At 38.5% G+C, this 72,089-nt stretch overlaps 3 protein-coding genes across 3 annotated transcripts in view; 1 reads left to right on the top strand and 2 right to left on the bottom strand.

The window, feature by feature from the left end:
• Positions 1 to 22,265, bottom strand: part of LOC118776848 (phospholipid phosphatase-related protein type 1) — a 32,587-nt gene extending 10,322 nt beyond the window's left edge. The window contains exons 1-2 of the mRNA XM_036527443.1: positions 21,920 to 22,265; positions 9,681 to 9,771 (exon numbers count right to left, since the gene is read on the bottom strand). Of these exons, the coding sequence (XP_036383336.1) occupies positions 9,681 to 9,740 (60 nt within the window). The 5' untranslated portion in view covers positions 9,741 to 9,771; positions 21,920 to 22,265. The remainder of the gene's footprint in view (positions 1 to 9,680; positions 9,772 to 21,919) is intronic.
• A 6,548-nt stretch (positions 22,266 to 28,813) lies between these two features.
• On the bottom strand, positions 28,814 to 35,785 carry si:ch211-12e13.1. The gene is made up of 4 exons (XM_036525941.1): positions 35,722 to 35,785; positions 35,189 to 35,431; positions 33,864 to 34,067; positions 28,814 to 31,598 (listed from the first exon to the last, which is right to left on the bottom strand). The coding sequence occupies exons 1-4, from the start codon at positions 35,729 to 35,731 to the stop codon at positions 31,396 to 31,398; spliced, it is 660 nt and encodes a 219-aa protein (XP_036381834.1). The 5' UTR covers positions 35,732 to 35,785; the 3' UTR covers positions 28,814 to 31,395.
• A 13,332-nt stretch (positions 35,786 to 49,117) lies between these two features.
• On the top strand, positions 49,118 to 68,136 carry si:ch211-12e13.12 (paralemmin-2). The gene is made up of 6 exons (XM_036526876.1): positions 49,118 to 49,398; positions 59,532 to 59,632; positions 62,412 to 62,526; positions 63,256 to 63,277; positions 64,727 to 64,843; positions 66,808 to 68,136. The coding sequence occupies exons 1-6, from the start codon at positions 49,360 to 49,362 to the stop codon at positions 67,455 to 67,457; spliced, it is 1,044 nt and encodes a 347-aa protein (XP_036382769.1). The 5' UTR covers positions 49,118 to 49,359; the 3' UTR covers positions 67,458 to 68,136.
• Positions 68,137 to 72,089: the final 3,953 nt, after the last annotated feature.

Genomic DNA, 72,089 nt, shown 5'->3' with positions numbered 1-72,089 from the left:
GTGTTCATTCCTCTTTGGTCCTATTCTAAAGAATCAGTGTCCTGTCACCCCACAGCTGTTTATTGAATGAAAGGCAACGCCAAAGAGGAGTCTGGGAAGAGTGAGTTAATAGACAGTTTTACAGCTGTAAATTCACTCTCTTTTATTACATAACTGTCTGGAATGTAACTGCCTTTCCTGTGTGCAAATGTGAGGAGAGACTCCCTCGGGAAAAGCAAACATTTACCAATGATGTGCTTTATTCAGTTTAAATGTTTGTAAAAACCCATTACAAGAGACACACATTTTGAATCACGCACTGGCAAACTCTTCTGCCAACAGCTACTTCTTTCCATATCACTTAATAGATATATCTAATGGACGCATTTAAGAACCTCTCACACCTCCTAAATATTACAGCAATTCCATTTTCATGAAATTTAAATGAATGCAATTTTTTGCCTGCACTTACTAAGCTAAATGTTATTTTAATGTGTAATATTATTTTTTTTAACCAGATGATTTTGCCAAGTAGGGTTGTTAAGGTAAAATAAAATAGCAAAGACACTGCCAAAAAAGCTATTCATTCCATGTCTCAGGCATATTTCTTGCATAAATTAACAGTTCTTCGTGTGCATCTCAAAATAAAAGGCTTTCAAGATATCATCTGACAGCATAATCCTCTATCCTCTAACAGATAGTGATGTGAAACAAATGAAGATGAAGTTATGAACACACCCTCGCCAATCTCAGCACGTTTCACTTATGCACAAGTTTCCCAGAACAACTTTTGCAACACATAATAGGAGGTTAGGTTCAATTGATGAAGCCTTCATAGGGATTCACAAATGAAATAATTATGACAAAATGAAAAAAAATCAGACCAGCACAGGAGCTGGAGCAATGTAACAAAGCCAGCCACCATCAAACCAGAATATTCCTTTGAGCCAACAACACAAATGGGGTAACAACCAACTGTTTTTATGTACTGGTTCAATGACAAAGGGGCTGCTTTTTTCAATTCTTCAGTTCCAACAAAATTAAAAAACAAGATCACTAGATCATGGTAAATGATCATGTTTAAGAACCGCTTGTCAAGAATAAAAGGGCTCTTTGCATTCAACACTATATTTTTGAAGTCACAAAAAGACACATAATTCTTATTTGAATGCTAGTACAAGCCATTGAGCACTCCCTTGCGTTGCCTGCAGGTGTCAGTACACGTCTGTTAAAACATGTCTGGATTCCCCTCTAAATTTCACAATTCAGAGGAGGATATCTGTGGCCTGTGGGAAAAGCAGTACAACACAGCATGCTAAAACTACCGCAGCTGTTTCAGTCCTACTGTTCAGCTCTGTGACACTGCCAATAAGCACTGAAGAGCCTACACTAATAAGCTACGAGTACTTCAGTGATGATCAGCGCAAATTATGAGAGCACTTCAGTGACGCAGGCAACAGAGAGAGGAAAAAAAGCTTTCTGGATCTGATTGTGTGGCATTAAAACATTTTCGAAAAGGCGAGAGCTGTGATTAGGTGTCTTTATTTCTCCAGAACAAGATGTGAATGGCTTTTGTTATAATCCACAGGCAAAACAGTGAAGCCTTGCTGGAGAATAAGGTTATGTAACAAGACTTCATTGTTAGGGAAAAACACACAGCTAAAGCAGAGTGTTGCACTGTGAAGGGCAAATTAGTCCTCCAGTCAGAGATTTCAGTAATTCAGAGGTTTTTTCAATACGGAAAACAAAAATAGCTTAAGCACTAAACCAGTATTTACTTACTATGGGGGTTATGGAATTAGTTGTGGAAAATTAATGAGGGTGGGATACACAAGGGTCAAAATATTTATTTTATTCTGGGCAGCATACTACACTCATTTCTACTGTGAAATTTTGATCTATTAAGGTTAATGGCAAGCTATTCCCTCTGCCAGTCTTTGGCTATTACTTCGAAAAGTGGGTTGAAACAGATTTTGAAGATAAACAAGGTTTGATCATTTTCGTATTCCAGATGAATCTGAAACCTGATGTTTGAAAGGCAAGACAAGCTGAGACTATTTCAAAGGGAGACCTTGGACTACAACATTCCAATTACTTTTTTCCGAAGGCAGAACTTCAGATACAGACCAATTAACTGAGCTCATCTTATTTACTACCAACATGTATCATTTTGCTTGGTTGAAATGTGGCAGTCATTTTGTGCCATAACACTCACAACAAGTAAGCTGCAGTGGAGAGGCAAGTGTTCTAATTAGCTAATTAGATGTGGGATGATTCGACAGCCTGTTTAAAAAACAGACAGAGATTTTGCAAGCACTGCTGGGGTCAATCCCTTTTTCCATGTGATAAGTGATGAGGGATTTTTAATGGCCACAGTAGACTTGCACCTCAATTCAATATTCAGTATAAAAGAAGGATACTTCTAGTGTCATTTACTAGCCCTGTTTTAGGCAGCCATGCCCTCCAACTTACATAAGATGCTAAAAGGCTGAGATTTCATATTACTATTATTATTTATTATTATTTATTATTATTCATATTATGTGTGGCAAATAGGTAGTAAGCAACAATCAGCTGCAGGCTTCTCCAACAGCACAGCATCCCCATAACAGGCATTTTCCTACAAATACCACTTCCATCTGCAATCTTCCCTCCCTGATACTTCCCGTGAGGTCTCCCGTATAAGTGCGTACCTAGCTGAGCTATGCTTATCTTCACTCATTTGGTGAGATTAATGTACTTAATTGAATCCCTGCTGACCAGCTGATGAGGAAATTAATGTTAATGGTGCTGTTCAACTAGTGGCCTGGGGGGGGTCATATGCTGTACGTCATGGATTTCCTGATGGCCCTTTGATCACTGGCAAACATTAGAATACTTTTTCATGTGGGTCCAAAATTTAGACTTCTTAGTACCATTAGATTATCTGTACAATTTATCACGTACTCTCCGAGCAGACAGATGACTTTTGTGCTGAAGTATTGCAAAATTTGTATGAAAGCAAATGTACTTAGAATCAACTGATGATGAACAGCTATAAAACTGCACTGCAGAAGTGACTTGACTCCCAAATGCATAATTTTTCTTGCACCCAGACTCTAGCATTAGTCATGTGCTTCTGTACAAAGATAGACACAAAAATCTTTCAGCATGTTTAATGTACTGTGTATTGTAGTTAATTGATGAAAGCATCAAATAACATAAAGCAAAGGAAAAAACGCTGCACACAAGGTGTCTATATTCTCTATCACACTTTGTCATACCTGCATACTCTCTACAGAACTTCTACTGCAACTGAACTGAAGACCGCAGAAAAGTTGCAATGTGAAACCATTAGAATTCTGGTGTGCATATAGGAACAAGCGTAACCAGCAAATTATCTTGAATTTTATTGCAAATGAATTCATGTTTGAAATGAGGCAAAACTAATTGAAAAAGTGTTGTCTGAAAGTGGGCCAGAATGCATATCAAAGCAAGTGAACTACGTTGGAAAGTGCCCTAAGACTTACAGGTAATATTCATGGTTATATGACAAAAGCTTCCATTAATCTAAGAAGAATTCCATTAAACCGAGCCTCTGAAACAACTTCACGATGAATACTCATACTGAAAAGACATTGCCTAAAAACCATTTTCTCCTTTATAAAATGAGTCTTTTATAAGGGAGAAGACATCCTTCCATATCCTGATTAAGCCGTAAAGTTATGTAAATGTCCCCCTTTCCATATGCACTGCCACAATAGAGTTGGCGCATTTTGTATTTTTTCCCATCATTCTCAATAATGTCACTGTTGCAAACAGTGCCGGTGGGGCTTTCAAAGTCCAAACACAGGCATGCAGGGGGTGTGCATCTCTGTCCTTTCCTAAACAAACTCGTGACTGTGCCCTACCGTCTCCTGGAATAAGGATTAATGTAAGGCGATACCACGCAAGACAATGCGGTGACATCTCAAATCAGCATAGCACCACGCTTCCCATGGGGCAAACCCATTCACACTGCCACAACCGACAGACAGCATGCCCACTTCTTACAGCGCAGCATCTCACTGGGGAAGATGCAAAGGGCTCTATGAGCTGACAGCTGGTCCAAGGTCAGCTGTGAATGAACGGAGCGGTCAGGAGCGAATGTAGTAAAGTACTAATAGCCTCAGATGTATAACTGATTGACGTGGCTAGCAAATAGCTCAAAGTTTCTATTCGTCTTCTGTCACAGCTGATGTTAATCAGCTGCTTGCAGAAGCCCCATTGGGAGTGGGCACACCGAACATGATTAATCATACAGTGGAAAGGGTTGTCAGATATTATCAGGCTTATACAACCCAAATCTGCTGGTTTAATATAAGCAAGCATCTTTCACTATATTCTTCATTTAAAATTTGTAATTCCCTTTCAAAATGTCATATTATGCTAAAATTCTTGGTTCAATGTGGTCACACAGTTAATAAAGTTAACAGTGAAGTGAAAACAATAAACTAATTTACAAAGCATATAAATGCAGAGCATGTCATTATACAATCAATCCACAGAAACACCCTGCTGTTGCTTCTGGCAGAGAGAACTATATGTACTGTAATCCATATGCCTACACAACCAAAACACAATTGTCAGCATCCTACCAGTTCCACATCATGAGGGCATTATTCAAAACCAAAGGATTGCAGAGGCAAAACATATTACAACACCAAAATATGAAATGCAACAAAAATTTGGAACACAATTATGCATGAATTACATTTGAAAGCATTAAAAAAAACAAAAGCTGATGAAGTAAGATGCCTTGGCAGAATATTAGAACATGTTTTGAAATATCAAAAGATATGTCTTAAGGTCTGAAAGGAACAAAGCAAAAACAGGGCCAATCTAAAGAATTACTCTGAATAACCCGCGGCATGAATACACAACACTGCAAGTATATTGCTGCCTTACCCTAAAATGTATATTGGATGAAGGTGAGCTGTTTTCTTGTGTTACAAAATGACTGGTAAAACTGTGTCTATGTTTCCATTCATTGTATGGTTTAACGGGTTATCCAGAGTAAATGTGCAGAAGCTTTATAATACTATCAAAGATGAAAGCAAAAAAATCATTTTTTGTCACGTATTTATCTGCCATCAGGAATTATCTGTAATCTAGTAATGAGCTCTGTTTAATAAGCCAGCTGTAACACAGATCACATGTTTTAAAACTGACAATAACAGCACGTCAGGTATGCTGAAGCCATCGTGGAAGTACATTCAGCTACCTAGGAACATACACCAAGTGGAGCCAGTTTCTATATCTTCCAGTTACAATATACGTACAACATCTGGTTAATTAGAGTTACCAGATGAGGAGCATATCTCTACATAGCTTTTTAAAGCTTTGACATTATATGTACAGTGTTATGCACCAAGAATAGCAAACTTTGTTTCTATGAGTATTAAAAGGTATCTATCTATTAAGAAAGTGGTGTCAGTACTTTGGCCCCCTAGCTGTTGTTTTTGTGTTTCTCCCTGTCTCTCAGTGTCGTCCATGTGCTTTTGTTTACAGTTCCCATGTGTTCCGGCCCTGGCCCGCTCTCCCCCCGGTCGCCGCCCACCTGATTTCCTGATCCTCTCCACCTGCCTGCCTGCCCACCTGCATCCCATCTCCTCGTCAGCATGGCCCTTTATATTCCCTGCTTGCCTCTGTCTTGTTGCCAGTTTGTGTCAGTTTTTCCTCTGTTATGTACCCGCCTGATTACTTGTGTTGTTGATCCCATGCTGACTTCTACCTGACTCCTGACTTTGTCCCTGCCCACCACCCTGCCTTGGTTGCCTGATCTGCCTGCCTGCCCGGTTTGACCCAGCCTGTTCCTGTTTTTGACCCCTGCTCCTTGTTTATTCTGCCTCGGACTGCCTTCCTGCCTGACCTTGCCTGTTCTGCCACTACGAACCTGCCCTGGGATTTCAATAAAGCCTCCTGGAACCTGAGTACGCCTGGTCTGCATTTGAGTCTGTGCCTGTGCCTTGACAAGTGGTGCATTCAATAAACCATCACAAAGTTTAATTACATGCATGGATGATTTAAATCCACTGTGTCACGTTTCCTATGACTCCTGGTTTTTTTTATAGTTGGTGCCCCATTCCAATAACATGATTTTTTCCCCATTTATTACAACGTCTGTATGCTAAGTTGATGTTGCATGCTCAAGTATCCTGTGCATTAACAGTTCTTAATAGCACATTTCCCCCTTACACCTGGTCAGTAACTTCCTTTTTTCATGAAAAATTTAACAATTTTAACTTGATTATGAGGTTTATCCTTGAAAAAACAAGTGTGTGAAGAACTGTAAATGTACTCATTATCTATGCATGGATAGAACATGCTAGCTATAGAAAGATGTGAAGATGTGAACTTCAGCTGTAAACAAATGTAGCCAGTAATAAAACATATTTCAGTGGATTCTTTTCACATATAAACAATTAACAGGGAGCGCACAATACTGGATTATTCTCCCTTTCTTTACTACAATGATTCTTTAAACCTGAGGAAATAAAGAGAGGAACATATTATACTATATATTATATAGTACATGTGTAAATCTGTGGTTTCTGCATTTTCAAATTGTTTTGAATTGCAATGATCTGTGGCATATTTCTGATTTTATATAATCTCTGCTGTAACTCAGTACTGGCTGCCTGGCCACAAATCACAGATGATCCTGGATAAAATGGTACAATGTTTGGTCATATTCCACCATTGCTTGCAGCCATGATCCTCGGGTTATTTTGAACTTGTGACATAAAAGAACATTACAAATATCCGTTGGCTAGCAACGCACATTAAAAATGTTATTGTTCAAATTACTGGGACTCATCCAAAATACAGATAATGCATTTAGATACATAACAGTGTTAATGTTTAAAGCCAGTCAGATATTAAGGGAGCTATCTAAGCAAATTGCTTTAGAGGCTGGGGACTGTTTTTTGACTCAAAACTCTCATATTTTAATGACAGGGTTCATACACATTTTTACCAATAAATTTCCATGACTTTTCCATGCCTCTGAGGAAAATGTTCATGACCATACATTCTCTGAAATGGCTGTGTATACATGAAAATAAAGAATAAAAATCCATGTCAAAATTTACCACAGTATATATTAACTAAAATAAATGACAAGCTATGTGGTTTGATACAAAATAAACATTTATTTAAGTATTGCTGACACATCAGTAAGATGTTTACAGAATAAAATGTGTCAAACCCTGAGAACTCCATTGCGTAGCCCTAATTAACATAAATGATTGGGAGGCAACAATGTTTGAAAAATAAATAAGTAATTAAAAGTGTCCAGTAACACTGACATTCAGAAGGCAGCAGTGTCAGAGAGAAACTCTTTTGGAATTTTGCCATTAATATTCTTAACTCTACAAGTGACTGATATGATTCAAGCCACAGACACTGACAAGAACTGTTTTTATTTATTTATTTATTTTTTAATGTGTAATGTGACCTTGTCTACATATTTGCTTTATTAACTGCCTGTGTGTTTCTTATGTTGTTGTTCTTGTGTTTTGGTGAGCGAAAGACAAATTTCCACCCTGGTGGACAATGAAGATACAGTATATTCTATTCTGTTCTACACAAGATTTTATAAATAAGAAGATCTTAAACCAACTATGCCTCCTATTTACCATTAACCTAATTGAGCATTAACAGAAGATAACCTTCCCTGTTTGAATCCCCCAAAAACAATCCACACACTCAGGTCGGAGTCTGACGTTACCCCACGCAGAGAACAACATAACGTCAAGTGACATGACTAATCTGCCCGAACATTAAAGTATTGTTTAATCCTTTCGCACGTATGGTCACACCGGTGTGATCAGCTGTTTAGCGCATATGCTAACACCGGTGCAATTAGAACACGAAATTGGAAAAATTCTAGCTAATTTTAGCTTTGAGGAAACAATGATGTAACATTAAAAAATATAGCAAATTTGGCAGTGAAAACTATGAGAGGCTTAAAACGCTAATGAAAACATAACAAACCATGTAACCATGTAACACGCGGGCTACATAGCATGAAACAAGTTACGTGCGAAAGGGTCAACCAATATAGATTTTTTTCAGTCAATCTTAACTGAACCACATACACTCTATTATACAGGTATTTGTGAAGCAAATTTCCATGTCTTTTCCAAAACTTGCCGGGTTTATTTATTTTTCCAAAACTTCTGGCCTGGAAATTGCTATTTTCAAATTCCATGATTTTTCCAGGTTTTTCATGACCGTACAAACCCTGTAATGAGGAAAGTATATTTCTGCCGTTTGAATCAGACCTGGAGTTAAAGCAGGCCAATGTAAATGATGGCAGGGTGTGCAACTTTTCTCTTTTCACAGATTGTACGCTTGCCTGTGCAAGTGTCATCTGCAGATCTTGACCAATCAGAGGAGACTGTGCTTTGTGTGAAAAAAGGAAAATAACACAGCTCCATCTGATGAGTTTCGCTATGATTGACTAGTTCACAGTCCCATCCTCTTCACATATCTTGCCATATCTGTCTCCACTGTATGTGCTTGCGGCAATTTTTCTCTCCCACAAACTGCATTCTGTACTGAACTGAGCTGAAGTTTTCCCTTAAAAAATATTTTCAACAAATGATAGCTCTTTTTATAAGCTAATTTTCTCCTCTGACTCTTGTGAGAAATCATGTGACGTTTTCTATGTCAGAGACTGAAACATTTCCATTGATGCAGAGCCTGGGTGCAAATCTGTGACCCATGGCAGACACACAGTGTGATTTCTTACCAACTTGCATTTATTAAGTAAAATGCATTTGGAAAATGTGCCCATGAATGCAGCCATATTAAATTATTTCAAAGAAATCCTTACAACAGTAATTACCCTACAAGTGGATTTCTAATGAAGGTGGCACTTAAAAGCTGACATGACAGTATGTCATGCAGCAGAATGTTTATGGAGCTGCTCCTGTAGCTGAAAGGACAGTCTTCACTGATATCCAGCTATGTAACATTCATGTCTAAGGGTCTGATGGACTTTTGCTTAGACCACTTTGAAAAAGACTGTAAGCTTTTAAATGTGTGATACAGCAAAGCTGGAGGGCTAGAATAAAATATTAGCCGTGGGGAGTCTAGGTGTCTGGGTGTGGTGATCCTACTTAGCGGGATGTCTAGCATTAGAGAGGTTAAGCCGAGACCATACAGTATTATTTCAGCACCGATTTAGGTCTGATAATAGCTGTTTTGAGTTTGCTATGAATATTCACTCAAACTCAATGCAGACAGGCTCAAATTGCACACTAGATTAAAGGCACAGATCTTTCTGTGTGTCATTGTGCTATGAGCTACGACAATTGTTATTGGGAGCACCCGTAAAGGGCGGTTCGGTTCCTGGTGAAGTCTTTTGTTCTGTATGCAGAGATATACGAAATATACGTATCTGTGACTTCCACAGCACACACCTCACACAGCTTCTGCATGGCTGTTGTAAGTCTGAGAGAAAGAAATTAACATAACGGTTTACATTTCTAATCCATTCACTGCATGCTTATAATGGGTCCTTTTAATAACTACAATAGTTCATCATTAAGAACAGAGCAGAAATATATTGGGATACATTTGATATATAATACACCATATAATATAAAATATAATTAAATATATAACATCTATTTTAAAAATGGAATGGATTTTGGTTAGTGTGTTACTCTTACCTCTACAAAGATAAAGCATGGTATGATGGAGTAACTGCGATATGTATTTTCCAAAGCCATTTTCTTTTCCAAGTCTTAGCACTGTTACAACCTGAAAAAAGAGAGAAAAGGATGGTCATTAAGTCATTTTCAACATACTATAGTCCTAGCCACAACTGTGTATTCTTCAAGTAAAATGAACAGGGGAATAAAATACTTTTTTGGGTTGTGCTGGGTGAAATGAAATGTATTCTGGCACAACCCTCTGAGATCTTGAAAATGTGCACATATAGACATTGTTTATTTTAAATTTTTTCACACAAACTTCTCATGGCATTTCTTCAGTATTTTCCCCTTTTTCACTCAATGTGGAATTGTCAGTTGTACTATACGAAGATCGCCTTTCCACAACACTCCCTTAATTCCTAAAGGAGCACTCCAACGAGATGAATACAATCCTCTGATACACTCACACACAGCCAACAGCTATTTTTCAGACTACAAGTCCCACAGTGCACCACAAGGCAAGGAAAACATTGGCTGGAACATAGGTACATCCCCACTGACTAGAGGGTGGCACAGTGACAAGATGAGCCAACCCTGGCTGACGAAACCCATAATTCCCCACTCTGCACGGAACAAGCACTTTAGCCTCAGCCACTCGGGAGCCCATTCATGCCAGATTTTTGACTAGGGCTGCAACTAATAACTATTTTGATAGTCAAATAATCTATTGATTATTGAAACAAATAATTGACTATTCGGATTATGAATCGCACAATTAGGCTACTCAATGGCTCTTATTTATCTATCGGCTTTTAAATTTAGCTTGAGGTTGTTGTAGGCATATGCTAACTAACAATAAAGACAATAAAGATGAGAACTTCATTCAAAAATACGTCTTTTAATGAATGGTTACTAGGACTAATTCAGTGAGGGCAGTTGCTTGCTGCGGAGTACAAGTCTGCTTTCTTTGAAGAAGCCATCCATGGTAGCATTACGACATCCAACAAACCCATGACTCATTCGAATTAATTCGAATGCAACCCACATTGGGCACGGACGCCTAGACACGAGTTGCAGAAATCTTTCGCAATTTAGAAATTATCAAATTCTCCGGTGTTCTCTAAACTTGTGCACTCGGCAGAAACACTATCTCCAGCCATAAATGTCACCATGACAATGATGCAACATTTAAGCAGAGAATTTCTAAATAGCAGATGGGCTCTGGTTTAACATTGTAAAGTTAGGGCACATTTGGAATGTGAACAGGATCGTTGTGAATAATAGGTTATTATTTGCTACACTGTATGTTCAACGTCATTAATAATTTATTGATCAAGAGAAAATGTATTTCTAAATAAAAAACGTTACAGCTCATAACGTGAAGTAACATGGCTTTTAACATTAACATTAGCTATGCTAGCTAGCTAACTAACTTAATGAGACAAATCTTCATCATCCAGAGAGCCAACTTGCCACCTCTTCAGATGCTTGAGCATGACTGAATGATGTCACCAACTAATCGACAATTAAATTCGTTGGCAAATAATTTGGTCATCGATTTTAGTCGACTACGTCGATTATTCATTGCACGTCCTATTTTTGACATAAATTTTAATATTCCACACTCCTGGCCATAGTGGGATATCCCAATCTCTGCTTCATAGAAGTAACTACAATGAACATCAAAGTATTATTTATTATGCAAAATGTCACTTGAAGACAAATTTCTGCAGGAAATTTTGAGCATTCAGTCAAGTACCTCCATGTCATCTCCACAAAGGAAAAGATTTTTTTTTTTTTTTTTTTTACGTATGCACAAATACCACTGACTGACACTACTAGCACAATTCTTACAAGCTCAATTCCCTCCTGTATTTCATGAACATGGAAAAATGCTTTCTAACTTGGCTTGACTGATGTACACAGGCCTCTTGCTTCAGTTGTAACTGTCACGCAAACATTCACCACTAGAGGAGTTGAGAGGATGGGTGAAGGTGAGGGCAGGGCGGAATGAATGCAGAGAGAGGGGTATGTAGGACTGCTGTGGCTTAGACCACTTTGAAAAAGACTGTAAGCTTTTAAATGTGTGATACAGCAAAGCTGGAGGGCTAGAATAAAATATTAGCCATGGGGGGTCTAGGTCTCTGAGCGTGGTGATCCTACTTAGCGGCAGAGATGGGCAGTATTTCTGTTACTTGTATTTGAAATACGTATTTCAATTACTTTTGTGTATTTTGTAATTACTGTATTTTACAAGATACTTTAGAGTGAAGTAATTTTGTATTTTCAAAATACTTTCTCCATGATTCATAAAACATAAAAAATTTATGTAAATACATCTTAAAATGAAGAACAATACACTTAGACACACTCTCACACAGTGATTTTGTAAGCCCACACTACTCACAGTATTTCCGTAATCAAGTTTGTCTTCTGTGAAGTTCACAGAAGTTCACCCACTGATCAAGCTCCTTTTTGCTTGATTTAACACAACCCTCCCCTCTTCAGCTCCGGTTGAGAGACTGTTCTCATTTGCAGGAATAATACTTCATCCGCACAGGAGGCAGTTAACACCAGAAATAGGCTATTTGAAAAGTCAGTTGTTCTTAAAGGCAACTAAATAGTGTACTTATTGAAGTGGTTGGGTCTCAACTGCCATGTCTTTGACAGAGAGCAAGTTTCTACATGCTGTACAAGACATACTATTTTCAGTATATATATATATATATTTTTTTTTATTTATTTATTTTTTTACAGTTTTGCTTAGATACAGTAGCATTCTGCTTCCTGTTCTTCCTTCCTGTAGGGTTCAAACTCTCACCAGCCTTGTGTACATTATAAAAATCTGCATGTTCTGCCATTTTGTACAAATTCAGAATGCCCAGTGTTACAAATGTATTTTCCTATATTTTGAAAATACAAAATACATGTATTTTGTCTTACAACATTTTCATTTTCTGGCACCAGTATTTTGTATTTTATTTTGATACATTTATTTCAGGGGTATTTTTTATTTTGTAACAAGATACATTTTGATGTATCTTTGCCCATCTCTGCTTAGGGGGACGTCTAGCATTAGAGAGGTTAAGCCAGTATTATTTCAGCACCGATTTAGGTCTGATAATAGCTGTTTTGAGTTTGCTATGAATATTCACTCAAATTCAGCGAAGACATGCTCAAATTGCACACTAGGTTAAAGGCACAGATCTTTCTGTGTGCCACTGTGCTATGAGCTACGACAACTGTTATGGCAAGCACCTGTAATAGGTGGTTCAGTTCCTGGTCAGAAAAGTCACAAAATGTTCACCAGAATTGCACTCACTGTTATTTTTCACAAGCTAAGCTTGCAAGAAGGACAGCCAACCACTAATGACACACAACCAGTCAACAACCTAATGAGTTAATAACTGTTTCTGGCAACTTTCCTGTGAACCAAAAACAACAAAAACCAACGAGAAAGCCAAGGAGCAAGAAAGACAAAATGGCAACAAGAGGCAAACCCTACTGTAAAAACTCAGATTAGACATAATCAGCAACCTGCAGCACCACAACAGAGGCACTATATAGCAAGTGAAAGGAAATAGTAGGGGAACTTGGGAGAAATGAGGTGGTGATTTTGTATGTCCCACAGTTAAACTTAAAACCCCCTAAGGCAGATAAGCACAAAATAGCTTGGTAATACAGTAAAAATCATGACTGCATCCTGAAGAGATGACGTATTCCATGTCTCCTCAAAATCTATGCTGAGTCTAACGTTTCTGTTAGGGGTGTGCAAAAACTTTTTTTTTCGATTAATCGTTTTTTAAAAAATCGTCCGATTCGATATCGATCTGTAAAATTTATGGATCGATCCTTTAGGCTAATATGCATTTTTTCCGGTTCTCTAGGTTCACTTCCGCAATGCTTAAACATAGCCAGAGAATTAAGTAGACGGGCTCTGACATAGCCTAACTGTTAGTTAGGCTATGTCAGATTAGATGTCACTCTCTCGTTTAACGACCTGCGAACGCATAGACGAAAACCTGTTACATCAATTTTTTTACTGTGATGCGACCTCTCAGTGTTCACCATGGCTAACCCTACGGTCACACGGACGACACAGGAGAGAGACAAAGTGACCGGCTGCCATTCATTTTCAATGACAGTTGGCGATTTACAGCGATAAGACAAGTGGCCATTGCAAAGCCAACTAGGTGGGGCTAAAATAGACTAGACTCGAGGTTTGTTTTGTGTAAATACTGAGCGATGCAACACAGCGACTACGGAGTGAAGTCGGCGTGACACACGTTGCTGAGACAAATGATCCAACATTTTGGTTCCAGTCAAACATGGAGGAGAAGCTTATCGTGGCAGTGTCGGGTTTCCACATACTCTACAATTTTTCTCTTGATACATACAGAGATAAGTAAGTAAAAGATAAGTAAAAAAAATGATGCATGGAAAAGGGTGTCCAAAATCGTGAGGATGCCTGGTATACATATTCATATATATGTGCACTGCAGTCACAGCTTTTTAGCTTTAGGTTTAATACACAACCACTACCTAGCTACCTAACTAGCTAGCTAGATAGCTAAACTGAAAAGCAACACTTGCTCAGGAACGCAGGAATGTAATTTAGCGCAATTCAAGAGAAACGTAGTTGTTCATGTTTGTTTGCTAGGTAGCTAGCTAGAGGGTTGTTCATATTAGGCCAGCAAGAAAACGTTGTTCACAATTGCAAAGTTGCTACTGGCAGTCAACTACGTTTTGTCAGTCATTGTAGCTACATTACAAACCAGCTTTCCCTGAGCTTACTAATGCAAACACATTGCTGCTTTGTATCATGAATAAGTAGGCAATGATACAGGTTGGTTTTATTTTTAAGGAACTATACCCATGTGTTCCTCAAATAAAAAGATTTTGGTATACAAGCCCTTGGCTTTTTCTTTTGTGGTTTTCACAATTTGTTTCCAATGACTCTGCATTTAAAATTTGTGTTCCCTTTAGAGCCTTTTAAACATCTCACCAAATATGGAAAGCTGCTAATCAAATCAGAATTGAATTGAATTGGATTGAATCAAATCGTTAGCTTGTGAATCGGAATCGTATCAAATCGGGGCATCTGTGCCAATACCCAGCCCTAGTTTTGCTGTCATAAACTTGTATATGACAGTGTACACTCATAGATTTCAAATATCATAGTGTTTTTTAACTGCTGAGTAAGAAGTACATGATTTTTGTTTGTTTTTGTCCAGCTTTGGTAGTTAAAGATGCTCAGCATAAGAGTGAGATGGCTCCAGAAAAATGCAGTAATTGGTGGAGGTGAAGCTGTAGCAGTGGCCACACATTTCACAATTAAATTTCAGCTTTTAAAGTCAACCATTTGAAATGAACAATAATGAAATTAAATTAAATATCAAACAAGAAATAAAAGATGTCGCTCATATTTTTTCCTGCCTCCATTTCATGCTTATGTTCTGCATTTTCTAAAATTCTTGAGTAGCTCTGAATTTCAAAGGAAGACTGACTTCTGTGAGAAAAGTATAGCCTTAAGCCCTGTTCAAGCACAGGCTAACAGGACTGTGAATACTTTTTTCTCTTAATAAAAGTCAAATACTGATGCAGTTGGAAATGGACGTGACAACTGTACTAGTTACTCCTGTTCAATGAAAGGATTGAGCATGGGTATTAATGCAATTCAAATTCTTAATGAGGACTATCAGCGTGTATTGGAGTTACAACTGCATTAACACAACTGCATTAGGTGTTCAATTAACAATATCCTAAAATCTCTGCAATTTGTGAAAGGGATATATCATATAGAGGTATTTACAAACCTGCCTATCAGCTAAAATAGGTGGTGGAAAGTTGGAATGGAATGCAAATTGCACTGAAAATCCACACCTTCCCACCCTAGACCTGGCGGCCGATAGATTTTCTTGCGGAGCTATTAGTCCTCATTGCAGGATGCAAGACACTCAATTTAATCATGAATGTACCAAGATACTTCAGAACCAAAAATGTCAGTATCATGTGTTTTTCTTTTTCTCTCATTATTCATTGTGTAACATTAGATCAATAATACAGTAAAACCAAACCAACCATAAGGATTACAGTATTTTAATATATTACTGAATTACTCAATTACTGAAACAATCAATATAAAATAAAATGTGGAAGGATTTTATTGAGGCATCTATGTGCCAACAACATCCCATACAGGAACTAGCTGAAACACAGATGCTGATGGATAAGCTGTTCATGGCCTCAACTAGTTGTTAGTTGTTCAGACCACTAGCTAGAGACAATTCTGTTAGCTCTCTCATGGTAATGTGTGCTTTTCCATATGCAACTTCATTTATGTAGCTTTCCTGTTAAGATCATCAGTATGAATGCACCTATATTCAATGTTGCCTTGCAAGCTAGCTAGTTACAGTTGCAAACATTATTGTCAGTGAATTGACACGTTGTTTGCCCCTTGCAAACATAACAGCATTAAAATGTAATTATTTCCATAACTGAATACAATTTACATTTACTTGCTAACCAGCAAGATACTGTATTCTCAGATAAAATGAGCTGTCAGTATTTACAGAAGAGGATCAAGAGCACTGTTTTCCCATCATAATTGAGACTGCACTGCAGATTCCAGGGCCTTGGCTTAGAGCTGTCATAAATTGCCACTTTATCCAGCTGAAAGTGTTTTCTGTCAACACCACAACACGCCTCACTCTCAAGCTCTGTATGAGCTGTGTCTTCACCACCTTTGCTACTGCCAGAGAGAGGACATTGTAAGATTTTGTTCTTCAGACCTAGGGTAGCTAGCTATCTGGCAAAATGGTCAGAGACACTTTCCAACTGTTCCAACTGTGTCAGCTGTCATTTCACCTTTGAAATGAAAGTTATGATAAAATTATTTCCTCTTGTTTTCAAAAACAAACTGAGATTTTACCACAAATTCAGTAACCTCAGGAACATGTAGTACGTACAGGGCACATGGCGATTTGTTATAGGACACCATATGTCAGGAGTTATTATTTGCAGGTATTTATGTACATACATGTGTACACACACGACCAATGAGCACATTAGGATTACAAAGTTAATTGATCATACGTCTGTGCTTCCAGTTTTGAGATGGCAGAGAGAATATTTTTTGTGCAGGGTTATGAAATGGGGTGAATTGATCTGAATATATAATGTACTATGTATCATACAGAAGCTTTCTATGTTTATTTTCACTGGACTTTGACTCTCTATTTACCAACACTGTTGTAGTTAGCCATTGTAATGCACATCCTTTTCCAATGTGGAAGTGTTATGTAGAGAGACTTAAGTATCAAGTCACAATATGTGTATCCTGGGAATTAACAAGACACACCCTAATGTACACCACCCCAGACATGCATCTCCCACACAGGAGCTTAAGTGGCTCATGTGTGACTATTTTCAGTGGTAAGACAGAGATGCAGCTCTCCACAGAGGCACTGAAGAGACGTTTACACATGCGTATGTCAAGTATGAATCGGCCCCTTGGTTGCTCTAAGTGAAAAAACTGCTACCGGTGCACCAGAAGGTTAATACTAAATTAACAATCATAATCACTCAATATGTGATGGACATTTGCTGTGACTGCATGAACAGCCAATCCTAAATCCCCTTAATGGGCTTTGGCATTGACTCCCAGATTAGAAAAAGGGAACCAAAAAGAAGCCATTTCTTCTTCCATTTAACAATGTCAGAAGAGACATCGTTAAATGGACATGTTATAAGTCTAACCATTTCAATACATTTATGTTAATTTTTGCTTTGATTAATGGTATAAACACCTGCATCTGCATCATCATAGGATGTCTGGACATATGATCAAGGGACACATTGGCACTATACCCATGCTTTCTAATTACTGGCTCATTTCAATTTATATGTTTGTTTTTACATTTTGGCTCCAGATTCCCTTAACATGTAAAGAGCATGTATATTGCACATGCCAATGACAATTCTAATTGTAATGGATGTATTAAATTGGACACATTGTACATGTCTCTTATTGGCAAGTCTGCTTTCAAGTAAATGGAGAAATGAGCTCTGATTGGTTAGTTTGCCTCAGGTCACACTCTTCACTTACGAGCCCTTTGGATTGTCACAGCTGTTTGATAAACTAGGTGCCAAAATGTTGACACAGAGTCATTTTTGAGGGAAGTCTGGATTTTCTGAAATTACACAAAAAGGGCAATTTAACTTATTTCAAAGAACCTGATGATGTCCTTGGAAGTAAGACTAGCAGCTGACCAGAACATTGTTGGAATCTTCTGTTGTCACATCTGCTGTGCACTGCTGACGGGGTCCTTTTTAATTCCCTATCCATTTTCATAACTGAAACTGAAGTGTTCCCCTGGCTGATAAATGCAAAACACTGAAACACACTTGTCTTTCCACTTCAGCTTTGAAGCCTGATCCTTTCAGCAAAAAAACAGACAAGTATTCTTCCTATAACCAGTAATAAACTTCTTTTTTATTCTAGAAGGCCTTACACTGACTAAATTACTGTGCATGCTGTATTTATGATTGAACAACTTCATTACTCTGGGGTGAAAATAACTTCCACAATTCTTGAACCATGTGTGGATTTATGTCTTTCCACTCGATACTTTTCTTACATGCTAAATGATGGATAAATAAGTGATTTCTGTGGTCATGGGTTGTCAGCAGATATGTATGCATGTAAGCTACTACTAGTCTAGAACTTGAAAATGTGTTTGATTTGGAAACACCTGCATGAACAGTGCCACAGCCTAGTGGATAGCTTGTGGTCTCCTGTATCCTCTCTGGACCAAGCCATTAGTCAGCCATGCTTTGAGAAACATGGGAAAAACACTGAATTTTAACAATTCGAAGCATTTTAACATTGTCCTGTATTTTAAATATGTATTTTAAGAGGCTGACAGAGCCTACACACTACCTTTACATGTTATCCATTCATACAGCTTCATAGTTACTGAAGCAAACTAGGGAAAGCAAATACATTTTTCATGGGTATAAGAGAAAGACCTTAGCCAGGATTTGAATTTTCACTCTTCAGGTTACAAATTTAATTTCCCTAACTGCAACATCACACCACTGTCAGAGCAAATGATTTGTCTTAATTTGTCTTGCAAATTCTCAAATATTTTGTGCCACATGACATTATAGTGTTAAGGACAATTTTTTAACAAAATGTCCATAAATATGAGGCTACCCTGCAAATGTCTAGAAACAATGGTGTGCTCCCACGTGTCTCTAGACAAATACACTATATGGACAAAAGTATTTGGCCACACCTGTTTTTCAGGGTTTGGGCTAGGCCCCTTATCTCCAGTGAAGGGCAATCTTAATGCTTCAGCATACCAAGACATTTTGGACAATGCTATGCTTCCAACAGTTTGGGGAAGGCCCTTTTCTATTCCAACATGACTGTGCCCCAGAGCACAAAGCAAGGACTATAAAGACATGGTTTGATGAGTTCGGTGTGGAAGAACTTGACTGGCCCGCACAGAGCCCTGATCTCAACCCCATCGAGCACCTTTGGGATAAACTGGAACAGAGATTGCGAGCCAGGCCTTGTCGTCCAACATCAGTGCCTGATCTCATAAATGCTCTACAGAATGAATGGGCACAAATTCCCACAGAAACACTCCCAAATCTTGTGGAAAGCCTTCCATGAAGAGCGCAAGCTGTTATAGCTGCAAAGGGGGGACCAACTCCATATTAAAGTAAATGTATTTGAATACAATGTCATTACAGTCCCTGTTGGTGTAATGGTCAGGTGTCCAAATACTTTTGTCCATATAGTGTATGTTGGCAGACAAATATGGGGCAACAATGTACCCACTGAAGCAGGGATGTCCATTAGCCGGCCTCCAATATTAAAAAAAAAAAACTAATTAGCTTGGAATTATCCTCCCTCCCTCCTCTGTGTTTTTTTTTTTTTAATTTCCCTCAAGTAACATGACATTTCAGCTTCTCGTTTTCTGCAGCGCTCTCTTTTCCCCGCTGCAGGATGCTAAATCTGCAAAGAAAAGGCACATCAAATGAAGCCCACTGAGCCAAGCCATTCTCTGACTGTGCAGTTTGCAACATTCCCAATTAGGAATAGGACTGTTTTGGCCAGAAGGTTTCATCAAGGTACTAAAAGCATCACAAGGACGCACTTCATAGGGTTGAAGGGGTTTTGTGAGATAACAGAAAATAACCAAAGATAATAATGAAACTCAAGGGGCAAACATCATAAAGAGGAATTTAAGCTGAAGCCTTGGAGCAAAAAGGGTACAATTCCAGAATAAGGTCAAAAACTTGCACCTTTGCTGATACAGTCATCACTCTTAAGTCAGAATTGCAGACTATGGAGGATTCCCAGTCTATTAATCGCATAATCACTTCAACCTGACCGGTACTTAAGTGAGGGATATGGTATACCCAGTAAGTTGAACCTGGAAGTCCCATGATACTCCCAGTGTAGAAAAAGCGATATTTCGTCAGTGCTACAAAACTCCATGCATTCGGATTGACCAAGGGGGCAGAACATCTGAGACAGAAAGAATAACAGTCTGATGAAATCAAGGGCAGAGATTCAGTCTACACCCAACGTGCCCTGTTTTTTCAACACAAAATAGAATAAATTAAATTAATAAGAAAACATTTCTGGTGATTTCAGGAACTTATGAATGATGTGTAAGAAGAGAAAAGTCACACACATGAAAGGATAAATCATTGTAATGAGACAACATCTAGACCAAGGTCTTGCAAACACATTTTTGGGAGCTGAAGGAGAAAACAGGGTCTATGTCTGACTCTTTAAGATGCTGCAGGAAAGGTCTAGGAAAGAAAACTCCCTTTCTGGTTTTCAGCATTATCAAATCTTTTGAACATGAGACATACCATACATGTGGGTGTGCTGTTAAAATACTTCAAATTATAGGATATCCTTAAGGCAAAGACAGGCTTCTAGTAAAAATCAAATACTTCCTTTGGGCTAATACTGTATATGCCCCCTGTCATCATCATGGTCAAGATTACATGCTCTGTTCTCTCAGAGAGCTCCATGACATTTAGAGTTGACTAACTGTATATACTATCCTTCATGGTTGCTAAATTATGATATATCTTATAATACAAACCTTTTATTTTATACCATAAAATTGACAGCTCTTGTAAATGTGACTGAATACTAATACTAATAATAAGAGGAATTTTAAAATAATTTATAGGTTTAAATTTCTAATTATTCTCGGTTTTAAAATATTCTTTATAAAACAACTAGGACAAAAATAATCATTTGGATGTGAATGAGAGCATTGAAGCTAATTTCGCTGTAATAAACAAATTATCCCCAGCTGTGAGATGCCATTATCTGGTATACAAGATAATCACCCAACGACAGGGTCTTGTAAAAATAATCAGTCTCAACTATCTAAAAAGACATTTTTTTAAGAATTAAAAACGTTACTAGAAAGTTGGAAGCTAAAAACCCTAGATCTACTACATACTGTTGTCACTCAATGAGAAAGCTGTTTTGTGTATAATTAATATGTGACATATCTACACATGTTCCATTTGAGTAATATTTGCATCAATGTTTCAAATAACAAATATATGCCCTTCAAACAAAATCCACTTTCCCTTCACCATATTCTTGTTCAATTTCAGTCTACCACATGAAATAAACTGCGGAAAATGTGGCAAATATCGGTAGCACAGACGACTCAAAGATTGGTGTTTGATGTATGAGGTGGTCATGGGGTGGGGGTGTAATGGAATCCCAAAAACGGAAATCCACTGAATAGACGTCGTAGAAACCCTGGCTAACGAGCTTCTGAAAAGACACCCATGAAAATTATCTTTAACTCTTTAAAGTGTTGGTCGATTCGTTTGGATCCGCAGCTGCGCTGTGGATCAATTCGAATATTATAGACGGTAAATCATACATATTCAAAACAACGCACACATGAGCAACCGATAACCATCGGGTACCAGCGTCAGCTTTCGTTTGAACATCAGTATTTAAAGTGATGCTGCTGGAAATCACCACGATCCTAAAACTATACATTGGGGTACTACTGTTACCTTTTAGAATCTAAATGTGTTGCAATATTACCCGGAAAAACATTACCAACTAACATCTCAATATTCGACACAAAAACGTACAAGCGATTCAAGAGCTGACAATAGCAATGACAGGCATAACATCTTCCCACAATTAGCAATACTTGCGCCCAACGCCCTGTCTTGAAACTTACCTTGCGATTAAAATTCCCTTTTAAGAGGAAAATCCATCAAAAATAACGAACGGGGAAATCCCAAAAAAAAAAAAAAGACAGGCGTTAGTCCATGGTCCCCTCCACCGTGCCACAGCACTTGCTGCTTGGGTTGTGATTACAGGCTGTCGGGTTTGTTGAAGAGGCTGAATACAAGCAGTGAGTAGGGGGTGGAGCGTGAGCGCGTAAGCACACAGTATTCAGCCAGAAGGCGAGGGGACCGACAGCCGCGCAGCGCTCTGGTGAAGTATCTCTGTGCCCTAAGCAACCATTGAAAAACGAAAACAACAACACCGTAATGAAGGCTGATGATACCACCTTACTGACTTCGTACACTTCTTGGCAGAAATGTTAATGGCTTGTGTCGTGATGGGGAAGGGATGCTCTCATCCCCCTCCCCCAACGTCTGTCTTTGGTAATGTGAATCATATAACATGCTATAGGAAAAAAAAATAGTGTTGATGAGGTGATATTTCTCATTTGTACGAATTTAAGAGACTAAATGCAGTTTGTCTGCAAAACAAGAGAGGAATACGCATGGTGACATACATCCCCACTTGCGATCATTGTCTACTGATAACAAGTAATTTATGAGCAGGGACACAGGAGCTCATAAATGAGCTCGTGTTTTCATCAGAAAATAGAGTGTGCAAAAAATCGTGCAATAACCGGACAATGAATCGGACAATAAAAACAAAATTTTAAAAACTGTGAGAATAAGTAGAACAGACCAGTTAGATGAGATACAATCGAGATAAAGTATTATTCAGTACTAAATAAACATGCTGGTTTTCAATCCTACTGCACATAACCATATGTTTATGTCCTGGTATGCTTTGTAGCACTTCTGCAGAAGGCTCTGGTATGCCATGACTGTATACCAGCCTTCCCAGTAATCAGCTTCTTTGGCGTTGTTTTGTTTAGCGATGTGGCTACAGTTCACCCTGCACATTGTGGTTCCATACACACAGTAACATTTGTTTTTCAGAATGGTAGGTACCATTTGCTAGCTAGCATCAGAGGGGGCATCTCTTGTATTTTAAATATCTTTCAGTGTATTTTTAAGTATTTTTGTGTTAATGTCCTCCATTCCCTATGGCGCTTGAAGCACAACACATTTGATTGCTCTAAGCAAAATACCTCATCTTCAGTGAGGCGACCTCAGAAAATGATCTTTTGATGATAAACCTAAACGATTAAGTAACGACAATGTCGTTAAGGAAAGTTCAAATTATTATTATTAATAGTTTGGTAAAAGTACTGATAAGTATAATTTTACACTGCAAAAGAAAACAGACAAAGCCAACATGTTTTCCACTAGAGGCTGAAATAGACATTGTACTTCTTTCAGATATCACCTCCATTCACATGCCCGGGAGAGATAAGCATGACTTATAATAAATTCACTCATCCGCTGATGTATAGAGGGTTTATCAGTATGGTAACTGACAGATTTTCAATTACAAGAACCTGTAGATTGTTAAACATTCCACACACAATCCAGCAATGAAGTGCTCCATCTGTTTGTAGAAAGCTTGCAGCGAGAGCACAATCATCATCCAAACTGATATAGAACAATGTATTTGTACATTAGTGCTTCTTTTTATTGCTAATCACTACTCAGAATGAGTACACTTACTAGCACCCATAAAATGGATGGTAGTTGCTAATTAACTTGAATAGAGGGAGCATTATGAAGTTACACTGTTTGTCTGGTGATTACACGTATCACAGTCCCTGCTGGATGTGATCACTCAGAGGATGTAAATCTAGAAGCTTTTTTGAAAATGTGTGGCATTGATAAAAATCTACTGTGAAATAAGGTGTGGGAACTAGTCTGCTTTGGGGTTGTTTTGCACGTGCAAGTCCTGGACCCCTTGTTAGCATAGAAGGAGTTCCCAACACATACGAGGGCATTTTGACCAAAAGCCATGTTCCCTCAGCCAAGAAGCTCAAAATATGAACAAACATGGACGTACAGAACCATCCAGCTATACTCAAAGTATTTTGAAAATACCAGATATTATATTAAATACACTCTATCTATCTATCTATGTATCTATCTATCTGTTGGGAAATATTATGTGATACACAGTGGCAGAACCAATCAACAATAATGGAATAACCGTTCCTGTGGTATATGATTTGGGAGTTAATTTTATATCGAGGAAAACATTGACATTAACGGGTGGAAGCTCCCCTGCACTTATTGGAGGACAATGAATCAAAATTAAATTAAGATTGCGACTTGCCTGAGGGAATTGCTGGATGTGGTTCTTCCAATTAGAAATGAGTACACAGAGCAACTGCACTTTCACTTATGCATTCTCTTCATTTTCCTCTTCATACTTTTATGTTGGAAGACATTTTCATAGGGTCCCCTGCTGTGTGCATCATGTCAAATCTGCCTGAAATGCCACTCACTGAACCTTTGCAGCTTGCTATCACTTCATAGTGTACAACTGCATTTAGCGGTGTTTCTCCTAAATGGAACCACTGGATGTGTGTATTTTATTCACTTGCTCCCTTCCAGTGTACTGCTGGCCTTTACTTGATCTAAACTGAAACCATGGTTTTCTGAATTTAGAAGCTATCTACTATCTACTGATGATGAATTTAGAAGCTATCTACTATCTACTGATGATGATGATGTTCATGCATTTGCCTGTTATTCATTTGCCTTGCAAAAGGAATAAATATTTTTCTGTTAAGGTAGAATTATTATAGTTATGGTGTCTGGGTTTCTTTGTACTTCATGCAGGCCCATCTAGTCTTTCATTTTTGCCATTCAATTTGCAATTCTTTTTTTTTTTTCAATTCAGTTGCAAAATTTGTCATTGATGCATTGCCTTCCCTCTTGATCATGTAACAGTGTTAGTCATACCCCACGATTTAGCAGAAAATGATCCTAGATAACAGCATAATCTAAATGTTATTTTCCTCCAAGTCAGACCTTGAAGTTTAACATTTGGTTGTTTATACACAAATCATTCATGGTATCAGTTAGAGGAGCTACATACATTAAGTGACAAGCAGTTTCAACAAACAGATTTACAGAGTGTGGATGGTGAAGGAAGTAGAAGTAGCTTTATTTGTCACATGCATGTTGTACAGAGTACCTCAGCAGTGAAATGTAATTGCAACACTCCAACTGTGCAAATAAGTGACACACAACACACCAGTAGAGAGATAAACAAAAATAGAAGAAAATATAAAAACATATATATAAAAAATAGAAGAATAAGATGAGAGAATATATAATGACAGAATAAGAAATATATACTATTTACACAACAGATACTATGTACAGAGCAGATGAAGTGTCCTGAGGATATAACGTGACATTCATGTTATACAGTGAGATAACATGATGAGCAGCAGAAAGCAGTAAAACTAAGTGCAAGCAAGACAGTGCAGGTGTAAAAGGAATGTTCACTGTCTATATGGCCTGTGCAACATGAAAATATAAAGTGTCTTTGCTGGGTTCCATATAGAATATAGAATAAGTGGGTAAGTGGTGGTGTTTATTGTCCATATGGCCTGGGGAAAGAAGCTTCTTCTGAAGCGCTCAGTCCTGGCCATCAGTGAGCAGAGCCGCTTCCCTGAAGGTAGCCACTGAAACAGTTTGTGGTTGGGATGGTGAATGTCTTTGATAATCCGTTGTGCCCTGGACCTGCATCGCCTGATGTAGATGCCCTGGAGGTCAGGCAATGCAGTCCTGGTAATGCGTTCGGCACAACGGATCACCCTGCTTAAGTCCTTCCTGCCCTCGGAGCTGCTGTTCCCGTACCAGACTGTGATGCTCCCAGTAACCACAGACTGTATGATGGCTGAGTAAAAGGCTGCTTGTAGAGCTGTGGAGATTTTGAATTTCTGCAGCCGTCTGAGGTGGTACAGATGCTGCCTAGCCTTCTTCACCACCGTGGAAATATGTTCCGACCAGGACAAGTTCTCTAGAGATTAGTACTCCTAGGTACTTGTAGCTGCTTACTCTTTCCACTGGAGTCCCATAGATCATGAGTGGTGGGCACTGGGGGCGCTGCTTCTCCTTCCAGAAGTCAACCACCATCTCCTTGGTTTTGGAGACATTCAGGTCTAGGTTGTTCTCCTTGCACCACGCTGACAGTTCTGTTACCTCTTCCTTAGGCTGCCTCATCATTGTTATGGATCAGCCCCACCACCACCGTGTCGTTGGCAAATTTCACACTGGTGTTGGAGCTGTGGCAGACAGAGCAGTCATGCGTGTAGAGGGAGTAGAGCAGGGGACTCAGGACGCAGCCTTGGGGGGCACCAGTGTTAAGAGTGATGGTTCTGGAGTAGTTCTGTCCAATCTTTACTGCTTGCGGTCTGTTGGTCAGGAAACTCAGGACCCAGGAACATAGTGACGGACTTAGCCCCAGATCACTGAGTTTAGAGACTAGTCTGGAGGGGATTATAGTATTAAATGCGGAACTGTAGTCGATGAACAGCAGTCTTGCATAGTTTACCAGTGTCCAGGTGGGAAAGAGTGGTGTGGAGAACATGTGATATGGCGTCATCCGTACTTCTATTTGGGTGGTATGCAAACTGCATAGGGTCCAGAGATTTTGGAAGAGATGAGCAGATGTAGTCTTTCACCAGCCTCTCAAAGCACTTCATCGCCACTGATGTCAGTGCTACTGGGCGATAGTCGTTTAAGCCGGCTGGGTTTGCCTTTTTCAGCACAGGAATGATGGTAGAATGTTTGAAGCACGTAGGGACGATGCAGTGTACTAGGGACACGTTGAAGATGTAGGTAAACACTGAGGCTAGCTCTATGCAGGAATGTGGGAATAGCTGTGATCATAACCTATTTGAGTATTTTTCCTGTGACTATTTTGTGTATTCAAGCTAGTGCCTAAAGAGTGTTATTTTAACTACATTTTGCTGAAAAGAAAACAGAAAACAAACTTGCTACCAGACAAGCTGCTGTGCTGTGAAAAGAAAAATATTTGGTAAGAGCACTACTAAATAATGTAGCTGAGTGCAACTTTGCCATAGTCATTACTGAGCTACACTATATGGACAAAAGTATTTGGACGCCTGACCATTACACCAACAGCGACTGTAATGACATTGTATTCAAATACATATACTTTAATATGGAGTTGGTCCCCCTTTTGCAGCTATAACAGCTTCCACTCCTCTTGGAAGGCTTTCCACAAGATTTTGGAGTGTTTCTGTGGGAATTTGTGTCCATTCATTCTGTAGAGCATTTATGAAGTCAGGCACTGATGTTGGACGACAAGGCCTGGCTCGCAATCTCCATTCCAGTTTATCCCAAAGGTGCTCGATGGGGTTGAGGTCAGGGCTCTGTGCGGGCCAGTCAAGTTCTTCCACACCGAACTCATCAAACCATGTCTTCATAGTCCTTGCTTTGTGCTCTGGGGCACAGTCATGTTGGAATAGAAAAGGGCCTTCCCCAAACTGTTGGAAGCATAGCATTATCCAAAATGTCTTGGTATGCTGAAGCATTAAGATTGCCCTTCACTGGAGATAAGGGGCCTAGCCCAAACCCCGAAAAACAGGTGTGGCCAAATACTTTTGTCCATATAGTGTATTTCTCAGCTCTGCAAATGTTAAGTGAACAAAGGAAAGAGAAGGATAGTTTGAATATTTTGCAATTATCTATATGGCGGGCAATTATGTTATACAGTCTATGGGCCTCATAAATGAATAAGATCAGTTACGCATCTTAGTACCCACAAGTGTAATAATGTGGCTTTGGACCTGGAAATGTCATAATGTGAACATACTATCACAACTGGATATATGCAATAGAGATTGATGAATGCATTATTACTTACACAGGAACTTCAAAAACATATCTATGATCAAATCTACACTGATCAAAAGGCAAAGGAAATTAGCCAGAGATACATACATCATATAATTTAAGAAAGTAAAAATTCTCTTTTTTCCAACATATTACTTTTACATTGATTCATTGCTTGCTATTATGACTCAAACTTACTGATGTACTCACATTCTAAAAACATAAAAACGGCACTACTTAGAACAGATACAGACAGAATGACCATGGCTCTGGTAGGCAGTTGAGGACATACAATGCAAAGTTAAATTTACTTTTTATTTTAATGATGATGTTGTGTGTAATAATTACCAGGTATTATGTGTCTATATTTAAACCTTCTTTTTATTAAGTGTGCCTGTATTTCTGGAAGAATATTTCTAGACTAATGTGTTTCACCCCTCCACTCTGTAGAGAGGTGAATGTTTCATGTGCATGAACCCTTGATTCCAGCCATGTGGACAAAAGGTATGCAATAGCGAGTCACTGGTTCTCACTGTGATCTCCACTGGAAAGTGATCTGCACATGTATTCAGACTTTATTATTGTTATTGTGTAATGTAAGAACTATTCAGTCTCAATAAAAGTGTGTTTAATCCTGCTAATATTGATTCTGGCATCCCCCCACACCCCAAGTTACTGATCCCTCCCCTAGTTGTCATAGCAATGGTGGTGAGGTGGGGTGTGTGTATCTGAGGTCCTGGCTCTTAATCAATGTGTCACCATCTATGGTAGACACGTTTTGCAAATGAGGCTACAGAGAAATGCCCAGCTACTATAGCAGTGAGGATGCATGGTTTTTGTTTTTTTTTTTAATCAGGATGCTTGTATTTTCCTTTCCACACTGTGGGAGGCAACTAGAATTCTCAATGTTCAGTGAAGTGATACATTCAGAGGATGTTTTATTTTACATGTAGAAGATATATTATATCCTATAATATATAGATTATATCATTATATCCATTGCATTACATATATACATACTGTATATACACACGTAATACATGCAATACATATAATAAATATCAAAGGAATGGCATGTGTACCTTGCATTCTTGTTTATCCTTTTCCCCGGTCAATGATTGCCACATAAATCCAAGCATCACATGTGATCAGTATCAGAAATCTGATAACATGTGCCAGTATGTGGGATGAATAAATCAATTATTTTGGATTTAATAGCTGCGATTTAATAAAGAAATCAAAAGCATTCTCATATTATTACATACATGACGCTGGCTTTCATTATACGAAAATAGCACTGTCAGTATCAAAACACTCCAGCAGCTACAGTACATGATGTGTGTCAAAAGGAAAAAAAAGGCATTTGTAAAGTACCTATCTTTCTAGTGTATTTCCCTTTCATTTCTAGCCCTTCTGAGGTCTAGGGAAGATGCATGCTGGAAATGAATACTACGCTGTGCTATAAATAAACTGGACCGAAGAGGTAGCCATGGTAACGACAAGACCTCAAAAACCGATGCATCTGAGAACAGAAAAGTCTTTCCAAATGCACAATAGGAGGTGAATGGTATGGGGCAGTTCGACTGTTGATTTGTTTCAGCACAATCTAATGGATCCTCATCTACATTCTACCTCAGTGTTTTCTTTTATAATGTGTTAATGTGTCACCTATGGGCAATTAGGGTGTAATCCACCACGTCTGTACAAATGTGAGGGTGTGCTGTCAGAACACATCCCATCCCTTTCTGCTGCACTGCTGGAAATGTTGTACCATAGCTGGGCTGAAAGCACCACAGGCATGGCAAATTTGGTGCACATAATATATTGTGCCAATATTCTGATGTATCCAGTGTTTATAATGTGAGAAATAAACTGCTGGCGTCCATGAAAGGCATCTGTGGTAAGATTTTGGGAACCAAATGGTGCTAAACAAAAACAGATGATAAAATAAATACACATAGGATCCTATGCAGTTACAGTATAATTTAGCAGATGTACAAAACTGTTTATAATGCAACATACACAGTCTTCATCAACCTTCCCATTAAGAGCTTCGGCAGATGCACCAGTATGACTTTGTTAGAGCACCTTGAGCACAATGAATGGCAATCCCTTTAGATGGCAGGTCAATGAAAATGGCATAGTATTGTCGTGACTGCCGAGAAACCCTGCCCTGGACATTCAGACATGCTCTTTCCCTTTCCTTTGCATTGTACATTTGATTCACTGCATCATTGCTTTGGTGTTTTTTTTTTTCCAACACCAGTATTTAGTTGGCAATCAAGGAAAAGTAGTTATATCATAACCTTTCATTTGGTATAGTGCCTGTAACTAACATAATCACTTAAACACTACTCCACACTCTGTTGTGCTTCTGCCTAGACAGGCAGTTCTAGGCGGGAAATATTGCAACCCTTTTCTTGAACCCTGACCCATCTAAATCATCCAGGTTTTCTGTCTGCCTACAAACTCTTATCTCATCCCTATCCTCACCTCCACCTTCCTTTAAAAACTGGTGCAGGTGTACCGTGACCTCAGATAGAACACTCCTGTATTTATTTTACAGATATTCTTATCTGGGACTGAAAGGGTTAACATGATATGGCATAAATACATATAATAAAAACATCATAGGCCCAGAACAGCTTGAATAACAGTAAACTAGCATCAAGCTAAAAACAGATCTAAAACAAAAGCAAACATTAAAAAGCACCTATCAATCATCCTTACAGACAACATACTTGTAATTTTCTACAATATACTAGTACAGTGAATGTCAAAAATGAACTAAAAAACAATGTTAATTTGCACCACACTATTGCACTCTACTCTCAGTGACTGAAATCAGAATTCCTGGAGGCTGGAATGATTAGTTTCCGTTCGCTAGGCATAAGACAGTGCCAAGCTATGGGAAGGAAGCCTTAGTCTGAACAGGTGTGTGTTCAGCGGCTGAAGGTGGTGAGCAATTCTGCTGTTCTGACAGTTATAGGTGTTTCAATCCACCACCAGGGGGGGCAATGGAAAGCTTGAAATGCATGGGGAGTAACATATGGAGTGCCAAACCAATCAATGTCTTCTCAAAACAGAGCCCATCCAGCTACTTTGAGCAACCCATTTGGGTACATTGTGCCATCTATTTCCAATCGGGCATGTTATGCACATCCAGATGGGTATGTGGCACTGGTCAGCCCAAATGGTGAGCGGTGACTCTGCTGTCTTTATTGGGGTAGGTGGCTCATTCTACTACTGGTAAGTGTAGTTTAGCCATCAGCTGACCAACTAAATCAAACACCTGTTCTCTTATAGGAATGGCATTCATATTTAAATGAATGACATTGTTTTGATGCACATAATTCATTTAAATAAGAATCCCATTCTTCTCTGGTTAACACAATGATGCACAAAAAGTTGGTTTTCCCTGGGGCAGGAGTGAGCACAATGAGACTGAGGGATGTCTGTCAGGAAACAGAGACTCTTTCAGAAATTGTGTTTCTTGAAAAGACGGCTCAATTATGCAAATCACAAAAACAAGCATGTTTAGAAACAAGTGTGAAACTAACACCCCCCTTCCCCCCAACAAATTTGACACTAGGTGCATAGTTTACCACACACGAGCTGAACTCAAAGTGAATGATGAGCTCAACAGAAAGCCCTACGAGGAGAGCTACTGCTCACACTCACAGATTTCTCCCACAATGCATGGCATCTTGACACCCTGCTCTTCCATTTGAAAGCTGTAGAGTCTGTGAGAGCAACTGGTGGCCTCTGGGGCAGTTTCCCAGAACTTGATGATGGCCTTCCCAGGCACGAACAATGGCCCCCTGAACCAGACGTGCACGGAGACAGGAGCTCTGACAGCGTCAACTCCTACAAATTAAATTAATTAGAATCCAAGTTTAATGCAATGGAGTCCCAACTATTAATTTTCATTATGAGGTCATTCAAAGGAAAACAGACAGGCATTCCACAAAACAGTGAATCCACAGCTATGTAACTCTCTAGTGAGGATAAGATGAATTTCATACTTGTTTGTAAATGTTTGTCCTTCTGGCAATTAGCATAATTGAGTCTTTCTTTTCAATAAGCAGGATTTCTTAAAGGTACTATGCATTATCTAAAAGAATAATCTAATTTCACAGTCTTCTCTCTTGCCCAAGGGGGGAAAAAGATTTTTGTGCAATTTGCATTTTCAAATGTTTAAAAAATAATGCCATATATATTGGACTTGAAGTAAGAAGTATCCAGTTTTACAATTACAATTATTCTGCCCAAACTACAAAGCAAATCGGTAAAGGAGCACATTACAGTTGCTGTCACTCGAAGCCCATCATATCTGTGTGATCTTTTAAAAGGCACGTTGGACAGTTACATGAGGAATGCACCTTGGAAAGGTTTGGAGTCACACATCTGCTTCATTAAGTCCATTGACTTCATCAAAATAGTATTCCTGGGGTTTACTCTCAAGTATTTAATGAGTAATTTAATAAAAGTTCACATTAATTTCAAGCTTCAACTAGACATAAATTTTACACGATAACTGTACAATGACCTATTGATTATTGATAACACAGAACTAGGCATTTTTTAAAGCCAGAGAATGTTAATATTCTGAAAACCCTTGTTACAGGAACAAAAAAGTGTAAATATTACATTTGGTAACTTATGAGCACTTAATTAGGACTCTGCTTAGCATGATCGGAAATATCGGCCATTTCATATCACTGTGTATTATATATTAGTTAAATGAGTGGGTGGAGGTCCTGATATGGTATATTGTAAAAGATAAGATAAAAAGACAACCCAAAAACAACAACTATGTATTGTTGTGCTGTTCAATGCACAAAGAGAGAGGAAAACACTGTAAACACCACTCTAACTGCACATCCTCACTGTATAGAGTGATTCATCAAAGGTAATTGGCTAGCTAGTGATATTTGGTTGGCTAGCTGATGATATTTCCCTGATGCAGGACATCATAACAGTACTCATTGCACATGCAAAACAAGGAATAACTGCAGGAAATCAGGAAAGAGGAGCAGTGGTCATAAATCAAGGCTCAGGGACAGACAGACACAAATAAAAACACAAAACAATGGCCATAAGAATTACCACAGAATCGAATCTACACCTTCATGACACAGTCTTAAAAAAAGTGTACACTGTGAGCTTCACAAAGCTGATATTTATGAAATGACTGCTATTTAGAAACTGTTTGTAACCAGGTCTAGCGCACAATAACACATAACCTAGCATAATGAGCACAAAATCTTGACTTTTGAGCAGAGGTAAAAAGTAATATTGTCTTTTGAGTCCTCTTTTTTTCACATCGAGACAGGTTTATGTTTGGAGAAAGCCAAAGGAGGCCTTCAATCCTGTTCCCAACAGTTTTATATGGCGGTGGATCTGTTATAATATTGGTAGCTATCTCATGGGAGTCATTGGGTCTGATTATTACCCTACATGGATTTACAACCAAGGAATACAAAAGCTATTTTAAATGACCAAGTACACCCTATGTTACAAAGATTTTTTTCCTCAAGATGTTCCCATATTCCAAGATGATAATGCCTGCCATACACACTGCTTAACAGCTTCAAGAGTGTTTCCATGAATACCAGGATGAAGCCAAATACCTTCCATGACCTCCCAAATAACCAGATCTAAACACCATTGAACCTTTATGGGAAGTTGCAGAGCACAGAGTTAGCATAGATTTCCATCTCCTTCATCTCTCAAAATACTGGAGGCTTTCCTTACTGAAAAATGGTATAATATAACTCTAGAAACAGTTCAGAACTTGTACAACTGCATTCCAATTAGGACTGAAGTTGGTCTGAGCACAAAGGACAGCCAAACTCTTGATTTGTTAATATTCATTTATCGTTTGGTGTTTCCATTATTTTGTCTACCTCTGTGTGTGTATACATATTCATATTTGTATTTGGTATTCTTCACAAATCAAATAAATAAAACGAAGTTCATTGGAAACAAATTCACATGCGGTTTCCAAGTGAGGCCACAGTTTGATGTGCTTAAAGTGTGACAAATCCCACCCCACTGCCTATTATCAGGTTGGCTGTATATTTTTACAAGCTCGACTAAGATGGTGCAATGAAGAACAAGCTATCGTACCTTTGTGCTTCTCAATCTCTGCCAGGCATTTGGACAGCTGCCATAGGCTGGGGGCGATGGGCTGTTTGTGGCCCAGCAGTTTGGCGGTGAGTGTAAAGAGGTGGTGTGGAGAGTAATCACCAGAGGCCCAGGCACACCTCAGCCCACCCCACCAGGGGACAGATATCACCACCGCCCTCTCCTCCGCCTTCACCTCCTCCACCTCTGAGAGAGACACCACAGAGAGGTCATGTCTGTAAAAGGCTGTAAGAAACACTTATACCAAGTCACAAAGGGCTTTAATGCTTTTCTTTTGTAAGAGCCTGTGTCATTTTTAAATGGCAATAAATGCGGGATGAAGAATGCATTTATGAAATCCGATTTAAAACCAAAAAAAAACTTCTTAAAGCGATTGACAGATGTTGCACAGGACCTGTACAGCACAGACAGTAACAACAACAATTTTTAATAACAATATTTCATACCTGGTGGAAAATCTGTGCCATATGGAATGGCCTTAAATAAAAAATTGTATTATTACTAATCCCTCTCTATTGCCTTTTTTAATTAGATTACTGGTATGCCATTATCCTATCCTAAATTCTCTGCTGGAGCAGTGGAATTTCCACCCTTTAAATTAGTACAGAGAAAAACAGGGAGCTGTAAAACTTTGCCTTGCCATGGTGGAGAAAAATTAGCATTGTGGAAGCAAGTGAATAATTTAAACTGCAGCGATTCAAAAAGAACAGGAATACACTGGTCATGTTAACTATAATAAAGATGTACGACAAAAATAGGCAGAGTGTAAAAGATAAGAAGAAAGTCACTAGACTTCTTTTTGGAACAGACTTGTGTATCACTGCATAGTGCACAAAAGGCAACTTAAATGGCACAAATGACCTCACTGCCTCACCAGGAGCAGTTGTAGTACATCTCTTTTGATTCTCTTTTCCACTGGCAGTGTTGAGGGGTCCTTACAGGCTAGCTCAGTTTATTTTTCAAAAATAAATACATTTTTTACATTTCACATCCAGGTCTTTAAAGATAAAGAAACAGATGTATTTCAGCCAAAGCTATCATCAGCACAGCTGCTACAGGTAACGCTGGAACACATCCTAAAATCAATAAAATAATGACTTCTGTTTATGGTAATGTTACTACATAAAGACAGTGCACACAGCAGATCACTGTTTATAACAGTACAGGACACAAGACAATGAGATGTACTGTTCAACTGATTTAGCTGCTCTATGCCTATGCTGATTTATTCTAATTTAACCTGAAATGCAGTATTTATGATTTTTTTTACCATGTAGTTGCACACAAAAATGTGTTCTCATATTTACCCAAAACCCCCCGAGCAGGAGGCTGCTTGCTTGTTATTCGCTTCATGTCTCTGGAGAGCAGTGTCAAAAGGCCTTCCCACACAGGCTGGTTAGCTCTGTCAGCCGCAGCCAGTTTAATATCCACCTCTACCCCCTCTTCCACAGTCCTGTACTCTACCACACTGGCCTCCAATAAGAACGGCCCCTTCTTCAGCTCATCTATTGGCTGGAACGTTCTCAAGGTTTGCCGTATACATATAAGACCTAGGAAAAAAAGGATTACCAGTTGAACATCATTCATAATACATTGTATTTAGAAAGAATGTATTTAAAAACGCTAGTTGTTGTTGTATATGTGCTTAATGAAAGTAGGTTTAGTGACAGCTAATTTTAGCTGAGCCAAAAAAAAAATGCATCTGATAAAAACAAAAGAAAAATATTGTATTGAAAATACACAAAAAGCCTAATGCCACATTGCACATATAATCATCCATAAAACAAATGACCCATGCTTTTTCTACAAAAAATAAATATATATATACATAGATACATACATACACACATAAATGCAGTGCTGTCCTTTGCATCCACAGCCAATCTCCTTTCAGATGTGGATGCAAATCCATTCAAAGTGCATGGGTTAGTTGTCCCATTTAGGCTAACAATTCAAGATACACATTTCTTCCTTCCACTTAAATACATTCGTCTGATTGAACCACACTTCCGCTTGGAATTGAAAGGCAGGACCAGTAAGGACTCATAATGGTTCGCTCCTCCGAATGTATTTTAAATAATTCATATTCCAAAGCTCATAATCTATATTCAGCATAAATCCCTCTATGAACCAGCAATGCTGCTAAACACTTCATCTTATGAAAATGGCAGGCAATGATATTTTACAGTAGGCTGGCATTACATACAAATCACAGCTTTATAACTGACATGAACAATAATACAAATATACAAAGAGCAATATGAGCCATGGCATTATGTAGCTACCTAGCTTAGGCCCTTAAAACAATACATGAAGAACGAAAGGATACTCTTGGAGCCGCCAGGGGCTTGAACCTGAATCATCACAGAGCAAAACAACTCATGACCAGCAAGCGGAAGAAGAGAACCTCTGGATAACACAGTGGGATGTCTCTGAATGTTGAGTCTGGGTAGTCCCAGCTGTACCCAAACGCACTGCAGAACCATCTCAATCCTTTTAAATCCAGTCTGACAGAAAGACACCACCATTTGAGAATGTTGATTAGAATACGAAAAACACTACATTGTCACATTAAGCTTTCAGAAAGGCAAAGTGCTTGTTTAAAAATTCTTGGTCAATGTTAAGATGTAACTAGATGTGTTTGCTAATAATTTGTGGGTTCACTAGAGTCCATGCCTCTCTCACAGCACATATCCTAAGACACACCTGCCATTCTCCCTCAATAATAAATCACAGCAGCTAACTCCTCCATTCTTTTCACTTTACTGTTATCCACTATAACCTGGCCTCCTTTTTACACCCAATAACCTCTTCAGTTATTTTTTCCTTCCTTTACCCACTCATTTCACAGTCCAGCTTTCCCTCTCCTCATATGCCTATTGACATAACGACTTTCTTATAATCTGTCAGGACACGCATTTAAAAACTTTCTCTACATCTCCCTCATCTTTATTTCTCCCACTAGCATCCTCATTCAAAGCCTCCAGCTTGTTTTACCAACCCATTTTATTGTTCTCAGGCAAAATCAGAGAAATTATAATTCCTCTGACAGATTTAAACCTCTGATTCCCACCCCCCCCCCCCCCCCCCCCCCCCCCCCCCCCCAAGTTACTTAGTAATTTGACGAGTCCCAATTAATGTTAACATTACGTACTGCCATTTTCAGTTGTTCAGTTGGTTGAGACCTCTCCGTATTCAAAGAAAACATTCGACTCTTACTCAAGACCTTAAAATACCCTTTTAAAAATTGCCATTCACATAAAAGGACAATAAAAAGGTCATTTTAAGTTAAATCGATGGAGGGAGGAGCAGGCCTAGAGAATGACCTAACTAGCTGGTCAGCATTACTGTTGAACTCCAGCAGTAGACTCTTGGTGCTTCAGTTTGGAACACATTAGCTTACCACAAGAAAACAACTCGGTTTTTAATCATAAACCTACATGTTTACACTTGGTATTAAAAATATATACCCCAAAGCGTCTCGAGTAAATTACCTGCAGTTGAAAAAACTGAAATTAACTTTTGCCGTAGTGCCATTAATCGGGTATAGCTTGCCCTGTCTCTTGCTAAGTGCTTCCGCAGTAAATTTAAATAGTAGGTACACAAAACTTGGAATCTCCCGCTGGAAATCAAACACGACAACACCGAGTTTATTCAGCTTGTGTGACCGATACAAATAGTTGTGAAATAAAAATACTGATAAAGTTGTGCAAGATACTATCAAGGACAAAGTGAAACAGTTTTCCATAACTGACTGCGCTATGCTGAAGTAGTGATCGGTACAAGTACTCGCACGCATACATTGCATCAAATCCTTGCTGGTTCCTTTTCACTTCCCACTAGTGAACTGTCGAATAGCATTGGTCCAGACGAACAATGTGATACATGTAACCAATCACATAGTGCGTGCTGTATGCGAATAGAAGGTTTGCTATGGAACGCCGAAGAGGTCAAAAATTGTATTGCCTTTTTAAACTCAATCGTGATTAAAAAAAAAAAAACTGGACGCTATACTGTGCTCTTGCGTCCTGACCAAGACGGTCTTCCTTACTAGCTGCAGACGGACGAATTGGGGTCGGCTTCTTCTCGATCACGAGTCACCACTAAAGAAGACTATGACCTTAATTCATCGATGGGTCCCCACAAGATCACGCTGGCTGTGAATTTTTCGGGATGACCAACCAAAGACTGAAATCAATGCTGTGGCTGTGTTTCTCAAATTTTTCCACCATGCGTTGAGAGTTTATTGCCATTTTACATGCATTCATACCAAAATAGGCTAACAAAAATGCTATAGAAAAAAACAAAGAAAATACTGCTCTGCCTTATCACCTCACAAGCATTTAGATGACAACAAATAAAGTGCTATGAATAATGGATACTGAAGTGGCACAGCTCAAACGCCAAATCAATTCTGCAGCTCAATAAAGAGCCTCTCACAGCCTTTAAATGAGGAAGGGTGTACAAACTCTTGACAGGTCTGCTATATATCCAAGAGAATGAACTCAGCGCTATAATGGGGATGCTTAGGCCGTCAGAAACAAGGGAGGAAAACCCTCTGTTTTGTATATCCGCTGTTATTGCTATGCAAATCCATTCCCCTCGATTTCTCATCCCAGTATCATTGCAGTCACTTGCTTCACAACGCAGTGCTGGGAGACAGCAGTTTGCCGTGTGTGTGCCTTCGCAATTACGCCCGTGTGTGCACAGGCATTGTTCGATGTTAAGCTATGTGAGGGCTCCCGTTTTTAATGGCCGGTCCCTCCGAGCATTCTTCATCTCTGTCGCCATGGCAACCATTTTGACTTGCACCACTACCTCCCAAGGGCTGGCTCTCGTGTTTACTTGCAAACACAGCTGTTTCTGGCAACAAAGCAATTAAATGCATGCAGCCAGGATCTGAGGGTTGAAACCACTTCAAGCCCATGGTCGTCGATCTGTGCCGGTTTTTGTTGAAAAGACAGTCTTAGTGGTTTTTTACAGTTTCCTCAACAATTCCAGCACAAGCTTGTTATTTTTCTTTCTGTGCTTTTGCAGTTTTTTCTTTTTTCACACCTTGAATTCACGTAAGGCCATGAAATGCCACAGATAGTTGCTATAATGGTCAGGAAGTTGTTGAATGTTATTCACTTATATTATAGTAAATGGAGCAAAATTAACATTCTGAATACCTAAGCTCTTCGTTTCCCAGTTTCCAAAGCACATGACATTTTCACACCTGAAAAAAACTTACTGCAGGTGCACGATAGAAAAAAGACCACAGTAACTTCATCTAACCAAAGGCTGACGTAAAAGAGCAGACATAATTATTAGAATCCTTAAAGTGAAAATGTGAAATGATATGCACTATGATTTTAAACTGTTGCAACATTCTAGTTCATGCTTTTTGTTTCACATTTCTCCTAAATAAAAGGATGTGCCATTTTCCTTTCTCCAGATGCTCTGATAAGTGTCTGTGTGACAGAAATGTCAGCCTTTATTTTGTAAAATAAAAAGAGCATGGTGATTCATGGCAAGAAGCCCATGTGCCGGAGTTATTTGGTCATTCATGTCTCCCAGTTACAAAAAGCTACTGTCCCAGAATCCTTTGATGGGTCATGTCTGTTCATATCTGTTCATGACATGTCTAGCTCCTTTCCATCCTACACTGAGAGTCCATGATTTGTAATGACACCTTTTTTGAAAATGACACCTTTTTTGAAAAGTGTTCAAACACTTTTTTTTCTTTACACTTATTTATTTATTCAGATATCACAGAAAGCAGTTCAGAGATATTTTTTATGTATGCAATTTTGTTTTCTACCATTTTGTGTATGTGAACAGCTATATTTCATGGTCCGTGGGGACATTGTGCTGGGGTCTATGTATGAAGCAATTGCCACAGCAGGTACCACAGTATTATGCACAAGGGACCAGATGATATGGATGGAATGGATATCTGCAGTCACGTTGATTCCATATACACCACAGGAGTACATCAATATGAATATGCATCACAACTTACTAAAAAAAAAACATCTGATTTTCATTGAAAGACAACCTCTTGTGTTGTTTACATAAATGCATAGACTGATAATTACAAATACAACACTTCTATTCACAATAAACAGCCCACTTTCTTGTCAATGCTGGAAAAAGGGTGGATTAATGCCAGATCAGAATCAGAATTGTATGTATGCATGTATTTAACCTGTATTTACGTGTGTAACCTGTTAATTTTGTCCGTCTGATGTCCTAATACAGCTTCCTTGCTTTTCTATACTTAGGTTAAACTGAATCATTCTAAACTCTTGAAGTGTTAGTTGTGTACTACACCAGCTTGACGGAAATGTGACAGTTGGTCTTATTCTCCCTGTTTCCAAGGGACCAAATTATAAAATGTCCAGTCAGAATGAGTATCTGCCATGAAGCTGAATCTGTACACACCACAGGAGTATGTCAACATGGAAATGTGTCATAATTGATAAGAAAACATGTTTGTGGTGAAATACAACCCCCCATCACCTCATGATGTTTAGGTTAATGCAAAGACTGATAATTACAAACAATACCTCTGTTCACAGAAAAAAAGCTCCTTTCTTTTGAAATGTGGGAAAAGGGTGGATTATTTCCTAATCCGAATCATCAGGATTACATGCATGTAACCTGTATTTATATTAATTTTGTAATTCTGTTCTAATGCAGCAACTGTGTTTTTCTGTATTTAGGTCTGACTGAATTATCCAACACTCTTGACGAGTTAGTTGTGTACTACAGTATCTTGAAGCAAATGTGATAGTTTGTCTAAAATTTAGTGACAGTTTGTCTAAAAAAACATTGTATCACAGCCATAGCTGTTCCAACAGTTTTGGTAGCTTTCTATTTATGATATATCGACTATATCTGAAATTCCATTCCATTATGTTTGGTCCCCATTGATAGTACACAATGTATTTTCCCTGACACTCATATGTATAAAAAGACCAACAGAAAGAAACAATAAGAACAACAAGTTCTCTTCAAAAACAGCTAAATAAATAAATAAATGTAAATGTATAAATGCAAAACAATTGTATTTTCCATGTCCTCACACAGTATGTAGGTCAATGAACTCTAATGTCACCTAAAATTTGCATTTCAAAGCAACACTTGTGAGAACAAACAAGTCACTAAATGTATTTTAGTTTTTAGTACCAATCTCTGAAATACATGCTGTTATCACAGCTAAGTGCAGACCATGTCTGTTATTCTCTACTGCTTTAATCTGCCTCCAAAAAGGCTCCACAATTATTTGAACACATCCCATCTGTCCGTTAAAAGTCACCATCTGGCTGGAGGGGATTCTGGGTGTGATTCATTATTTATTAACAATGATGTGATAACTGATGACGGTTATTGCTCTGCTCATTGCCCTGCCAATATGAGGCGCTCTGGTCGCCTGGGCATGGGCTGTCTGTTGCTGTGGTCCGGGGGGTGAAGCTAGCGTTTCAGTACTGCGGCGCAGACACGCCTCACATCCCCTTGTGAAGTGGTGGCAATTTTAGGTCGGCTCTTGCTTGCATCTTGGGCCTGCCATTCCGGGGCCAGGTGCTCGGGGACATGTGTATCTCTCTCGTGTCAGTGATTCATTAGTAGTGGGTGGCGCTGAGGGAGCAGCAGATTGTTGCACTTCCAAGGACTGTGCATCTCATGCAACGCCAGATGATGCCTGGAGCATTTGCTGTCTCCTGTAAAATGTCAGTGTCAATGTAAAAGTGATGAACTGGCAGCTTTGAGTTTACTCTTGTGTTTTCATGAGTCTTATAAATTCTTTGCCTCTCTTCTTTGTCTCTCCTTCACTGTGTGGATTTATACTTGTGAATGAGCAAGCATATGTGTGGGTATCTGTTTGCTTGCACACTTCTACATAATGCTTAGGTAATTGACTTGGGTACACTATTCACTGAGACATAATTTATGTCCCTTATTACTTGTAATCATAATACACATGCATCTTCAAGATGACAGGTGATGGTTGTTTAGGTAATTAGTCCTGTTTTGTCACAACACTGTATTTATCTACCCATCTCTGAATGCATTTTCATGTAAGCCAGGGGTGTCCAAACTTCTCCTGGAGGGCCACTTGTCCTGCATGTTTTAGATCTCTCCCTGCTCCAACACAGCTGATTCAAATCATAAGAACATAAGAATCATAAGAACATATGATGACGAGAACAGGCCATTCGGCCCAACTAAGCTCGCCATTTCTTAATTAAAGAGTATCCAAAACTGCATCAAGTCTAGACTTGAACACAGCAAGGGTCTCTGCCTCAACTACATGACCTGGCAACCTATTCCATGTATTGATAACTCTTTGTGTAAAATAATATTTCCTTACATCAGTGCGGAACTTACTCTTAACTAGTTTCCATTTATGTCCTCTTGTTTTACAGACTGAACTCACCCTAAAGAATCTATTATAGTTAACCTTATTGATTCCTTTTATAAATTTGAATACCTCAATTAAATCACCCCTAAGCCTCCTCTCGCTTAATCTAAATAGGTTAAGTAACTAATGATGATCAGTTTGTTATTCAGTAGCTTCAGGAGTTCGTAACGAATTGATCATTTGAATCAGCTGTGTTGGAGCAGGGAGAGATCTAAAACATGCAGGACAAGTGGCCCTCCAGGAGAGGTTTGGACACCCCTGATGTAAGTCGTCTTTTCCCCAATCTGCTTTTTAATAATAAATTTACTGCCATCTGCTGTTCAGACCCTGTAAGCTCACCTATGATTTTCCATGTCATTTTGTTTTCGTTTTATTTTATTAATATGATAGAGGGTTTTGAGAAACGTGCTATGCACAAACATGCCTTTGTTTTGATATAGGATGTTTTAGAATATAAATCACATGAATGCTTCACTATTTCTTCATGGGTTATTGTTGCAACTTAAGCCAGGCTGTAGCCTGGAAAGGTTATCTGACTCAATAATTAATAATCACAAATGAAAGGCTGGTAGGTGGGTCTACATCAGGTTGATCTAAGGCTGGATCTTTAAATAAAGCTATGGGCAACACTATGGAATATACTCAATAAACATGCCAAAGTTCATTGTTTTATCGTCTGTAAAATAATGCTAAGATTTAATACCTGTTCAAATTTCATAATTTCCATCATCTTCCCTTCTTCCTTCCTTGTAGTTTTCATAATTTGTTGGCAGAATTGCATGCTGTAAAAATCAATGTAGTGTGTTCACCATTTCCAACATATCTGTTGCTTGTTTTAGAGTATTTTTTAATCTTGATTATACAAACACAATAGAGAAAAATAAATAATATAAACTCATGCTTGTAAGCTAAAGAGAAGAATAGGCAATCTATTTGCATTCTTTTACAATTTGCTGGTTACATTGAAGATAATAATGCACATAAAACCCAGCAGTACCCTTTTAAGTAGAACACTTTTTTTCCAGTGAGCAGTATATAGATAGACAAAGTGATACAAATGATCAACAGCAATTCAAAGGAAAGATCTTAAACTACACGAGTCCAGTGTTGTTCCTCTGAATTCAAAGGGCTCCCAGTCCATAAAGCTCAGAAGGTGTGTACTCCATATTAAACTGGGATCACATTTATTCCCAGGCATGGAGGCAATTTCCTTTCCATTAAGGATCTGATGTGGCTCTCAAAGATGGACACGCAGGCCATGATTGGTCAGATTAAATATTAAGCAAGGACACAGTGACTGGGAATGGGAATCCGTGCACTGTGAAATGGAGGATTGGTAACTGTGGAGGGCCTGGACAGTGGCGCCACACGGTGGTGGCACAATTACACCACAAAGCGTGCACAGAATGGAGCAAGCAAAGATGAGTTCAGACAATTCAAACTGAACACTTGCAGAATGGCAGATCTCTACCACATGAAGTGGACCCCAATTTATTTGTATGAATGTATTGAGGTAAAAATCTATTGTCAGAGATTTCCGGAAAGAACAAGACTCTGGAGGATGGAAAAAAGGTACAATTGCAGCAGTCTGTGTTAGTCTTTGGGTTAGGGTTAGGGTTAGGCCACTTGGTATAGCCTTGTTGGTTATGACCTCTCTTGCTGCCCACTTGTCTTTTTTCTTGTGGAAAAAGTACCCCATGACACAAACACAGCTGTAGGAAAATATTTACCTCTACATGGAATGTGTCACCAAGACTTTATAAATCTGCCAAAAGTGCAAAAAAAAAAAAGCTGTAAAATGTGTTCCTGCTTTTGCCTGTATTAAATGGCAGACTAATAAATCACAAAGCAGTCCATACATCCCGTGTGTGGCAGTAAACACCAAAATGACATGCCAGTGCCTCGCCCTCATGAGACAGCCAAACCATTCAGCAGGAAAAATGTCAGCCTCAGTGAGAATGCCTGGGCAAAAGCTGTGCAGAGGCACTCATGAACAGCAACATGTCTGAAACCAGCACATACTGTTCTTCAAATAACTATATTTACACTTTGCTCAGCAGTACAGATTATCATCCTGTCTTATTCCTCTGAAATGCATAATATTGAAGGTATCACCTCATTACAGGTCACTCATAACATGACAGCCTCTTCTCAACGGTCTTAAAATTTATCACATCAGTGACCAAAAGACAGACAAAGCAATTAATTTCAGTTTTTGCCTTGGTACCATATTTGTTTAAATATTCTTTCTGCCAGGGTGTGCTCATCTTGCTGCTGTGGCACTCCCTACTGACTTGTGAGGTGCCTGTGAGTCTTTTGGGTGTTAGTGTGGACGCACCTTTCCAGCTGGTGTCCTCCCTACTGTGGTGTACTGTGGTGGAGGTGAAAAATAGCTTTTGGCTAATACTGCAAGTGCATCAAAGGATTTGTACACAGCACATCAGTCTTGACACAGCACATCTGTGTATACATAATAGGTGGGCAGAGAGATTAACCTAGCATAGTACTGTTGGCTATGTGAAAAAAAAAACAACAAAAAAAACCCAAATCTTTAAATCTCTAAAAATTCAGTTCTTTAATGCAGATTTAGAATAGAATTCATTTAAGTGTATTAGGGATAAAACTCAGGCATATTACTGTGTGTACAGTAGCTCTGATGCCTGAAAACACAAGCACAGGTTAAAATAGGAACATTTAAAGATCAAACAGATATTTTTATCTTTTTGATTTTCGATTTTGATGTTTTTACAATCCAGTGTGTAAAAAAATATGGGTAATGTTTTCTCTGCAATGGCCATTATTAGATTGCGTGATGTGTAACTGAGTGTCACAAAGTTGATGAATCTGATTAGCCATTATTTCATATGTCAGTCCAGTGCAACAATAATCCTCCATATCAAGTGCACTGTCTGAACAGATGCTGCACAGATTCATTGATCTTATGGTATGTGCATCAACTAAGACAGTGGGCTGTGTGAATAGGATGAGCCATCCTGATCAAATAAACATCAATTCTGCATCCATGAAGCACTGACCCAGAATAAACAAGCCCATGGATAAAGATGACATTGTGACGATGGCATAACATGATTATTCAGGAATACATCATTTTGATTCGACTTTAGGAAAAAAAAAAACGTTCACACCATTAAGGAGACAACTGTGGACAGGATATTGTTTTTGCCAAAAAAGAAGACAATCTGCTGTGCCCCCACTCATCCCACTCCCTCCTGCAGGAAATGCTAAGAGACACGAGCTATCTGCAGACATTTTGAATTGATTATGTTTTGTGACTTGCAAAATGCACCAGCAAGGCTGGGGAGGTAAAATGGGTGAAGGTTCCCTTCAAAGACATGTCTGCAGAGCATTAGAGTAAGCATTCTGGCATTAGATTAAGTGTCTGTACTTTCACAGATGTGTGGCCTGTTTACAGCAGTGATGGCAGCTTCACACAGGCACTGCCTCAAGCTACTGCTGCTACTATGGTGACACGACAGGGATTGGAGAAACTACTAAATATTTCAACCTTTCACGACTCACATGTTTGCGCAAGTTTTTTCCTGTGTATTATTCATAAAACGCCCTCCATGGTGGTGGGTTGGAGTGATGGCTCTTATGAACGCATTATTTCCAATACTACAGCAAAGAAAGGAGATGCAACTGCCACAGCAAAGTGTTTATGTAAGTGAAGGCCACTTAAATAGGGATGTGTTTAATATGGAATTTCAGCACACTCACATGAAAAAGAAAAATCAAATAAGTATGTTGGTTAACCTGAAGAATTCTTCTGTGTGACTGCTATGAAAACTCTAACTATACAACAATCACTGGATAACATAAAACCAAATCATTGCTAATCACATTAATTACTGTACCCCCGGTTGTTGAGTCACTATGGGCTTCCTATTCTATTATTGCCTTTTTATAAACTGCCTCTGAATTAACAGAGGCATAGAATGAGGTGAAAATGAAATTAAATCTGTTTATCACAGAGACAAAGTTCCATTGATGGTCCATTGTTTCCATGCAGGCTTGTTGTCAAATATATGTTGTATTGAAAGCATCTTGATTTGGAGGAAGATAACCACCTTCAATAATTTACATATGGTAAGCGTTGCTTCAGTGTTACAGTGTGAAGTGCATTGCTTCAAATGAGCTAAGAAATCTCACAGTCAGTCTCAGTAATAAATAGTATACATCAATTCATGTCTTCATTAGTTTTAAGTTGCACAGGCAACACAGGCCTTTGCGTAGACATACTTTAAGGGTATGTTATAATGGTGTTACTTAGTTTGCATTACAGAAAGGGGGACTTTGACCTCTAAGAAGAGATTCAGCAGTTTTGAAATTAAAGATCTAAGCTAAACTGCTGTTCACAGAAGTTAATTTCGTTGGCAACAGTCAATAATGGCTTTTTCATGAAGACCACAAATTCCAATGAAGTGTGACAGCTCACGGATTTCTCCTTATGTCTCCTTTGACTGAAGCTGATGGCATAGTTCTTAGTTGGCATATAGATGACATAGTTCTTACAAGGAGCTGGATCACATAACCGACAGTCCACTGCTGTCATATATGCCGCATCCTTAGTGATAACAATATGAATAGCATGTAGCCTGCTAAATACTGTAAAAAATATAAGCTATATGGGTCACTCTGGATAAAGGCATCAGATAAACAAATGCATTATGAGAAGTAATGATACTAATGGTTGACAATTATGGTGCCACATGATGGTCCACGTTGTTGCTGTTGGTTCCAGCTGCTGCCCCTGCCAATGCGCACCAGGGGGAGCAGTGGTTCACATCGACATGGTTCCTGTGGAGCAGCTTTGCCATTCCTCTGCCATTATTGCCTGCCTAAAAGCTAACTTTTTGGACAGCTTCCCACATAAGGCAGCTCACCTCAACTAGGCCAGTTTTACAACCCATTCATGCTGCTTGGCTCCAGGATGTGTAGGTAAACTAACATAGCTTTAGTTTCTCATATGCTTCGTCCACTAAATCCTCCTTCATCACTTTTAATTGGACAAATAAAGGCTTTAAAGATTTTGCTGATCTTAATTAAAAAAATGTTATTATGCCTAAAACAGATTAAGTGGAAAGTTACATTTACATTTACTTTTAGCAGATGCTCCTTACCATACATAAAGGTCAGGCTAAGAGCAGAGATGATACCAAATCATCAGTGTTGCAAATGTCAGTAGCAGTCAGTGTAGGACATTAAAGATTTTGGAGTGGTGCCATAGTGGGTGTTTGAGGGGGTCTGAGGATACAGTGTTTTTATAGAGTATAGTGTTTTTACTTCACAAATGTTTGACGATACAGTATGAATGATCAGAACGCAGGGTCAGATGAACCAAAATTCAGTTCGCAAATTTGGTGGGAAAATATGACATTATCTCATGTGTGGTCTAATCGTCCAAACCTAAAGCTGGCTTGACCTGCCATAAGGAAACTTCTGGCTTGAACTCAAGAAGCTTAAAATATAGACTTTCAACAGCCTCAAGGGGAACAATCAAATGGTCCATCAATATGACTGTCAGTTAAGAGTGGTGCAGTTGTGAGTTAAAACATTTCTCAGCTGACAGAAGCCAGGGATCAGGCAGTATCAGAATGAAAATAATACATACTTCTTTTGCAGAGGCATATTTAGTTTAATTCAGTATAATGACTGTATTTATATGTGGAGATATTTTCAGTTTTACTCAGGGAACATCTGGGGCTGTGTAACACTAGAAGAGATATATAACCTATTTTCACAGGTAATGGTTCAGTCAAAAGAAATAGAGGATGGCAGAAAAACTGTGGGTGCAAAATGTTATGCTGAAAATTCTGCATTTAAAATATCTATTGCCTCAGAGCCCTTCACGGGTTAGGCATCTGAATGTGTGGGACAGATATTATGCAAAATGCAGGTCTGGCATTTCCAAAAACAAAGAGTGAGAAAACAGAAAGAGATTTACTGTTTGAATCCAGTGCGCATTGCGATCCTGCTTCTGTTATTCTGTTTACAGTAAAGTGAATACAGGAATTTACAAGAAAAGAGGTTCTGAGTAGCCCTATTATTTCTTGCAATATAAGGTCCTCCAGAGTTTAGCAAAATCATTTTTGGATTTCTGGAAAATGTCATTGCCAATTTAAAATGTGGCAAGTCTCACAGCCTCACTGTTCTGATTTGAAATGCTCAGACATTCCTACACTCTAAAAAATAATACACTGGCTCAACTTTAAAAAATGAAGGTAGCAATTTGCATGGATCTTTTTAAATAATTCCAACTCAGTCGTGATTGAGTAAATCCCATGAGACTTTTATAGTACAACCAGCATGATTTGCTTTGTCCTCTAAAAGCTTAATTAAGTTGAATCAACTTAATTCTAATGAAAAGTTTTTGGTGATATTAAGCTGTTCCCCCTCACGCTGTAGCTGCACAATAAGCTCTGTTATCACCTGGAGAATACCACCATCTTCCTCCCACCTTTTTTTATAAATAACATCATTACTCAATTTTACAACCCAGCCTTCTCTCTCTCTCTCTCTCTCTCTCTCTTTTAATTAGAACCTGCTTCCTTCCTGTATTTTGTGAAGGCTGAGCTTCAGCTCATAAAGACAGAACAGGGCTCCTGTTGAAGCACTACAAATCCCAGGCTTGCTTTCTTCAAGACTGCCCACCAGACAGCGTCTCTTGACATAAAGGCCAAAAAATTAGTCACGCCTGGTTGCTATCTCAGCTGCTTCCTGCCCAGTGAGAGAGTGCAAGAGAGAGAGAGGGGGAGAGACATAGCAGGAGAGACAGAGAGAGAGAACAGGGAAGAGAGAGAGAGAGAGAGAGAGAGAGAGAGAGAGACAGACAGGCAGAACATGCAGGCAGGGAGCAGCGGCCAGTGACTGTGAAGCTATGTCCCTCAGCATGCAGAGCCTCCTGCTGACTGGATTACAGCACAGGACCAGCACTCCGACGCGCCGCTCCCTCTCTCACATAATCACCATCAATCCGATTGCGCCAAGGCAACCGCCCCTCTCTCCCTGCTCTGACTCACCCCTCTCCCGCGCATCCTGTCACCTTCCTGGATGGCCGAGGTCGTAATTCACAAGGAGCGGCTCCAAGCGGTAATTCACCTCTCCCTCTCTCTCTCTCTCTCTCTCTCTCTCTCTCTCTGTCTCTCGCTCACGTGTCATTACCGAGCAGCTTGATGGTGCATTTGCTTTGATTATGACACGGATTGACTGTCATGCCGGTTTACTAGGTGACATATCTGCTCAGCATCAGCCCTGTTTTGGACATCGATTTTGGCAAATTTGGGATGGCGGAAAACCAGAATATCTGTTTTTTGTTATCTAAAAATGCTATCTTATTTTATAACAGATCAAGCTTACTAGCAAACTACACAAAGCATGCTTGGGTGACGCAGAGAGCACGCGTTGAAAGGGACCTTCAGCGCGTCTAAATTTGGCACCATCAAGAGCTACCATGTACACTTAAGTGTACAGCAACAGATTTAAAAATATTTTGGCTGCATGAGTACAGTATGGCAGTTATGAGGTCCACTTAAAAAAACAGCTGTTACCATGAAAGAAGAGAAATTTTTGCCCTTATGTAAACGTCATTAACGCTAATTATATTCACCTTTACTGGAAAGGTAGTGGACATTTTTCCGACAAATTTTTAGTGGTAACTGGCTTAAAGAGACATCAGCTACTGTTGGATGCTGACAGTCAATATTCAAATCGTGCTCTTTAAAGTCTTGCCCTAATCCAAGAGTGAATAATTAAGCCTAAACAAGTGACATTTAAAGGTGCTTGTCAGTGAGCAACATTAAAGGAAATAGATTTGTCATGTGAGTAGGACTATATAGTGTATTTATTTTACCTTGCTACAGTTTTCTGTGCATTAAGATGACAAATAGCAGCATAGAATGAACACTGATGAATTTGCTATTCTTAGATGGGAATGGAAAAGAAAAGGCTCACACTATTCTTGAATAAAAGTATCTATATCTTCTTCAAAACTCATGGCTCATAACATTACTTTGTGACCTTTGTAAGTCACACAATGAATCTGATCGGGTAACATATCTAGTTTTCACTGCCTTGTTTTCATTCTTTCAATCCTGGATGCAGTTGCCATCTAAGCTACATGTATTTTTTTTACTCTGTTAGTTCAATGCTTGAAAATATTCTCTGGAAACCATCAAATATTCTCTACAACAGTGTTTCTCAACCCTCTCCTGGAGTATCCCTTGCCCTGCATGTTTTAGACCTCTCCCTGCTCCAACACAGCTGATTCAAATGATCAACTTGTTATGAACTCCTGAAGCTGCTTAATAAGAAATTGATCATTTGAATCAGCTGTGTTGAAGCAGGGAGAGATCTAAAACATGCAGGGCAGGGGGTTCAGGAGAGGGTTGAGAAACACTGCTCTACAACCCATACCAGTTAATATACATGTGATGTGACATGGGTATGAATTGAGAGAAGTGGGCACACACAGTACCTAGGCCTCTTCATGCCATAGCATCTGCCAAAGCTTCAGCATTAAGAGTCTTGTTTAAAGGAAGCAACACAGGGTCTTTGTGCTATGTGCTCTAAAGCAAGTCTTCTTCAAGCAAAAAATTCTATAGAATCCTTTGTGCTCACGCATCACTGCTTGCTCCAGGATTTCTCTGTAATTTCATTACTCTAAATTATTCAAAGCCCTTGCATTTCCTGGGGAGGCATGAGACAAAACATAGCAAACGTAGCTGATGTGCGGTTTCTCTCTGTGGACAATAGTGGGTATTGCTAATTTATGACATCCTGGTTCTGGCACGGGGGGGGGTTTATCGGCTATGTGTAAAATGTCCTGTCAATACCACTGAGGGATGCACTTCACTTAATGGCTCTGTGTTGAAGACAGGGTTGAGAGACACTGATCGTTGGGATCTGCGGTAATAAAAAGTTTCAGTGACATTACGCTGCTGGCTGATAGTGGGTTAAATCCCCGGTTGACTGCTAGGAGTGGTTCAGCATGGCCCATGGCTTTGAGTTCCCCTTCACTGTAATTGCACAGGGAGTCCGCAACTGAGTGCTGTTTCTGTTTTCCCCTTTCTTCATCTGTTTTGCAACCTGACTGTGCACTTAAGCTGTACTGCACTGATTTCTTGTGTTTTTGCATAAAAGCAAGCATTGCAGTTTTGGTGAAGTTTTGGCAGATGCTGGGGCTGCACCATAACCAGTGGTATTCTGAGGATCCTTCTGCTTTGGTTGTTTTGATTATAGCTCAGCTGATGAATGCCTACATCTCAGAAAGTAGTGTTGGCTAACATTCGCAAACAAGAGCTAACATTTTTAGAACCTTGTTAGCATTATGAGATTCTTAGTTTCATCATTCCTGAATCTAACTTTAAACAAAATACTTTCACATGAACACTGTTCAGGATTCAATTACATAGAGAGTATATAGAGGAATTATTTTAACATGAATATTCATAATTTTAAAAAAGCAAAAGAGGGATTGAAGAGGGCTAAATGTGTCTTATCTTGACAGTCAAAGTTCTGATATGAACACAGTGAATTACAAAGAAAAATAGTGTTAGTCATCTGTAGTTAATGGATTTCATCTTGTTTTGATTTCTAAAACATCATGTTTGAAAAAGGCAAATATTTGCCTACTTGGCTAGGTACTGTAAGGTGCTAGGAGAGAATCAGCACTGTAACTCAGAAGACCTCCAGTATCATTCTTTTCCTCCTGTTGCAGCTCTATGTAGCTCCTGTGTTACTGCTCAAAAACAAGTACAAAAAAGCACAGGGGCTAACAACTTCCTGGCTAAATGAATTCATCTTAGGATAATTTGTATTTGGCTCACACTTCAAGTTGCAAGGAGGTATCTTGAAGATACTTCTGTTTGAAGGGCTATTCTGTGTTCACAGGACATTTTTACTAGTAGCTCATGAACACATTTCAAACTTGCATACAAAAAAAACACAAATTAAAGACTGTTGCATACTTTAATGTGTGGAAGAAAGATTCTCAAAAACTCAGTGTTTACAGCACTGAATAATATAATAACAATAGCAGTAATATAAATTGAAACAACTTAGAACCAACCAGAGCCTCATTCTTGTTAAATTTAGTGTTGAGGTTAGGGTCATAGGTAGAGATGGAATTTGGGTTTGGGTCAACATGAGCCATAGGGCTATTCAGATAATCTTTATGAGCAAAACTCTGACACAATATGATTGGATAAGTAATCATGAAAACAGTCACATTAGCAACCAAATATACATGAACTTATAAAGACTGGTGCACAGCAGAAGATTAGACATGAAAGACTCAGTGGTAGTGATTAACCTTATAGCCTTATATTTTAGACAGAGGTTAAGTTGTGCTCCTCCATTTCAAACAATACAGAAAGAGTCAGGGGTCCAATAACCTCCGGTATTGTTACAAGGCTTCTCAGATCAACCATATAATCCACAATTATGTTGGTGGTTTGGCAGTGGAGAAGGAAGCCCTGCGACTTATTAATGGATTCCCTTTAGAAGCACAGGAGTCATGTCAGCCTGCAGCTGGCACTGTAATATCACTGTAAAGCACTACAGGTCCGCTCTCCCATACTTCCCATTTACTCCACTGTTTTGTGCCACAGGGGACACAAATGGGCTAGCTAATTTAAGATGCAGCTGTCCTGGAGGGAATAGTATACCCCCCCCCCCCCGCAAATTATAGTTAAGAACCAATAGGCAGGGAATTGAGTAATTTTTGGTTTCAGTATTTGGAATATTCTGTAAAAGTATTCACACAGACAAGCAGAAGAGACACGGACAAGAAGGAAGACAGGAATGAAATGAGAAAATGTTAATTGGTTTCAACTACAGATTTATGAAATATCAGGATTTCAATGAAAAGGAAATGGCTTACATAGCTCCAGACAGCTACCTTCAAATCTACTCTTCAAATACTCTTCTATAAAGCAGCAAGAAAAACGTAAACTGTGTGATATCTATAGACATAACACTGGACTACATTATCATGCATTCATATGTGTGCATACGACAAACGATAGATTCAACTTTTATTACAAATAATTGGTTCTTACTTGTGATTTAAGCACGAATATCTTCCTAGCACTTTATCCACCTTCTTAGCAAATCTTCCTGTGGACACAAAAGTGCCTATACTGATTTATCATATCAGCATCCAGATAACTCCTTGTGCAAAAGTATGATGCACATGAAATGGGCAAATGAAACAGCACTAAATAAATAAAATAAATAAAAGGCTTTTAAGGACTGTTTTAAATGAGATAATGTATTTGTCAGTGTAATATTTTTACTTAACATAAGTGATTCAATGTATGAATACATAAGATAGATTAAAGGTTTTGAGACAAATATATTTGTGACATTAAATTGTCTTTGTTTTTATTAAATTATTGAGCTTTACTACAGAGGTGTACTACAATATAAATGAGATGCCCAGCTGAGATGTCAGCACTACTTTACTTTAAAGCCCTGAAACCATATTATTTCATTGCAATTGGTATGTTGCTCATTGTTTCTATGCAATGTTCCACACACTATGGGGGAAGTACAAGTAATTGTATGTTAAGGTTGAAATGTAACTACAGTGTTACATTTCCCATTAATTACAACTTTATCCAGGGATGCACAATAATACCAGACTGAAACATTAGTCTACAATGCATGATCAAATGCAATGAAATGTATTAAGAATAAATGACACATTATGCCTTTCAACTACTACATGTTTGTTGCTTATGCATCTTATTTGTTTTTGTGGTGATTTTAAAATTTGTCAGCCAGGTGAAGGGCAGAAATTTTTTTCTTGTCCAAAAATTATTTCTTCTGCTTAATTACATTTCATTACTTGCATTTAGCAGATGCTTTTATCCAGAGCGACTTATTACACATCCCACCCCCCACCATGTTACACTGCTGCCCCTTGGCATGTACATCCATTTGATATGCACAACTTTACACTCATGTCTATCTAGGGTCCTGCCCTTACCTGAATTTGTGCCTGCCTCTACCTGTGATGTATGTATTGTAGTCATAGATTACATAGATTGTCATAGATGTCATTTCCTATGCTGTTATACTGTAGAACCTGTTTCCTGACCTTTAGTCATAACCTGGGTGTCTGGTGATGAAGAATGTATGTTGCGTGTTTGACAGAGCATGGTTCAGCCTATTCTATACTATATGTTAACATATGTTCTCATGTGTCAGCATGCTTGACAAGGAATAGACATGTGTGTGGTATTTCAGTACCTCAGACCTGTTGGCTGTGGAGAAATGTATACCATTCTACAACACATTCTTTTTAGTCAGAACACTCAGTGAAACTCAGGCGACTGCTACTTTCTGGTCTTCTGAGTCTTCTGTCCTTAGCACTCTGTGTCGTTCTGTGCGATGTGTCACACTTTGCATTGGGGTTTATGTTGAACTGTTCCAAAACGTTTTTTTTTCTTACACAATTAACAAAGCAAAAAAAGGAAGAGCGTGCTTTGAAAAACTTACCTTTGGGGTTTTCTTGCTATAAGCATTGCAAAATCACTACAACAACTGTAACCAGTGCCTATATAGATTAAACCTGGTGTCTCATATGAAGTCATTTCTGAAACTTTGCCTTTGTCAACTTTGACACTTTAAAACCTTTTGGCCTATCTCTTTATGCACTGGGCTTTTTAACATTGAAAGAAAAAATTACACAGCAAAAAACACATATGTACAATATTTCCTTAACTAATATTATATTATACATGCAGCATAAATGTTAAACCAGTGAGGGCATCCAACTGGATCTTGGAGCAGACCTGATGACTGAAACATAATTTAAATGTGGTCACCATGAGGTGACCAATACCAATAGCCCCTCATATAATCACGCATGTACGCATACACACACACACACACACACACACACACACTACCTATTATACCTAGTGTATGTTCATCAAGCATGATTTCAAGTCATCTCCAAAAGGGGCTTTCGGATGCACCAGAGGTCAGAAGTTTGTTGGTATTCAAAATAAAACAATTACATTCAATTTAAAACACAGAAATTAAAACCAACAATTTAGTTACAAGTTACAAGTTCATTTATAGTTGTTTATAATCACTATTCTGCATTAATCTTGCTCGTTGTTCTACACCAAGCTTACAGCATGTAAAGATTTTTTTTTTGCAGTATTATTTGTCACAATATGCCTAACATGACCATACCAGTAAATGAAATCTATGCACACTATATCTGGCTAAGCTAACTTCACTAAAGGAAGATCATACATGCTTTAGCCATGAGAATCTTTATAAGCTGTGAGTTAACTTTAAGTGATATAAAGCTACCTTCTTACATTTTGTCATTTGTTAAAAATCTCTTATGTCCACTTTCCTCTTTTTGATGATAGCATGGTATTCGACACCGAAGAAAAAGCAGTGCCCATGACCAGCTTGAAAGACGAAGACATCATTGACAAGAAAGGTCACTCAAGTTGATATTTTGATAGATATGATTTTCAAGATATTCTGGCTATTTACAATCCGACAAAAAATAGAGCACTGCAAACTGTGCTGAAGACACGTGCCATCAAAGACAGGCAACACCACAAACCTAATTCATCATTTGAATTAATATCACCCATTAGAACACACAGAAAGTAAGAAATTACAGTCCCAAACAAGTGTTGTTAGTGGACCCTCGACAAGCACCAGGCCCAGTGCGTCTACCCAGCAGCAAACGATCATATCAGCATTTTCCAGCACCGTGTCTTACGAGAAAGACATCACAAATGCAATTGCATATTGCATTGCAAAACACATGCTTCCCATTAGCAATGTCGAAAATGAGGGATTCAAGAAGCTTATCAGAGTCCATCAAATGTAGTTTATATATATATATTGTTTTTCTTAAAATACAGTTCTGTTTTATTCTAAAGAATTGAGAAAAGAATATATGTTAAACTGTTGTTTTGCACAGCCCAAATAAAATTCTTGAATCTGTTACACACGTATTCCTATCGCTCAAAAATACAAAACTGATCAAATTCAGGTTTGTGTGTTTGCTTGTCTTAATACATGGGCCTATGGATACATGTCTGGTAAATGGTTGAAGCCATTGCAGTTTTCTTGGTGTGATTATGTATGGTATGGATAAGACTTTTCAAAACCAAGTATGTGGGCATTTTTAAGTTATATCTTTAGATGCAGTAAGTCTAAGGGTAATGCAGGTGTAAGACCCGTTATATTTGTTATAGGTCCACAGTAGTTGGAGCTCCTCAGTCCAACCCCCCCCCCCCCCCCTTTCCTTATTTCCATTCCAGGAAGTGATGATGACACAGTTAGCTAGGAAGCTGACTTTAGCTGGCTCATTGGATCATTCTGTGCTAGCTACACAGCAAGTGAACTAACAAACCACAACTTTTAAAAAATATGTAGGAAAAATACTAACAAAGAGTGTAACATTTTCTAGACACGACAAGACTGTCTGCTATAGCAGCTGCATAATAGACGGTCTCTAGAGCAAAGTTTTAAACTCAGTGCTGCTGTCACTCGTCTTGTGTGACTCTCACGCTTTCTGACAAAGTCTTACGCCAGATTTGTTCACTTGTTATCTTTTGAAAAAGACCTGAAGTAGCAAGCAAGACAATTGGCTAAAACAGAAGCTAGCCAGACCTTTATCGACTTAGGTGGCTACCTAACTAGAATAAGTTAGCTGGAGAAGCTGTAAAACTACTTTTTTTACAGCCATTTTAGCCATTGAGACAACTAACCAATAAAAATCACATAGACACAACTGGCAACATCGTTGTCAGTTGTCAGCAACTGACAACTTGACAATTGCGTCGATTGTGCTCTGTGTCAGTACCTAAATATTTTTTTAGATATTTGCAATCTTACAACAAAAATGTCTTATTTATTAACATGGATAGTACATTCAGACATTCTAATATGTGCAAGATGATGTCACAATGGCCACTACGGACCATCTCTTCAGCACAGCTTGTAACTATTAATACTACCATGGTAGCCATTTTCAAGCCAACTTAAAGTTTGACCTCAAACTTTACTGCTTTCCTGTGTAAGAGTTAAAACTGTTCAGATGTGCTAATTTGGTAACGTATTATGTTCGGTTTAATGTTAACTACTAGTATTTCCATGTATGCTCCAAATGTTGAAAAGAATTTCATGGTCTCCCCGATGATCATAACTGTTAGTAAAAGTCCGGAACACCAAAAAGTGTTTCGTTACGACAAGAAGCAGATTCGATATTCGTAGCAAAAGACAGGAAGGTTTATTAGCACAGCCGGCCGTGGGAACATCAGCATTGAGCAGAAGTTCAACAGATATAGAATTCAGTTCATTTTTTATACAGTTAACAGCAGTCACATTTGCATATGAGTTATGATAACCAGCAGGGGTGCTGTTTCTGATTGGTCTTGTGGAGCTGTGCATAGCTAAACAGCTCCCTCTCTAATTGGGTATTTCCTGAGCCCTGTAACTTAATTGGCTCCATAGGGTTCACAAGAGGCGCCGTTTGGCTCCAGTCGGATGTAGCGACATCGCTTTGTATTCAAATACACATCGCTTATCTCCAGCGTTTGTATTCGAATACACATCACGTGTCTCCGGAACAAACGCCATGCCATTCCACAAAACTGTTTCCTAACAGAACCATACCAACATACTCATAACCAACAGTCTTACCTGCAATCAATCCAATAATTATTACACAAGTTTATTTCCTGCTAGTCGTCCCTTGTCCCTACCAAAATCTACGCCTATGGTAGTCAGTGTGTGTTTTATGTGCCTCTCACCACAGAGAAATTGCCCTTTCAGTAATTTTACTACTGATATTGATGGCAGATTTCAAATATTTCAAAAGCTTGAACTGTCAAAACACGTTCTTGAATCTCAAAAGTCGATGTTGCAAAAAAAAAAAAAAAACAACAACTGTGACAAGCTCAATGGAAAGAAACGCATGCAGGTTGCATTGAACTCAAGAGTTTTGTGTTTCTGAATTCGACTGCCCGATTGAACTTACAGGTTAAAATTGAGCTGAATGAGCATCTGACCGCTGAGCCATTTGTTTCACTCATCTATAAAACACTTTTTTGTTTCATTTGTTTTATCCAGACACTGTTGAAATGGAAGGGCTAGCCACTTGTTAGCTTTGTGATCATTGGAGGCATTGGACTTGTGTAATACTTGGCATTAATACTGTAATAGTATGGTATTAAAATGGTTCATGGGTTTTCTTCATTTTAATGTACAATAAATGAATAAGCATGGTTAGCAGACCATTATTTGTTTTACCATTTGGCAGCAATATTGGATGGAGAAACAGTGAAATAATGATATAAAATGAAATGAAATGATGAATAGTTGTGGTATTTTGATATTGCTATGTCAGAACATATTTTGTAGGGCAGGGAACGGCCAATGGTGTTTTTAAACCTAACTGGGGCCATGTTTTTTGACACAATTTTGGCCCTGGTGTTGTTTTTAATATTTACTAGGTCAATCACTACTTCGTGCTTACAAACATATAAACATTTTGTCTTACCCTGGGTACTTTGTGTTCATTTATTTTGTAACAGATGCAGATATTTCCTTCCAGTTTTAAGTGTAACAATGTTCTTCCAGCAGACCTAAATGCTTATTGGAACATTTTTATATGATCAGTGAATATTGAATGTAATTTTATTATAATAAAGCAACATTATAATATACATTAAATACACTTTTAAGAACATAGGCTATCATAAAAATTCTTGAAATATCAAATATCATGGGAAAAATGGGCTGTGCTGAAATTTTGGCTATCAAATGTTCTTATAAATGAAATACATTTAAGGAAACCAATGGTATAGATACTTTATAGATTAAAAATGCCTTTTAACCTTTTATAAAAACATGGATCATATGCCTGTATGACAATGAAACACACAACATGATTGCGTTCACTTGGCTCTTCTAGCACCTGTTGCTGTTTATTGCAAGCTGGCTAGCATCTTATAACATGAAAAATTAAGAAAGCCTTCTAATTGAACAGAATGCTGTAAAGGTTCATTTGATGAACTAACAATGAGTTTGACAGACATCTGAACAGTGTGCTGGTGTTGTGCAAAGTGGGAATAATGTTTATACTATTCTGTATCTCCTACCAGCTTTCAGTTTTCCCACAAAACTCTCTCATCTTTCATCAGCCCACATTCATGAGTCAATAAAATCCTCTCCAGGGGACCCAACCAGGAACGAAGGTGGGGGAGGAGGAAGGGTGCAGGAGACAAGCTGAACAGGATTTGCCCCAGGTGAAGAAAATGGAGGACACAAGTCACAGGTACTGACATCCCTGACAATGCAGACAGTCTCTACAGTAACATTATAGGTTGTGCAGAGACTCATCAGTGATAAAAAGTATTACAATTACAGTGATTTTTGAAAAGTATATTCTTTACATGAAAGGCAATATTGTTTTTATAATCAGCAACTCTAGTAGTTGACATCAAGGTCTGTCAGTGTTGCAGTTTGTCTGGAGCTGTTTATTTAACAATACATGTATTGTTATATTGTTACATTAATTAGTTCTTCTGCTGTAGGCAAAAGATCAGGTAAAACTCCATTTTTGATCACGCTGATCACAGTGATAATGACAAACCCAGTCTCATTGAAGGAGGCCCATTTCTATGCCAAGCAATTATACATACAGTAAAATAATATAATATAATATAATATAATATAATATAATATAATATAAAAACTAGATTGCCCAAAAGACCTTAACATCATCGAGTTGCACCTAGATTTAACATTTGTGTAAGTATATGGAGCGTAAGTCGAATAAAAGTATTTGTATAAGTAATGGAATATAAATATTTTTGCAATATTATGGTAGGTTGTTGACTGCCTGATAAATCTAACTGCACAACTGTGATCACTCATCATTCAGAAAATTTAAAAAATATTTATCAGCCATGGGCTGTTCATAAGAATGAAGGCATGATTGTGATAATGAAGTAAAAACCACAGCGATTATTCTGTACTGTTTTTAAGTCCCCTTAGATTTGACAATTCAACATTTGAGATGCTTACCAGGACATGGGTATTTACTCAGGAAGTTTATCTTAAGTACAGTCCTCAAAGGTACAGAATCATTTGCCTGGAATGTGATCCTTTAAGATTCTGATCAGCCTGGTTCCCTCACTGCCATGTGTCATTACTGCTCAAAAGTATCTCTGGGCATGGGGTAACCCAAAAAGGCCCAGATTTGTAGCCATGCTGAAATTTCAGTTCATTCCACTTTAAACTATTGTAATGATGTGTTTGGGGGTTTTGTCATTTATTTCTTTCTGAAGCACATTTTCCAAAAGAACCCTGGTGACAAACTTGGGACACAGCCTGCTTGGGAATGTCTATGTTATCGAGTTATTTTGGTACAAGTAGGCTACATATCAAGTGACAAAAAATGCAGCTGAATGATGTACACACTGTAGGAAAAAGTGTCTCGAATGCCTGAACTGACAGAGGACTGCATGTTCCCAGGATGCTGTGACATCACTTTCACAATAGATCTTTCCTGATGTGTAAAAAAAAAAACTCCACCCTTCCCTGATTGGCTGGGGAAAGGCCACTCCTTCTGCCAATGGAAAACCTTAAACTGATCATCAAAAATAAAAAGTAAAGAATTTGTCATTTGGAATCAGGAATGCAGTAATATCAGATCCTTTTTGACGCTTCCCTCCATGTAATGATGGTGAGGATCTTGGGAGGACTCCATAAACCTAGCCTGCATTTACATAATCTTAGTAATCAAAACAATGGGTGGACATTAATAATAAGGGAAGAGGCAGAGGAGGCTCTTCAGCTCGGAGCTTCCTGGTTGAATGCCACCATAATGATTAACTCAAACAGCCCTCTTTCTAAAAAGACAGCATGAGGCACAGCCTTATGTCCCATATAGAACTGTAATAATGAGTCTAGGTTATGCAATCCCGTGGAAGAATTTAAATTAATAAATAAATAAATTTCACTCTCAGAGACATGCTTATTTTGTTCAATGTGTGACACAACTGCAGTGTGCTGGAACAACAACAACAACAAAAAGTGCAGTGAAATTGGTTTACGCCTGCATAAAATTTTCATATAATTCGTTTTCAAAGAAACTGATAATGTCAGACTTTTGTATTAAAACATTGCATCCCGGCATATTAATTTGTGACAATTACAATTGCAAAGAGGTTTTTTCAGTCCTCTACTTCGACCTTGGTTTGATCAATGTACTCGTGCCCCCTTCTGTGCTCTGTCTAAATCAGATCTTGTTAAATGTGTTTGTTTTATTGGCTAGAACATACTCCACAAACCTTCCGGTGCTTTCCATGGCACCCATGAGTTCAGATAGACAGACAGCAGACTATCACTCCACCTGCTGGAGTGAAACCTGACATGTACATGCTTCCACATCTTAAAAGTACGATCTACTCAAGGACACTCATGAGTAAAATCTACATTCAGTGCAGACTGGCATGAATAAATGTTGCGTTCTTACATTTTAAATTCTTCATTAACTCATACATTCTAAACGTTTGTCCTAGCTCAATAATCGTACAGATGATTTCATTAGTTATAAATTGTATCTAATAGTTCACAGTTATTGTCTTACAGTGTGTCATTTTCCAAAGTAATTTAGCTGACGGAAGATTTTTAGCCCTTTCTTTGCCAGAGGACAAAGGCAATGGGCTCTGCGCATCCTGTGCCTTGTTGTTTTGTTATACTGAGTCATAGGAAACTCTTGAAAAGTGACACCCAGTAGTGTGCTGCTTTACACCATTTAAGCATTAAAGGAAATGGGCTGAGGTAATGGGCACCTTGACACACTGATGTTCCATCCACTGGGTGCATTCCTACATGAGTATGCTTCATGCCATATCAGGATAAATCTCACCCTTGTTTTATAGGTATGGATACAGATGGCTCATTACTGTTACAAAGGAGGAAAACACCGCAATTTGTCCTACAGTGTTGTACAGTGAGAAAGTGGGCATCCTAGTTACAGTCAGTATTGACTTTGCCTGGTGGTCAGAGAGAAGTTGAAACAGAGTACCATTCCTGTTTTCCTGCAGATTGGAAGGGCAAATTGGGTTGCTGGAGAACGAAGAGTCACAGATGTTTGAAAAAGAACAAGCTCTCAGACAGAAGCGGGGAGAGGTGGAGAGAGACTCTGATGATGTACAGAGAGTGAGTCTAAAGAAGATGGTATAGGCAGTTTCAGCTGACCCTCAGCACATAACAGCTTCATATGAGTCTATCTCACATTTTTTTGGGAATCTGCTAAATCTGCTAAAAGAAAGCCATATGGTCCATCAGTTGTAGTACCCAGAATTACATCATTATCTACCTTATAGCCCCATTTACATAGGGGTGGATTTGGGTGCTGTAGGCTGGGATATTATGGCACCATGTGCCATAATGTTAAATAACAAATTCTTCCACCAGTTACTTCTACTGTATATGACTGTTCTACATTATATAAAAAAATAAAAGCAGACAAAAATTACATCCATTTTTGGAGAACTTGTACTCCAATTTCACAGTAATACCTTTAAAATTTGACTTGCTGTAAAATATGTCTTTCAGCCAGTTAAAGATTTAAGACTAGAACAGGGATACAGAACTTGACTGGCAGTCCAAAAGATGACGATTAGAGGGTAATTAAACATGGGTAGCCATGGGGATAACAAAGTTTAAAGGGGGAGGGATATATCAAAACAATAAATCTGCTTTCAATCAATATACAGAATGGAATCTTAGATATCATATTACAATATGTATTACATATTAGTTTTGAAATCATCATGTCCAATGTTTCATAGTATTTTATTGGTTGAATTTACAATGAAAAATGTATTTTATTTCTTGTCTGATGAAAAACACTTTTCTAACTCTTCCAATTCTTCTACATTGTAGATTCTCTTGAAACAAGATGGAGGTATGTATTGGTGGCTGTTTCATCACACAAAATATATGAATAAATAAAAATCATAAGACTGCTAACAGTAATAAAAATGATACCTCAGACATGACCAGCTTAGGGCATCCCTCAAAATTGAACTTTAAAATAGAGAGACCAAATTTTCGCTAACACTTTAAACCACCAAACTCTTGCTCGCTAGCCTAAAGAAAGTTCAAGAAGCTGACTAAAATTTTCTATTTGATAGTACACAAATTCCATTGATAGCTGGCTAGCTAGTAAATAAAGTAACTGTATGGTTGCCAGCCAGTGAGTTAGTGACCAGAATATTGTAGTTAACTGGCAAGTTACTAGACACCCACGCAGCTTGCATATTGTAACAAGAAAAGATCATTTGTGTGGTAATAGCTAACTATTGAAGTACATTAGTTTTGGTTGTTTTGAAGAAACTTCAACAAGAGTATTCCACACCACTTACATTGCTTCATTGCTGCAAAATGGTGTTGTGTGCTGTCTGATTCATTACCCTTATGGTGTTAAATGATTTTTTTTCCATTGCTTTAAATTAGAGACTACAATGTTTATTAACAAAAAGGCACACCAAATTGGACTCAGTGTGATAAACTCCAAATTTGTGAGTGTAGCTCAAAAGCTTGTAGAAGGAAACATACATTAATTTTATGTAGGAAAGAATAAACTATAAGTGATCCTCACACTGTGAGTCTCCATGAGCCATGCAGTCCAAATAACTAGATGTGTCAGGCATTTGACAATTTGCAGCAAATTGTGTCTCAGGCCTCACTTCCCTTATATGTATGACGTTTCAGACAACAGTAATACCTATTGTGCAAATCCACATGTAAATGCTGACATCATTATACCAAGAATGATATACAGTATAATTATATTATGTAAAAGAACATACAGAGGTATGGTGATGCAGTTGGTAGTAAGTTGTCAGGCTGTAAGTTTTAACTTAGCAGTTTTTATTTTTGTTTATTGAATTGTTGAACAAATCTGAATGTCAACATATTAACATCAAACAAAACCTCTCCTGTTAGATATATTGACTGTGGTATTGGCTTACATGTGCACTTGCCCCGACACAGATACACACATGCACACACACAGACACACATGACACTGTCTAGTCTTACCGCTTACCTTCGTTGGAAAGCTGCCCGTTAGCCCCTTGGACCATTTCCCTCTTGCCTCAGCTAGACTATTGAACTTCACCCACAAGGCAATGACTCTGCACTTTGTTTACACACTGATCCTGCTATTAAGAGGGAATCCCCCGGACCGGGGGGCTCATTGTTCCCTCTAATACACTCTCGCTGGCTTTTGCTGCCTAAGCACTCAGCTGCCGAAGAGAAAGGGGGACAGGGAGGAGAGAGGGGGTCGAACTGGGAGGGGGACACCAGGGGGGCTCTGGGGCCCAGGGGCCACGCATCACTTCCTCTTTAGCTCTGTACTCGACAGATGTGGTGAAGTACATCATCTCCCAGAACTCGGACCTCTTGGAGTTGCATTCCCGAACACCCATCACTGCTTCTGGGGACCAACGACTCCCAAGGAATACTGGTAGGTGTCTGGGATGCAGGGTGGTGGAAGTGGAGGCAGGAAGAGATTAGTGGGGGTGACAGATTGCCAGATTGTACAAGGCCAGGGGTGGTTGGGAAGTTGCTGAGGGAGACACAATGTGGCAACAAGCTGCTTGCCCTGCCAGCACACAAACAAATAATGTAGTCTAAACACTGCACTGAAGTCTCAATAATACATGTTTTTACAGGGACAGCTTTTCTCTTCAGTACAGTTGAATTTTTTTTGTGCTGTTCTGTGAACAGAATTGTGAGAACTGCAGTTGTGTTTGTCCCATGTCAAATATTTAGTATAACAAATGCTATGTTATACTAAATATGTTTGTTTTAAATCTGTGTTTATTTCTGTACTTATCCACATCATTAATTTGTATGAGTTATGTGTAAACTTTAATTTTTTTCGTACGGAATAACATGGAGGTAATCCATGCGCTTACAAAAATACAATAAAATAGTAATACATTCAGTGATATATAATTAAGAGTGAATGTTCAAGAAGTTAAAGTATTTTTGCATTACATATTTTTCAATGCCTTGTTTGATTTTAACATGTGTCTGTGTGTTCTTGTCTGACAATAGGTCTAAATATTGGTCTGTTAATACTGGAAATGTAATTTCTATGGTTAAAATATACTCGTGGCAATTCTCTAAGTCAATGTGAATTAATAGGTTCATGCTCATCTCATCCTTAAATGGTCTCCATGAGTGAAGACAGGTCTCAAGGCAGAATGTCACTTTCCAGCTGTAAGCTGAAGTATTATTGGCGCGATCTGAAAAATACCAGGGCAGATTGAATTGTCAGAGTGTGCCAACAGGTGGCAGTGACAAGCAGTGGATAGGGCACTGCGCTCATGGTCTTGGACTCTGATGGAATGAAGACCACTGTACTCGGACTATTAGATAAGATCCACAATTCATTTGCTACTGTAACAATCCACATGCATGCATGTTTATGCTGGCCCTTCTGGATGAAGGCATAGGGTTACTCTGGTGTGCTGCATCCCTGGTGTGTCTTCTTGGCTTGTACATTCTCTGTATCCCATTGTGTTATTATACTATTTCTTGACCAGGAAAGCATCAGCTACTGACTAGTTAGATTTTTTACTTGAAATGATTATACTTTTATTTGAACATCAGTTACCGCTTCAGAAAATTGTACAGTAATTTTTGTGCTTGTGGCAGTGTGTTTTGGGTTAGGTCACCTGATGCTGTATTATTTTGGCACATTACACTTAAAGTTGTAAAGGTGTTGAATATAGGTATAAAGGCATTGTATTAGGCATGTTCCATAAAATATAGTACGTACATTTTATTTTGAATTAAAGTGTTTTTGGAGTGTGTGATTATATCACAGTAAATGAGCACAGTTTAAAATTTAGCAGTGTAAGTGTACATAAGCTGTAAAAGATTTTCAGTGCTTCAGTTTTGCTAGCACATTTAAGAGAGGGTTGCTTTTTCTCATTTTTTACATTAACGCTGGATAATGCTGGTGTTCCAGTCAAATCAGAATTCTCATCCACTGAAATGAATTTCACTTTTATTGTACATGAATACACCTTTTCCTAGTTGCCTTAACTTTCAAAGTAAAACCTTCATTTGCAAAAGTCCCAACTGAGATGAATTATCAGTAAATCTTGTTGAATGTGTCAGGGCAACCAAGTGTATTTAAAACTTGGGCTTGGGTAGGCAGTCCTTGGTCAAATTAGTGAATAGATAATTTTCTATCTGAAATACAGATGGAAAATGAGACAGCATCTCCTTATGAATTATCATCAGTTGATTAGCTTGATGGATTATTTATTATGTGAAATGGTAAAATTAAGTGAAGAAAAAAAAGAGACCTGCTTAACATTAAAGTGACCATGGCTATGGAGACTGATGTACATTTAGAGTATGCAGATTGATGTGCTAATAGAGACTCCTCTTTTATTGTCATCCCCACTGAAGCAGAGCACACAATGGAGATTAGCGTGGGGAAAGACAGGAAAACGGGGGGTATGAAGATCCTCTCCGTCTCAGCCGTGGACCCCGGGGAGCTGTACCAGCGGGGTGTGAAGGTGTACGATGACGGCTGCAGGGTGGTATACGAGGTGCGCTCTGGGGGAACCACCACCCTGGAGAACGGCGTCCACCCCTGGAGCTCCTCTGAGGTGGATGAGCTGCTGAGGTGCGTGGGGCAGGCTTATGGCCGAGGGGATGGCGCTGGCGTGACAGTCACTCTCGTGGACCTGGACAGCGCTGCCGCTGCCACCACTGGCCTGCCTGACTATGGGGACGAGGTGCCGGAGCCGCCCGGAGCCAAGCCGGTCACCGTGATCTTCGTGGGTGAGGAGCAGCCCAGGGACTTGGCCTTTGACTCGGCTGCTGCCCAGGCGGACATTGTCCTAATTGATGAGGATGACGAGAAGTCCCTGCGTGAGAAGACCGTCACTGATGTGTCCACCATGGACGGCAATGCAGCGGACCTGGTCGCCGGCCGGCCACTGTCGGTCTCCTCTGAACTGTCCTCTGAGGAGAAGGAGAATAGCTCGGTCGTCGAGCTCCCACCCCCGCTGCCTCAGAAGAAAAGGCGGTGCCGCTGCTGTACTGTCATGTGATCTCTTCCCAGCTCTCACCCTTGGAGCCATGGTCAGTTCCCTAAAAGAGTCACCTTATTACTAGCAGAAGCTCCACTTCCCAGGCGTCTAGGAAACCACACTCCACCCAGTATTTTTCAACCTCTTGTCAGTCAGGTGGCTGCTTTTCAGCGGCTTACCAGCAACTGTGAGTGTGAGACCAGAAGAAGGGGTGGGGGTAGGGGGATGAGACCAGCTGTGGTACAGAACATTTGTCAGAGCAAAGGTACTTGATATTAGTATACATTTTTAAGGAGGTGGTGATTACTTGTGTTCAATTAATTATCTAGATGTTAGAAAGAATACCACAAAGAGAGCAAGAGCAGCTTAGGTTATTTAAGGTAAGATGCAAGGCAAAAACTGTATGACAACACATAAATCTTGAGTCTGATATTAGTTGTTAAATACTTCAGTAAAACTGGATTATATGCGATGGTGAAGCACACACTCTTAATGGGTATTACAAACATATGTAGCTACTGTATTTCAACAGTCATAATCAGTACAGATCCAGTTGCCTTAAAAAAAGCATTGAACTCATAGCTGAGCCACTTGTGTGGGGGTGTGTGTCATTTTTTTCAGGTCAGCAAGGTGACCAGCAATGTACAACAAGAGGTGTTCTTGCAACATGTCAACATTTTTAAGGAACATTTGCCTTTGTATCGGTGCCTATTTATTCTGGTGTGTGAGTAGTAGCAGTTCATTTGAAGTATATTATTTAATTTTAATGTGTTTCTTCAAAGCTATCGAATGGATTTTCTCATTTTTGACAGATAGTTTGACAGCAGATTGCGCTTGCAGCACAAGTGCTTGCATTTTCTAAATTTTCAGTAGCAAGCTTTCATGTTTGTAGGGCTATTTTTCTAAATACAATTGTAAATCAGAATATTTTGGGGCCTGCTTTATCTGGAAATGAATTCAAGGAAATCATCTTGTTTCCCTCCTCTCTACAAAACTGGGTTTGACTTTTCAATCACTAGACAATTCTGGATAGGTGTCGCAGCACAACAGCCAATGAACGCTTTCCAGCTACATATTTCCTGTGTAATTTTTAATCTTTTTATTTCCATGAGCTATTCAGATTGTTCTTGGATTACTCTCTTTGTAGAATTAAGGTTATCACAGGATTATTTTACACTGCCATTTTTCTGTGAGATCCATTGAGTTTTGAGTGGTAAAACGTCACTTGGCACAAGATGAAATTTGACAATCAAGTCTTAGTTTACATATAAAGTCTACTGGGTGCTAACCATTGTCAGACCTGAACTGTTGGCAGTTTGCTTCTATTTCAGTAGAGGGATTAAAATCCCACAGAATCTGCATGTGTCCATGCAGACTATAGTTCTATCTGATTGGCCACCTGTCCTGTCAAATGAAGGGCAAAATCATCATCCCAAATTTTGATTTTTGTTATGGTCATGATTATTCGCGACAACAAATTTATATGTACATTGAAGCCATACTGAAATTTCATTTGAAATATTCAAGGAATCAGGAATGATTCTATTCTCTGACAAATGATTTTTATAAAATTTTTATAACATTTCATTTAGATATGCTACATATAATAACTCCATTTATGAAAGAAGATAAATGCTACTGTGTAAAATTGTGCACAGTGCAGGAATGGCCAAATCTGGAGTATGTAGCAGTGTCTGTTACTTCTGTCAACAGAAATTATTCTACATTTATTCTTTAATTTGATCTAGCATCGTAATTTTAAGACCTTCAACCTAATTCTTATTAGGATGACAGAAAAAGTTAATAAGCCAAATGCAAACACACTAATCACCAATGCATTTTTTGCAGTGTAAAGAAGGATTAACTTTTCTATTGCTATATTTTAATTATTTGTATTTTGCCATTTCAATAATCATTACAGCCATCAACAGATTTTAGCTTTGTGACTGACTTTTTTATACTGAGATTCTATTTACTAAGCAGTACCAAATATAATATTTTGAAGCATACACTTCAGGTCACATATTAGGTTAAACTTGTCTCTTTTTTAATTTTTATACTTTTCTTTGAGAGAACATTAACTACCATTGTTTGCTGTCTATCTAATGCAAGCATTTTGAGTGCTTCAACAAAAAAGTCCACTGTCTAAAAAACTATATTCTAGACATATGAATTGCATGCAGTCTTTTAAATTTTAGATTTTTAGATGATTTGGAAAACTGCAAAGTTAATTTCCTTAATCTGAATTTCACATCAATGGAAATATAGACTTAAAACTAGCCATATGAATGGATTTGTGTGCGTTTGTGAGTGGTTTTGTATTGATATATGTTTAGTATTTAAGTTGTTTATTCATATTTATGAACATAATTTAGAGGACTGAAGGGGGTTGTGGTTGCAGTTTAACAATCAAAGGCCTTTTTTTCCAGTTTCCAAGTATAATATTGTTTTTATACAGAGAGAAACTGATTTTAAAGCCAAGCATTTCCCCTCAAGGCCTTCCATTTGTGTACAGCAACCAAGTCTGAGACAAACGAACAAACAACAACTGCAAAAAATGTGCTTTTGAAAATAATAGCATCCCTTTGTAGAGATAAGACACATGATACAGTGAACATGAACATCAAAAATATTTACAAATATTTACAGCTGGAACTCCCACCAGCCCACAAAGTGCACACAACAAAATGCAGTTGAAAACTAGAATTATTTTTTTGAAATTTGAAGACATTCAGTGCATGAGTAGTATTGCCCCAGCTACCTGGCAGCAAAATGGACATGCTCTGATATAAGGTCAAACAATGGCCTGGTAACCTTAAATTCAGGTCTTTGGAACTGTCAGTTCATTCAGATTAGGAGGATAGATGATATGTTATTTGCTGTATTTCATCAATCTCTTTGCGATGAAAAAAGCAATTTATTCACTGGCAGTCTGAACAACAAAATGAAAAACAATGAGTGTAGATTCTAGGATTATGGATAACCATGCTGTGAATGAATCCCTTTGATCTTCACTCAGTAATGATCTTTAGCTACCAAAAGTATCAATAACCATGATTTAAAACAGTCCACATCAAACTGCCAACTTAAGAGGCTGTTAACCCTTGCAGAAAACAGGTACAATAAATAAGTTAAATCTGGACAAAGTTCATTTTTTGTTTCAATTGGGTATTGCCTAATTTTACCTGATCTATCATAGTACATTATGCCAGGAATGGGGAAAGATGCCTAAAAGGCAATGATGAATCTGGCTGTGAAATGTGTAGAAGCTCATGACCACAGTCCTTTGGATCTCTAGAGAAGCAAAATGGCTGTCTGCTTACACTTTGCATTTACCTTTCACAAAGAGTTCATTCTGGAATGCAATGCCATGTGAAGATTTATTGGTGTAGTTATGCTTGGTTCTGCACACATAGCTACAGAGTAAAAGAACACACATTAAGGCAAAGTGTATGAATTACTAGATGTTTACTAGATGTTTATTTAGACGTGAACCACACTTACACCCAGATTTCATCAAATCACAATGCACTTTATCCTCAAGTATTCAAGCAAATGTATTCCTTTCACAAATGATTCCTTTTATATATATATATTCCTTTTATATATTTGCAGACTATATTATTGTTTTAGAAATGGAAAAAGGAACACTTGCTTTCATGACTGAAAGATGAGGGCAAAGTACATTGTGACTGGATTCTATTTGGGTAACGCAACACATTTCTAACAACACAATATTAACAACTGGTTAAAATGTTATATGTCACCTTTAGTCACACCAGTAAGAAATCTTTGATGAATTTAGCTGACCTTTCCAGTATCATTTAGTAAGGCCACACAGTTGAATGTTGTCTGGTACACAGTTTTCAGCATTTGACACACTGCCAAAAATAGCTTTAGAGTGTTGAGTTGCAGCTTCAGCAGTGTGTTTTTCCTGAGTTTAAGGTGAATCCAAGTGAATGAACAAACTTGCCATGAAACCACTGTGCTTTTTGACCTTATGTTTTTTTTTTTCGTAACCTGAAGTGTAATTTATTTTCATGTCACTTGTACAATTATCCACTTCTCATTTCGTTGTCATAATTAATTCCCTTTCCATCTCCCCATCACTCTTTTTTTTTCCTAAATACAATCTGCTGTAACTATAGAAACTCCTCTGTATATTGCACCTGTTTGAATAAACTACATTTTTTCACTGTCTTAGTTCTGTATGTTTGCCTCCAAAATACTCTGACGGTGTCATGACAAAGGTATCCTCCTTTACAGGAAGAGCTACATCTGGAACATCCCTTTGTCTCTACAAACCCAAGGCATATCCATTTCTACTGCGTGCCTGTGTGTCTTCTGTGGGGAATACAAAAGTTTTGTTTACTGGGCTGCTCGCTATATACCTCATCAGTATAGCTTTGTTGTCTGGAAGCTTGGAAAAACTGTTCTTGGGAGGAAAATACAGTAATAGGTCATTTATAAGCTATTGCAGTATCATATACAAGACTATAATCAGATGACATTAACAAATAGACTATAATATATGTGTTGAAATGGATCACATAGAGATTCCGGGTCACGCCTATTTTCTGTACTTTTTGATTATAAAACTTTAGATAATAATAATCCAGAGTCTAGCTACAGGGTTTCTGTTAAACCCTATTT

The sequence above is a fragment of the Megalops cyprinoides genome, chromosome 4 (genome assembly GCF_013368585.1).
Source record: "Megalops cyprinoides isolate fMegCyp1 chromosome 4, fMegCyp1.pri, whole genome shotgun sequence".
Lineage (NCBI taxonomy): Eukaryota > Metazoa > Chordata > Actinopteri > Elopiformes > Megalopidae > Megalops > Megalops cyprinoides.
This window is presented reverse-complemented; position numbering and strand designations above follow the sequence as displayed.

Bases quoted from the DNA above. Each gene is read 5' to 3' on its own strand.
- si:ch211-12e13.1 (XM_036525941.1), bottom strand. The intron at 34,068-35,188 runs GTAAATATGAGA...TGTCTCTCTCAG, and splicing joins TCCTGCTCGGGGGGTTTTGG to AGGTGGAGGAGGTGAAGGCG. The intron at 31,599-33,863 runs GTACGATAGCTT...TTTAATTTGTAG, and splicing joins AGAGATTGAGAAGCACAAAG to GAGTTGACGCTGTCAGAGCT.
- si:ch211-12e13.12 (XM_036526876.1), top strand. From the start codon at position 49,360: ATGGCCGAGGTCGTAATTCACAAGGAGCGGCTCCAAGCG. The intron at 49,399-59,531 runs GTAATTCACCTC...AATCCTCTCCAG, and splicing joins ACAAGGAGCGGCTCCAAGCG to GGGACCCAACCAGGAACGAA. The intron at 59,633-62,411 runs GTACTGACATCC...GTTTTCCTGCAG, and splicing joins ATGGAGGACACAAGTCACAG to ATTGGAAGGGCAAATTGGGT.